At 44.4% G+C, this 72089-nt stretch overlaps 1 non-coding gene across 1 annotated transcript; it reads right to left on the reverse strand.

Moving 5' to 3' along the window:
* Positions 1–25597: 25597 nt before the first annotated feature.
* trnas-cga (transfer RNA serine (anticodon CGA)) lies at positions 25598–25679 on the reverse strand. Its single transcript has one exon. It is a non-coding gene; the product is annotated as a tRNA-Ser (tRNA).
* Positions 25680–72089: the final 46410 nt, after the last annotated feature.

The following is a 72089-nucleotide window of genomic DNA, read 5'->3' on the forward strand; positions in this document are numbered from 1 at the left end:
ACAGAGCTATTATTTCGGGGGAAAAAACTTATAGAAACTGACATAAACACTTTGACAACAACAACATGTTCTGGAGACATTTTTTGATTATAAACTCAACTCATTGTTCTGTGAATCCTACATCGTTTGCAAGGCACAAATGAGACGTTAATATAACTCTCTCCATTTGCCGAGATGGGTGTAACTTCAATAACACGTAAGGAACTGGACACCGTCCACCACAATGCAGTCACTTGAGTGTACCCTCTTCAACACCTGCAATATTCATTCCCTTCACCGCTAAGGCACAATTGCAGCAGAGTGCACCAACTATAAGATGCACTGGAGTTAGTCATTCGGGCATTTTTGACAACCTTCAAAGCTCAACAGCTGTACTGACTATAAGGACAAGGTTGGAAGATGCAACGAAACGCCACCATTTTCAACTTACCCTCCAAGGCCCATAGCACCCTGACTTGGAAAGGAATCAGTGAGAAAATCATTGGTGAAACGGTCTTGATGGGCAAAGTTGCATACTTCAGCCCTCCATCTTTTATCTTCCAATTTTAAGAAAAATGTTGATTTATGCCATGACCAGACTTGTGCTCAGTCCTTTAGCTGTTCCCTAAACTGGTGGTTGCTAAAGTTCTGCTATCATCCACAGCCTGTGCTCAACAGCTCAACGATAGAAAATATCTGAAAATCCTCTCAATCAACTGACTCCCGTCAAGATTAGAGTGGTGTTGGAGAAGCACAGCAGGTCTGGCAGCATCTGAGGAGGAGGAAAAATGGACGTTTCAGGCAAAAGCCATTCATCAGGAATGAGACTGGGAGCACATGGGATGGAGAGATAAATGGGAAGGATGTGGGGCTGGGGAGAAGGTAGCTGAGAGTGCTGTAAGTGGATGCAGGCGGGGGGTGAACATGATATGTCAGAGAGGTAGGTGGAGTGGATAGATGGGAATGAAGATGCACAGGTGGGACAAGTCAGGCGGACGGTGTTGAGCTGGAAGGTGGGAACTGGGGTAAGGTAGGAGGAGGGGAAATGAGGCAACGGGTGAAGTCCAAATTGATGCCATGAGGTTGAAGTGTCCCGAGGAAGATGATGAGGCTTTCTTCCTCCAGGCATCGGGCTGTGAGGCAGTGGAGATACAGGAGGCCCAGGACCTGCATGTCCTCGGGAGAGTGGGAGGGGGAGTTGAAATGCTTGGCCATGGGGTACTGGGGGTGATTCTTGCGGGTATCCTGGAGATATTCTCTGAAGTGTTGTGTGAGAACACATCTCCTCTCTCCAACTAAGAGGAGACCACATCGGGCGGAACGTATACAAGAAATGTCATGTGTGAAAGTGCAGGAGAAACTTTGATGGACGTGGAAGCCTACATTACAGCCTTGGACAGAGGTGAGGAGGTAGATGTGGGTGCAGGTTTTGTAATTCCTGCAGTGACAGGGAAATTTATATTTCCCTCCCCACCCCTATCCACTTTTCAAAAAGACTCTTTTCTCCACGACTACCTAGTCAAGTCGACGCCCTCCAAAAACCCACCCTCCCCTCATGGCACCTTACCCTGCCACCACAGGAATTGCAAAACCTGCACCCACATCTTCCCTCTCACATCCTTCCAAGGCTCCAATGAGCCTTCAACATCCATCAAATGTCCGCGTGCACTTCCACACATGTCATTTATTGCATCTGTTGCTCACGATATGGTCTCCTCTACATTGGGGCCACCAGACAAATTCTCGGAGAGCGCTTCAGAGAACATTTCCAGGGAACCCGCAACATTCAACTCGAACGCCCCATGACCAAAAACATCAATTACCACGTCCCCCGACTCTCCCAAGGATATGCAGTTCCTGGGTCTCCTCCACCGCCATTCTCTCACCACCAGACGCCAGATCTTCCACCTCGTGACCCTCAACCCCAGGGCATCAACGTGGTCTTCACCAGTTTCCTCATCTCTCCACGGTCACCTTATCCGAGTTCCAACTTTCTAACTTGCCACCATCCTACTGACCTGTCCCACTTGTCTATCTTCCTTTCCACCTATCCGCTCCACCCTCTTCTCCGACCTATCACCTTGAACCCCATCTCTATCCATCTCTTGCACTCTCAGCTAAATTCTTCCCAGACCCAGTCCTCCCGTTTATCGCTCCACCCACGAGGCTCCCACCTTTATTCCTGATGAAGGGCTTTTTCCCGAAACGTTTTTTTTTCTGCAACTCGGATGCTGCCTGACCTGCTGTGCTTCTTCAGCACCACTCTAATCTTGATTCTGATTTCCAGCACCTGCAGTACGCACTTCCGTCCATCTGATTCCCCTGTCTATTGATCTTGAATAGGCCGTTGCTAAAGTTCCAGCATCGTTTCCCTGATCTTATATTCCAAGCTGCGGTCAAGAACAGAAAGTATCTCCAACCCCTCTAGACCACTTGATCCCTTATCCAATCACCTTCAAATATTCGTGAATGTCAACTCCAATTTCTCTTTTATTACTTTAAACCACTCAGTATTCACACTTTTATCATTGATCCTCCCCAAATTCATTATCACCCACTTCACTGGATTGAATCCTTTCAGCACATTTTCTTGCCATTTGTTTCCAATCTCCCTGCAGTCTATGGCTTTCTTCCTCATGGTTAACGACATGGATAATTGTTACCTGATTTGCAAACAGCTAAATGATGGCCAGGACAAATAATTAAAAATCGTTGACCTGTCTGAGAAAACTATAGAACTCATAGAAGCCATGGTTCATATGCTTGCAAAGGGGAGCAGAATTGGAGACTCTAAAGAAGGTGATCTAAGGTTCCAGAAGGATCTTAATCCATTGCGTCGTTGGGCTGAAAAATGTCACATGAAGTTCAATCTGGATAAATGGAAGGTATTGCATTTTGCTACATCAAATATTAGGAGGGCTTATACAATTAATGATCGGGCATTGCATCGTGTTGTGGAACACAGAGGCCAGGAATGCAAGTACATAATTCATTTTAATTTGCTTCATATATAGACAGAATGGTTAAAAAAAATGTCATCTTGCCTTCGTTGCTCAGTCCGTTGAGCATAGGAGTTGGTACGTTGTGTTGAAGTTGAACAGGACATTAGGTGATGCGTCTTCTGGAATACTGAGTCCAGTTCATGTCGCCCAGTAATAGCAAGGAAATTATTCAGCTGGAGTAGGTTTAGAACAGGTATGCCAGCGCATGGCCAGTGGGGAAGGTTTGTGTTATAACGAAAGGCTGGATAGGCTGAGACAACTTTCAGTCGAGCACTGGAGTTTGAAAGGCGACCTGATAGAAATGTATAAATTATTGAGAGTTCAGCTAGAATTAACTGTAACTGTCTTTTCTCCAAGGAGGGGGCACTTCAAGACGAGAGGGCAAATGTTTGAAGTGAAAAGAGGGATTTAAAATAAAAAAGAGGCTTTTTAAAACAGTGGATGGTTTATGTTTGCAATTCACTTCCTGAGGCAGTGATGAATGAAAGTACATTTACAATATTTACAGGATATTTGGATCAAAAATGAGTTGGAAAGTATCAGTGGGATTAAGAAAAGCTATTCATTCATGCCTAGAACATAATTCATTGCCCACAGGGAAGATCAGAATCAACTCCGATATTATAGATCTGGAGTCACATACCAGCCAGACCATTTAGGTATGGCAGTTTCCTTCCATATCAGGCATCAGTGAATCAGATCTACAACAACTGATTCAACATCATCATTAGACTCTAGGGATTTAATTAAATAAAATTCCAGCATCTGCCATGCCAGGGTTTGAACCCATATTCACAGAATTATATCTGGACATTCATATTAACTATTCAGTAATAATATCACAAGGGCATTATTAACCATCAGCAGTTACAAGAGCCATCTGATGCGACTCGTCTAGTTTGTCATTATGTTCAGTATGACCTGGTAGGAGTGAAAGGCCTATTTTCATGCTGTGTGAGCCTATGACTTTGACGCTATGAAACTGGCAGCTGGTTTGGATTAACAGCAGCGTTGACAGTTTATTTGATCTCCTGCTGGGATATGTAACATTGCTGGTAAATCTCGAGGTTCTTCTGCTCATTGAGCCCGTCCCACACACGGGGTTGTTGAATAGTCTGTCCCCAGTTTGACTGAGTATATGAGTTTCCACTTCAGCAGGTAACTGAATCCCGCATTACGCTGGTTTCTCTGTGATATCAGTGTCATTGTATCTTCCCAGGATGAACGATTGGTTCAAATAAAATCCACGCAGACGCAAGTCCCGTTGTCCATGTTGTGAACGTGTTTTTATGGTTCCTGATATACCCATAGGGTGTGGATGTCGCTGGTCAGGACAACATATGTTGTTCTTTCTGATTCGCTGCTGACTCGCTGCACGAGAGACATGGATTCGATCCCAGTCTCGTGTGACTGTGTGCAGTTTGCACATTCTCTCTTTGATTGTGTGAGTTTCCTCCCACAGTCTGAAGTTGTGCGGGTTACTGGCATCAGCCATGGGAAATGAAGAGGAACGGAATAGATATGGAGTGTGGGTCTGCAAGTATGTGCGTCGGAGGGATGGTGTCGACTGGAAGGGCCAAATGGCCTGCTTTCCCACACGGTCGTCATTCTCGGATTAAGGGTCAGCTATGTTGTTCAGGTCCTGGAGTCACAAGTAGGCAGGATTGGGTAAAGATGGTAGCATCCCCTGCAGAAGGGACATGCATGAATGGGATTTCAGGAAATTAAAGGCATATTCTCTGTTCCTGGGGTCAGGCTTTCATTTCAGGTTTTATTCGTCGAACTTTAACATTACCAGTTCCGTGTGTGAGTCCCCAAGGATGACTCGTTTATTATATAACCACAACACCACCTTCTCCAGATTGCAGTATTTATTGGGAACAAAAAGCTGATTCTGAGTTGATGCGAACAAAAGCAGATGCCAATATCAAAAACACTGACCCAAACAGGAAAATTAAATTTCGAACCTTGCCACCTCAAAGTTAAAGTCTCCACACGCTTTAGACGCGCCAATCGGCTGTCTCAGCAACATGTACTATTTATGGTCATAATATTAGAAATGGGGGCAAGTATTCCCTTCCGCCCCGCTTTTGACCAGGAGCTGTCCCAACCTCGGAAATACATGCGCCTCTCTCCCGTCAATCCATCCCAGTTTACAATTGGATCTTCGTGAATGATTCAAAGTGAAAGTGTATGTTTGATTGTGCAATGCCTCAGTCAAATGGGACGAGGGACGGAAAAGAGAGTTAGGGAGAGTGCGAGGGAGAGACATCTTCGAGAACTTTTGGGTTTAAATCCTGATACATGAAACGCAGAAACATCACAGAACAAAATTCGATGGAAAACAGTTCATCACCTCAGAAAATATTATCATGTAAAAATTATTAATTTCTGACCGTGTTTCACCAAAAGTAAAACTTTGAATGAACTGACCGTCATGATGTCGATTCGAGCCGAGGTTGCTGCTATCAGAACGCAGAATATGAACTACAGTTTCTCTGATTTCGGGTCTGGAACTGGGATAATGTGTGATTGCCTGCAGCAGCAGTTGGTACTTCCTTGTGTGGGCACAGCGATGAAGTAGCCAATGTTCAACTATAATACTTTTGAAGCATACGTTTCAACAATGTTCTGCACTCTCCCAAGAGTTTGGAGAGTTTCATTAATCCCATTCTCCTTTACTCTCATTCATGGAACCTCCACAGTCTCTGGGGACGCTAAAGTTAAAGATTCGGTTCATTCTGCGTTCCCACATGCCTGTCGCCAAGTCCTAATATTGTACATTCTTCCGGACATTCCCTCTGCTACCATACTGGTTGTAGTTTACAAGTGTGGCCTGTGGAATGCTGTAACAGTTTAGTAGTTCATATTCTGCGTTGTGATTGCAGCGAACTCGGCTCAAATCGACATCATGGCGGTCAGAATAAAGAGTTCTTGGCTAATTGTTATATTCTTGGAAGTAAAGATGTGCAGAGCGATCTCGGTGCCCATGTATCTCAAATTTGGAAAGTTACCACACACGCTGACAGGTTTGTTTGCAAGGATACGGTGTGTTAGTTTTTCATGGGAGAGTGATTCAGTTTCAGAGCGAAATTATCACTTTGCAGGTCCAGATGTTAACTGGTGTGGCTGCAATCGTAGAGTTGCGTGCATTTCTGGTCGCCACATTATACGATGAATGTGAAAGCATTGGAAAGGGTGCAGAGGACATTTTCTAGGATGTTGCCTTCTATGGAGAGATGGTCTTACGAGGAAAGGTTGAGGGACTTGAGGCGGTTTTTGATAGCGACAAGAAGTTTGAGGGGTGAATTTAGAGAGACATAGAAGATGATCATAGGTTGCCATAAGGTGGACAGTGAAGGCATTTTTCTTCAAATGGTAATTTTGGCACAAGGGCACATCGATGTAAATTGAGGGTGATAGATACTGAGGTAGGTTCCTTTATCAGTGAGTAGTAAGGATGTTGAACGCTTTGCCTTCAACACTCGTCGACTCAACAACGTTCAGGGCAATGAAATGGTCATTGCATAAACGTGCGGATTATGATGGTAAAATACTAGTCAGATTGGTATCACAGGTCGATGCAACGTTAGGGCGAAAATGAACTTTATTGCGGTGTAATATTTGGTGTTTGAACTGTTCTTCACCTTGAAGTTGCAATCATCTCTGTTCACTATCAGTAAAACCAATACCTGGCGAGAACCGAATGTGCAACTTTGGCACCTTACGCACTTCCAGTCTGTCGTGCAATTATATCAAACTGACGAATTGCACCACTGGAGCTGCCGTGTACTGATGACCAATGGCTACTGATCTTACCACTGGGCCCCTCAAACCAATTACTCCTTTTTTGCTGAAGATCTGAATTGAAACACAGCGCAGAGGAGGTTATACTGATGATGGATCATCGATTATGGAGCATCAGGTTCAGGAAAATGAATAGTAAAATGTGGTGAAATTAGGCATAATTGAATTCTGTGTTCATTTACCGTGGCTTCCTGCGTTGATCACAGGCAATGTTATGTCGCTACTGTGCTGGGAGTTTCCTTCTATCGGTATCAATTTGTCAGAGAATTCGATTCACTGGTACTTCACCAGCATCCTTTGGAATGTTCATACGGCACAATAACCCACACTGTACACAACGTCAACAATCTTCTGCATTACTACATCCAAGGGCACGTGGCATGGTTTTTTATAAATAGTGAAAAATTAATCATGTTATGCAAGGGCAAATTGAATTTTAGTTTAATTAGTAAAGTCGCAAGAATCCAGAGTAAGTTTCAAAATATCAGAAATTCATTTTCATTACCTTGGCCAGAATTCTAGCCCAGCAAAGGGAAATCTGTCCTGCAATCCCCAGCATCCATGTAATCGCTTGCTCTATGTGTCCACTTGGAAACCTATATGAAGGGATGTACAGCCTGACAGAGAACTTGTGAGAATCCTCCACTGTCTGACCTAAAGCTGAAACAGGAGCTATCTATTCCAGCTTGGAGGGTAGCAAAGTGGAGGTGAGACAGAAAATATTAATTGGTGTAGATACACATTGTTCTCATTGTGATTGTTTAAAAACCTGGGCCAGAAAAGACTCAAGCAGAAAGGAGCAGAAGTAGGCCATTCTTAACACTGCTCCTGCCCCGCCAGGCATTCTGTACCATCATAGCTCACACAGCACTTTTATGTCTTTTTCCAGCGTATCCATATCATCGTGTTGCCAAGTAGCTAACACATATTTATCGATCGCTACCATAAATAGACATCGAAGTTATTCATCGCTGTGAGGAAAATGTTGCATTTCGAGACAGTTGGGTTTCTGCATGAATGTTATAGGTTTTGCAGATGAGCAGCCGAGACTGGTCTGAACACCTTTCAAACCATAAAGTAAAACTCGACTTTGATGAGATTTGCATCCACAACTTTTGAATGGTAGTCTGAAGAAAGGCGGAGAAATTCAACGCGCTTTCCATTGCACCACAGAGTCGCGGCCTCACCCAGTTTTCACCACAAAAGTTTGCCTTAGAACGATTTCGTTCGGGACACCCATCTCACGTCTGTCTGACCTCGTCACACTTTCCAGTATCTGGTCCTTATCCACGTGTGCTCTGGATCTTTAAGTGTTCGGCTCCATACTGCTGAAATGTCCTCATAACACTTAGCATTGCCACACGTTCAAATAAGAAATTCCAGATGAACAACACTCTATGGGTGAAAGCGTTCTTCCTAAATCTCCTCTAAATCGCTTTTCTCCTGCTTTTCATCTATGTCACTGGTTATTATTCCTTCCCGAAAAGCCTTATTCCTGTCATACATATCTATCCTCTTCATAATATGTGCATGTCAATCAGTTTCTCACTCAGCCTTCTCTGTGCTTAGTTACACAGACCCAGCTTAGCTCATCTACCTTCACAATGGGAATGGTCCAGCCCTTGGCATTATTTTCATCTCCTGTGAACTTCTCCTCCTGCAATCAGACGGTCCCTGCAGTCTTGCGATTACAACGGAAAATGAAATGCTCTTTGAAGAAATGCCAAAATGTCTGAACAAAATCAGCAGCTCTTGTCCATCTATGATGAGAAAGGACAGTGAATGCTTCGAGTCCAATGATTCGTGTTTGGAACTGATGGGATGTATGGGTGGGTGAAAAATGTGGAAGAGGGCAGACAGGATCCAAAATGATTGAACTCGATGTTGGGTCCTGAAATCTGCATGGTCTTTCAGTAGAAAATGAGTTGCCCGACCTTCCAGCTTGCGCTGTGCCTTGAAGAACTGCAGCAGACCAGAGACTGGTATGATGGCTTGAGTACACAATGCAATCTTAAAGTGGCAGGACACTGGAAGACTGGGGTAATTTTTGTTGATTCTGGACAGAACTTAAGTGATCTCAGCGTTGTCACCGACTCGGTTTTCCTCTCTCCATTGTAGAGAGATCACATTCTCAGCAGGAACTACAGTTTTCTGGATTGAATGAAGTGCAGACAAATAACTGGAAGATGTGTCTGGAAGTTTCCACAGTGAGGAGAGACATCGGAAACAAGCAGGAAATGTATCTTACAACATAGAACGTTCCAGTAGAGTACAGTCACTTCGGCCCTCGATGTTGCACCGACCTGTGAAAATAATGTGATGTTCATTGCAATGGAAAATTAACATTTCTTTTGAAACCAATAAAAGCACAGGGAAACAAAAAAAGTAAGTGCCTGACTTTGCAGAGGGCAAGTGTTGCAGACAGAAAGAAAATCTATGTACATTTAAACCGAACTAATAGCAGACTTACAAGGCCAGCAAACTACCATATCAACAGCCAAGGAATTAGAAAAAAAACAACTCCATATCTGGAAAGGAACTCGAATGTTTCAGGCCACTGACCTTGAAGTGTTGATAAGAAGAAGCGAATTGAACTTTAAAGGGAATATGTAAAAGCTATCAGGCGCCCATTACATGAGGCGTCTTGCCAATGTATTACCTGGGACACGGGAAACCTGAACTTGATGGAACTCCACGCGCTACATGCTGAAAACGTTCTGGCCCAAGAGAAGGAAAAACGGAAATTAAAGATGGAAAAGCAAACACTTAAAGCTCAGCTTACTATGATGCAAATGGTCGCCCATTCATTGGAAGGAGGTGCTGCGTGAAAAGAAGGGCTGGCAGAGGTAAATCTGGTGGGTGCTTTGTTTGCAGAGCAATGGAACACTGAGTGAGGCAGTGCACGTCCAGGCAGCCTCAATCGGCCCTGGAGGCTGGGCAGCAGGGTGACTAATGGAGGAAGGCTGAGGTGGAGGTGGGCAGCCCCAAAGTTACAGGTAAGCCTCTTTGCTTTATTCTTGGCAATGCATACTCGCTTATGCTCATCTCTACTACTAACCTTATGGTCACTGAAACATGTCCCACCTTTATACTGAGCACTGAGTTTGCGAAGCGTGAACTATATTTTCAGTACAACGATGATGCATATAAGTCAATGCTTATATCTATGTTATATGTGGAAGGTGCACCTCTTACTTTTTTGGAAGATACAAGGGCAACATATTCACTTCATAAATCAAGGCAGTTCAGAGAGTCGACGCAAATAAAGATGAACGGAAGCTTCCTGAACTTAATGGGCGCATCAGGAGCCGTGACACGAGAGAGATTTCCCACACCCCTATTGTGCGAAACCAGTATTGGGGAAATATTCCAATTCTCATTTCTGTTATCGGAATTCTGTACTTTAAATCTGATGTCTCGGGATCTCATAGTGAGACTGGGGTCCGATTTGCGCAGTACCCCGACGGGCTTGCAGGTAATACAAAAAGAAGATTTAACAGTGCATGCTGGAAAATATGAATCACGACCCCTGATGCATGTCAGAGAGCGATAGGTTCCGTGAGTGATTCACTCACCCAGGAAGCAAGTAGCCATGTTAATCCCATTAACACAGATTTCCTTGCTGGAGATATGCTGCACTGCACAGCACACATACACCGCGATGGTCCTGACAAATCATAAGAGAAGGATTGGTTCAGGAGATTGGTTAAACCAGATCAGTTGTTATTGTGCGAATTTTATTGGAATGATCACAGATGTGCTGTCACTTTAAACTTTTTTAAGTATCTGTGATGGTAAATAGACCCTTTTTTTTGATGTGGAAGACTCTTCTCCTCACGGATCATTGGCGAAGGCATCCAGCGACAGGTGTCAGAATTTGGGACCATGGATACGAAACATTGTATCTTCAGGGTCGGTGTGGGTATCTGCTTCAATGCAGTTATAAGGACGTATAGGAAGAAACTAAATTGGCTAACTCAGGCAGACAAGGCAGTCCAGGTAATCCCCGACAGGAGTGTCGAATGGCGTTTACCTATGGTAGATGTGTCGGGCCCAAGATTAAGAAGGGTCCCAACTGATTTCAGCGCAAAAGGCAAACACGATGTGGGCCTCATACGAATCCTTAAGAATAACCCCGAAGTCTGAGTATCGTCCTTGCAAAGCAAAAGAGCCGTTAAAACCCGAGGCTGTGCAAGGAATTACTCCCAGTCTTTGAATCTCTCTTCTAGGCTGGAGTGATAATCCCCCGTGAATAATCACTGGTGAGAACACCCATTCTTTTCGTTCAAAAAGGCAAACATTCCAGGTGAATCGGGGGAATGGAGGTTTGTTCATGACCTGCAGGTTATCAAGAACGCTGTTGTTCCGCACTCCCCAAATGTTCCCAACATTTTGCCAATTTATATTGGCTCAAATTCCACCGGATGTAAATGGCTCTCTATTGGGGATTTAGCAAATGCCTTGTTTTGTCTACTGTTACACGCCGACAGTCAATTCTGGTTCACTTTTCCATTCCAAGGCAAATGGTATACTTTCACGTGACATTGTCAACATTGCTGTGAGTCCCCACCATAATTAACGAGGCTTTGCACAGGAGTCTGGAGACTCTTATTTTAACCGGGGGTGGGGTGGGGTGGGGTGGGGTGGTCAGCGCTTCTGCAGTATGTAAACGAATGCTTAATCGCAGCATCAACAGAGAAACAATGTGAGAAAGGTAGGCTTGCGAAGCTCAGCCATCTAGTCTCGCACAACTACAACTTGTGGAACAACAGTTGAAGTTCTTAGGTCACTTAATATCTGAACAAGGAAAGGCCATTGGTCAAGACAGAGTTCAAGCAAACCAGCAAAATTCAAAGCATCACATGAAGAAACAATTGTTATCCTTTTTGGACATGTGATCCTACTTAGAATGTTTAACCCGCATTACGCAACCCTTTAGGCGCCCAAAAGTGACATAGTTCATGGTTCAGGTTTGCAGAGCTAGAGTCCTTTGCAATGACCCCTGAGGCCTAGAGTGCCTTTGTTGAATTGAAATGGCACTCCAAACTACACCGACACTGGGATTCCAAATCCAAACAAGCCTTTTGTACAAACAGTGGATGAGAAGCGTGCCTGCATGACATTTGTGCTGATGCAGAATTATGTGTGGAAAATTGAGGGCAGTAGCTTATTTTTCACCTCAACTTAGATCCTGTAACGGCAGGATTGCAAAATGCCTCCGTGTCGTGCTTGCATTTGAAAAGGCTGTTGTAGCTTCCAGGGACATAGTCGGCTTTGTTGAATTAAACCGACTGGTCCCACATGCAGTATCCTTACTGCTTTCTGAGCAAAGCACAGCACACATGTCGGCTGCACGTTGGCTCACATACAATGCTGTGCTATTGGAGAAGCCTAACGTGACAATAAAGTGATGTAACGTCCTTCATGCTGCTTGTCTTCTCCCCACAGAAGGAGACGGAGACCCACATGACTGTGTCGCTGTAATTGATGACATTTGAAGCCCGAGACCAGACGTGTAGGATTCACCAATTTAGAATCTGGATACGGGGTTTTATTGTGGATAGGTCAGCATTCAGAAGCAAAGAGATAGGCCAGTGTCTGGTATGTTGAAGCAACTACCCACGAGGTAGTCAAAGTGGGATAATTTCCTTCTCATCTGTCAGTGCAAGCAGCAGAGCTGATTGCCTTGATTGAGGCATGTAAATTGGCCAAAGGAAGAACAGTGAATATTTACATCAACAGCAGATATGCATTAGGGGTTGTACATAATTTTGGATCCCTGTGGAAAAACAAGGGCTTCTTGACCTCCACTGGAAAGCCAATCACATACCATAGCCTGATCTCTGACACCCTGAAAGCAGTCTGATTGCCTAAATCAATCACTGTATGTACATGTGAAGCCCACAGGAAAAAATTATGATTCAATTTCTCTAGGCAATGAAAATGTAGACTGAGCGGCAAGGACGGCAGCCAATCAGCCGCCAAGTGATGGGTTTGACATGTGTATGTCAAGTATTTGTAATCCAAAGCAAACTTATGGGAGTTACAGTCTCAGGCCACATCGAAGGAGAAGCGTGAATGGACAAGGGCAGGGTGCAGAATGAGGGAATGGGTGTGGTGTGGCCCCAGTAGGAAGCCCTGTCTACCACGACCTTTATTCCCTTTCTATACCAAAGTAACACACGGTAAGGACCATGTGTCAAAAAAGGGAGGTACTACAATATTTCAGCACGCTGGTACGGAAAGTGATTTACTTATTACTCATAAAAATAATGTGAATAATGCGTTATCTGTGCCACTAATAATGTGGGGATCTGATACAAATGAATCAGGCAGAACACCCCGAATCCCAAAGACACTTTGAACATTTACAGATGGATTTTATTGAACTAACACCCAGCGAAGAGAAAAGGCATTGTCTGGTGACAGTTGATGTTTTCCCAAGGGGTGGAAGTGCTCCCACGTCTAAACAGGATGCCAGTGCAGTAGCCAAGGCATTGCTAACTGAAATAATTCCGAGATGGGGCATCCCTGAAAGGCTAAGCAGCGACAATGGAAAGCCATTTATATATATTGTCCAACAGCAGATCAGTGATTACTTGGGAATAAAGGTGAGGCAACATTGTGCCTATCACCCAGCGAGCGGTGGGGCAGTGGAAAGAGAGAAAACTATCCTTAAAAATAAATTGGCAAAATGTTGTGAGGAACTCGAGGTGACATGGACAAAGGCATTTCCAATTGTGCTAATGTATATGAAGGAGAGGAAGAGTAAATATTAGGACGTTTGAGATTTTGTTTGCAAAGTGGCCTAATACAGGAATTGGCCAAGACCGATTTTAAAACAGATAACAGACCACTGTGAGGACGAGATATTATGTTACAATATAAAATTCTCCACAATTCTGTCTCAAATATAAAATCAAAAGAAGGGCAGCACTACCCCAACCAGCAGAAGGGAAGATGCACAATCTAGAACCTGAAGACAGGATAGTGGTGAAAGACTTCAAGAGCAAAAGCATGAAGGCGAAGAGCTGGCTGGGACCGTTCCAAGGGCTCCCTACAACACAGACAGCTGTTAAGATCGCCGAAAGAGCCACGTTGAAACACGCCAGCCGTTGCAAACGTGTAGCTGACCTTGAGGAGACATCGGCCAACACCGGATCCAAAAAAGTGTAAGTAATGATTAGAAGACTCATAGAAATATGGGGCTGCATGGCAGGACGAGTCGTGAAGGCAGGGGTGTCTGGGATACAACAGCAGACGGTAATCTTAACCAAGGATGTTAAGTTGACCTTTACATGCCACCCATGCCCGTTTGGTAACCAGGACGACTATAAATAAGGCAATAAATATTTACACAGAGATCCTTGTGTACCCAGTTACTGGCACTGAGTAGTATGCATCACGGCTACAGCTACACCTGACACGGAATATCGGTTTCCTGTTATCAAAGAAGGAGGTGCCATGGCAAGGGTAATAATAACCAAGATTCAGAAGAGCGATGAGGAAACCTGGTGGTGTGGAATAGATAGACCCTTCTCCGATATCTATAGACAGGTGAATATAGTGGTACAGCCTCGCACCCACCCCACCCGAGATGCAGTGCAGAATGTCCTCCAAGAAATAGTAGCTCCTGGACTCTAAAAGATGAATGTCCAATGACCTGCACTGCAGATGGGCGGAAAGGCCTTTTCCAAGCTGACAGAAATGGAAGAAAGAAATAAACTGAATGTGCAGCTAAAATGATCACAAATGAAAAAAGTAAAAGTGGATTTATTGAGAAAACATACAGCGCCATATTTCACTTTCCATGGAAGTCTACTGTTAAGGACTCAGTGGTCTCACTGCTGTAGCAAAGGGGGATTTCCTCTGACCGTTTATGTTGTTGACAACCTTCCCAAAGCAGGGAATTTGAATGGAACTGGCAATTAATCCAGTATTGTCACAAACAGGATTCTGACTAGCATAAAACAAAGAAATGTGAATCCTGGAAATCTGAATCAACAACAGGAATTGAAAGAGAAACTCTGCAGGCCTGACAGCATCTGTGGAGACAAAGAGATTTATTGTTTCATATCAGAGATTCAGGCTACTTATGCTTTGTATTGTTTTATTGCCTGGGTAATTGTGAATTTCACTTCGCGAAACTGCATACTTACCAGAATCTCTCATTAGCTGACCGACGTCATCTGGAAAAATGCAAAATTCCTTTATCGGCTGTAATGCTGTTGCTGTTGCCCTGAGTTGGTGAAAGGCTGGCCTTCATTACCTTTTTCTTCTCCTTTATGTCGAGGAGCAGCCATGTTGAATGGAGAATTTCTGTTTGTGTCCCTTTGTCTCTCTGTACCATCTCACTCTCTTCTACATTCTCCCACTCTCTGTCTGTCAATATCCCTCATTTTCCATTTCTACTCTTGGAAAAGTGTTAAAATCGGAGGCTGTTCCGTGGCTTTCTCCGCCCCCCCCCGGCCAGAGTGTGTAGAACTGGGCTCACAGTCTCCAAGTAATGTCTGTGTTACTTAGGTCTGAGATCAGGTGACATTTGTTCACTCAAAACGTTATGAGCTTTTACAATTCTAAATAGTATTCATAATAGACCAGAAAAAAAAAGCAGTTTCACTCCAATTATAGGATTTCTATGATGCCATTGCCGTTTGCCGAAAATCAATGAATGGTGACCCCAGACAATGAGAGCCATTATCGTATTGGATGCGTTATTATTACAACATTGTCCTGCAAGTCTGCAGTGTCTCCTGCGTCTCTTCATTATTCCCAAAAAACTTGAAAAGACGGACGGAGAATAATAGTAGAAGAGATAGACAAATACTTGTCGAACAGAGTGAAAAGAACTCTGTGTTGAATTAGCAGGATAGAACATAGACTAATGGGTCCACATCAGGTGGTAGGGCTTGGTAGCACGAAATAATAACGGTCTGAGCTCAAACACAAGAAGCATGCTGAGCCGTCACTTTCGCGATGTTGAATAAACAATACGGCTTTTACAAGAAGTTTAAACAATGAACTTTCAATGTACAGAACATTTGACAGCATGTGACACCATTAACGTCTGGTTCCTACCATATGCTTTAACTGACGAAACCACAGACACGGTTCTTCAAATCAATAAGGGCATTTAATGAAGTATTTGATCACAGTTAATCAGACTACCTTTCTGTAATAAAGCTGCTCGATGAGAATTTATATCAACTTCGTTTGTGCAGGAAAGAAGTTCACAACCGGTGACTGTCCACTGAAAATGTACAGGAAGAGGCAATCTCTTCTTGCTTTGATTTCAAACTGATGCCTTCACCTCTTTAACCTGACCGGATAAACAGTATGCGTTCATCCTCTGGGGGCCGAATTACCGCCTGAATATGCACAGAGGGAAACTCATACCAAGAGACCAGGGTAATTGTGGTGAATTTACCTGGAGTGGTGTGTGAGTTGGTGCTAACAGTGGGCAGTAAGGGCTAAAGCATTAGCACTGACATTGATCCTTGTACCAACAGATCCTCACTCACTTTCTGCCTCATTCATCTCAGTTATCATTGACTATCAGTTTATCCTACTTTCCCTTCGAAACTTTACTTTTGTTCCCGACAACTTTCGGATGTCCACTTGGAAACTGCAGTTTTTTCAAACGAAATTCTGGAGAATGCACGTCACTCTTTGGGATAGGCTTCACTGCCCAACCATAATTACTCAAGAGATTGAGATGGTAAGTTACTTTACTTCGTTCTCGAAGAACTCAACACAGTGATACAGCCATGATGTCGATAGGGAGGGAGTTCCAAGAATTCGATACAGCGACATTGAATGAACAGCGAGATAGTTTCAGCTCAGAAAGGCGAGATCCTTAGAGGGGATTTGCAGTGACAATTTATTCGGCGAATGTGCTGCCCTGGCTGCCAGAGGATGTGGTGGAGGCTCGTACAATTGCAACATTTAAGAGGCATTTGAAATTATATATGAGTAGGAAGGGTTTGCAGGGATATGGGCCGTGTGCTGGCGAGAGGGACCAAATTGGGTTGGGATTTCCGATCAGCATGGACAGGTTTGAACGAAGGGTCTGTTTCCCTGCAGTACATCTCTATGAATCTATGATTCCAGTTGGATGCAATCAATCACTGGATTCCTTCTGGCAGAACCGGGTCTGTGCTCTCTGTTGAAGCAGAAAATGGTTTTCATTCAGAGTAGCCACAAGAAGAGAAATAAATCTTCATTTCCTGACTTGGAATTTTATCCAGGCCTGGGCGATTCAAACCCAGATTCTGAAGCAGGGACTCCACTGAAGTTGACAATAACCCTTTCGACCTAACCTGTACAAACTCTTGTGCCTATCGTTCTTTGTCCCCACATTTTGAAGCATCGGTCCTTGCCGTGGGTGGTGAAGGAGCTAACTACTGCCTCGCAGAAAAACCGTGGGGTCAGAGACCCGATCGATCTGTCATGCTGCGGGGATTGCATTGCTCAGAACAGACGTGTTTGCTGTGTGGGACTGAAATTGAGCTCGATCACACACAGATACGGTGTAACAGCTGCCAGCAGATGTGGAGACGGTTGGGACAGTTTCATTCGCACTCTGGGAAAAAGACTGGATCCTAAATTCAGGGGAGATAAGTGTCACAGATAGAAGGCTGAAAATTGGTTTGGGAACGATATGAGTCATGACCGAATGGCGGGCAGACCAGACCAGATGGGCTGAAAGCTCTAACTGTCCTCCGATGCCTTCTGGTCTCTGACCGTCCAGTATCTAAGGAAATAGAAACAGAGTTAATCGTGCATTTCGAAGTCCTCCTCTCATAACTCGGCGAGGTGAGAGATGGAACAGTTCTGCTATTAAAATTTGAGACTGGGAGAATGTTTGGAGACGGAGTAATAAAAGAGAAACTGAGTATAAAGTTGAGAGTCAGGAGATATTCAATAAAATAGGTAGATGGAAATGGACATGGAGCAATAAGTGTCAACGGTCTTGAAAACTTAACTCGGTTTTCCGTTCCAAGATTCGACCAGATCTGCTGAGATTTTCCCGCAATTTCTTTTGTTGGTACTGAAACAGAAGGGAAAAGTCTGATCCTGGACCAATCAGCTATGTCTGCTCTGTGGACGTTTGAATTCTCTATTCGAAAAAAATCACTTCTGACCCACACGGAAACCTCACTATCCTGCATCACCCCCACCCCTGTTACTGACAATAAGCTGTTCATTACGTAAACACATATGGGTACACAACAGCATCATTTACCGTGTGAATTGGGAAAATTTCAGGGAGAGTTCCATTCGGTTATCCATCAGAGCATTCTCATTCAGTTAATTCTATTGCAGCACCATTTGACATGCAGCTGTCACTATCATGTGGCCATTCGCATTCGACGTCTCTGGACATTTTGGTTGGGGCACATTTGGAATGGAACCTCACGTTTTGGAAGGGACATCGTTTATAGCATATTCGGCTGAACTGATAACCTTGTCTCTTGCACCTGCAGTACAGTGGAGACAGTTTTCACTCAGAAACCAAGAGATGATCAAAAACGGAGGAAAAAATGTGTCAACAAAACCTGCCTCAGCGAGCGAATTCGCTCTTGCAACATTAAAGGAGAGCGGCAAACCTATTAACAAACAACAGCGCCCTGCGTGGGTCTCGACCCCACACCATTGAGATTAAAGGTCTCAAGCTCTACCGACTGAGCGTACCAGGACAGGATTGGTGTTGGTTAATTCATCATTTCATAATGAGTTTAATTCAGCTGACACAGCAATTTTCAAAAATCTCATTCATTCCTCCCCATTGCAAATAACATTATCCAAGTCTTTCAATTCTCTGATTTATTCCTTCAGACAATGACAATCCATTTTGGCCTTGCCCCGGGATTTTCGATTCTCTGTTAATATTTTCATATTTTGACCCTGATCCTTAGGTCGCCGAAGTGATTCCCAGATACTCTGTCAGACTGCAAATCAATCGGGAAAATACCTCAGGAAACCAAATCATTTCTGATTAGAGTGTAGGGAATCCCATCTGCTGAAGAGACAGAGTCCTCACAATCAACACTTTCTTTGTTCTACCTGCCTACAAAGTTTACCACTTCTAATATTCGAGAAAGGAATTCTGATTATAAAATGTTTTTAAAAAAGCAACAATCTTCTGAAGACATTTCCAATTTGAATTAGAACTTTTTACCCTTTCACACGGTAACGCCGTTCCTGAGGAAGGAGTTTCCATGAGCTGTGTCCCAGGGCTGGGCAGGAAGCGGCTGATTGAAACTGCAGTGGCCCCTTTCTGTTGGTAGCAGGGGCGTGTAGAGAGTGGGGTCACATTTTGCTGCACGTGACCGTCTCACTTATTGCGGACTCAGGGTCAATCATGGATGGGTTCTCGTGGTTCTATTGTCAGTACATGGTCGATCTCAATACTTGATGTGAAATATTTGAGGCTCTGTGCTCTTTTTGGGCTTGGACAACCAACATTTCAGCCAAATGCTCTGACCATTTGAGACACAGCAACTGGCAGCAAAATTGTGCGTGTACACATCCAAACGCACAGTGATCGTGAGGATGTGGAGAGCAGTAGTTCTCATTATTTTAAGAATCAGTTGCTCATGTTCCCGTGTTTATCGCAGAGAGGGTGAGAGACCCGAGGAGTAACAAACACACCCACAATGCAATATCAGGACCTCTGTAGTTCTGTCATAAAATGCTGCCTGCAGTGGTTCTATTGCAAAGTTGGGTTTCAAGCCCACGACGCAATAGAGACTGGATTCTAAACCCAGCACATTAAACCACTCTGGATTCGTGGTGCTGGAAGAGCACAGCAGTTCAGGCAGCATCCGAGGAGCAGTAAACTCGACGTTTCATGCAAAAGCCCTTCATCAGGAATACAGGGTTTGGCCCGAAACGTCGATTTTACTGCTCCTCGGATGCTGCCTGTCCTGCTGCGCTCTTCAGCACCACTAATCCTGAATCTGGTCTCCAGCATCTGCATTCATTGTTTTTACCGACATTAAACCACTCGGCGACGCTCCCTGACGATAACTAAGCGCCAAACCTGTCAAGACTAATGTTTCAGCAACGCTTCACTTCAGGCAATTTCCCCTGACATTTTCTATGAATACCTTAGCATAATTAAACAAAAATATTTACAACGATTTGAAAGGTTTGCACGGTGTGGACATTATTGAGAAGCTGAATATTCTTCCACAGTTTTCCCCGGGGCTACAGGCCTGAGGGATGTCCTTGGCAAAGTTTACAAAATCATGAGCCGAGAACATAGTCAATCTACACTTTTTCAGAAGTCACATGAGTTTACAGTGAGACAGCATAGGTTTAATGTGAGAGCAGTACAATTTGAAAGGGACGTGAGCGACACTTGTTTTTAATACAGACATTTTTGTGCGTGTGGAATAACTTGCCACATTTACTGGCAGATTTTGGTGCACTCACAACACTTCAAAGGCATCTAAATGGCTATGCAGACAGGAATTGTTCGGAGAGATAAGGGACAAATATTGGCAAATATGTTTAGATTAGTTACTGTCATCTGTTCAACAGGTGCAAGGTGGATAGGAAGGTTTGCTTCCGTGCACGGCAGTTCTGTGACACTCCAGTACCTGACAACAGTTTGAATAGACCACTTGCAAAAACGCATGCTGTTTGTTACTAAGTCAGCGTGTTTGCATTTTATTTTTTTCTTGAGGCGTAATGTTTTGAAATGACACAGACAGGAATGTTTTCCAGACATTTACAGACAATGACCATTCTCCTTGATACATTCCCAAGTTCTCCATCAAATAATTTCGATGACTAAAAAAAAACCTCACAAATCGTGTTATCCCCTTAACTCTCCAGTGAATCCAAAACCTGACAGCTCTTAACGTGGACCAGGTGCAAAACTCAAAAGGCAGAGTCATTATCAGACACGCAAACTCATTACTTTTGTCTGTGGGGCAGTGCGAGACGTGTATGTCAAGAACTACTCACACAAATAACACCGAAGCAATTCCAAACCGAGCTTCCCGATATTCTGGAGATTTAGTGCATTGCCAAGTAACAGAAAGTGCTCAAGTAACATTAAACAAAACAGAAAAATTTACCATGCAAAGTGAATATTACCAATTATATTCTCGATTAAATTAGGTCAACAATGCGCTGGTGCCTCCATCTGATCGAGCGAGCCAATCTCCAGGCTCCCTCACCAGGACAGTAATGAAGGAAATGAGAGAAACATAAGAAAGTCTCACGTTGCGAATGACCACCTTTTAGCCACAACAACAAAAAACGAGGGAGCAGATTCAGTGCAGGATCTGGCTTCACAACAGCGGTGAAATAACGACGTCCACTCACTTTCAGGGAAAACTGTGAACAACTCCCATTGTCCAGAATATGAATACACAGCGCAGGCTGTTTAGTTCCCATATTCTACTGCTGCCCCGACATTCATACGATAATGTACCTTTCAAAGAGAGCGTTTGTAGCTGTGGAATGAAAGTGGCAGCTGTTTCCCCTCGCTCTTACTGCCGCCCTTGGTCGTGTAGGGGCTGAAATTCTCATCTTACACGCGGTAGTTGAGTGTGCACTTCTCTGTTGTAGAAAAGCGGAGTGTTTTGGAGCAGAAAGATGTGAAGTTCGGATGCTTCTGGAGTTCTTGTTGAAAAGTTGGATGACGCTAGGAAGATGGTTTGCAGACTTTTCCTCCTTTTCTGGGTGACATTCTCAGCGCTGCAGGGGTTCCTGTGAAGCGCTGCTCTCATGTTTTGGTACGAATTAATTTGGTTTCATTCCCGCTGCTTCCGTTTGTTGGGATTGCAGATTGGGTCCAACGGATGCAATCCGTGGATGAGTGCCCTGCTTCCAGGAATTGTCTGGCTGTCTTCTGCTTGCCCTGTCCTGTTATTGTTGTGCTATTCTAGTCGAATATGTGGCCCTTGACGTTTGTACGTATTGCTACTAGGGACTGCTGGAGTGACGCCCACACAAATTCTTTGCCAAGAACCAATATCCACCCACCTTCATTCGCAAATGCATGGCACACAAAGTTCGAAACGAGAATTTGCTATGAGGTAATTTTTAAATCATGCTTCCCTGTCTTAACAGCAAATTCTGGAAAACGATATCCAGATTCCTCTGAACGCTCGGACTTATGACAGCACAGAAAGTGAGAGCCTCACTCAGACAACAACTCACGAGAAACCAAGGCCCAATACCCATCATGTACAGTTCAAACGTGGTTGACGAAATTCCACGCAGGGACTGCACGAAACACGACAGAGGAGAAAGAGGCTGATAACTAGAGAGCTGCATTCATAATTTCATCTGCAATGTAAACGCCTCGGAGAGCTGTTCCTTGCAGTTATGCACAGAATATTGAATGTCTCTGATCCCAGGGCTTGGAATTCGGATGATATGACCGTCTGCAGCACTGGTTACTTCCTTATGTGAGGTAATTGCTGGTGGAACACATGTCACACTCTATTGCTCTTTGAGAAATACATCCAAAATAGGAGCTTAGAGCAGCATTTCTGTTGTCCTTCTGGTGCTGTCCCTGACATGCCCTGTGGCACTGCACATATTCTGTGCTTCCTGAGGGTTCGGCACATGCTTCCACGATCGTATTATGGGCAATAATCTGCATTTTCGCTTCAATAACGGGTGTATGAAGCGGAGGTCCACCATTCTCTATTCTATTTTTCTCTTCTTATGCACAACTGCAATACAGGATCAAATAATATTGAAAGATGATATACAGAGGCGTGTGAAATACCGTAGTTTTAATGACATTTATGCAATGTTTAGAGATTACCTTGATTCAGGAAATAAGGATGTAAAGTCTGTTTGGCTGGAGTTGAGGAACAGTGAGGAATGAACTCACAAGCATGTGTAGTTTACAAGCCCACTCGCAGCAACCACAAAGCGAAATAAATCGGACAAGGGGGAAAAATGTGTGTGAGTGGCAAAAATGGCAATAGTCATGCGTGATCTTAACTTCCCATCTAAAACTCTCGGTTCCATTGTAAAAACGTTTGGAGAACCAAAATCAAAAAAAATCCCACATGTCCCATAAAAAATCACGAGGGATATCTTGGTAATTGATTACTCTACTGGTGACTTAATTTTTCTATTTTCTTGGAAACCATCTCTTTTATTGTGAGCATCAGAAAAGGCTTTTTTTTCCAGCAAGAAATAAATATGTGACTAAGCTTTGTTCGTTTCAAGTATAAGAACACTGAGACACCTCTACACCGCACTTCTTTTGCGTTTCTATCGATTTTAACACTAGTGTGTCTTTTGATTCTTCCAACAAAGTATATGACCTCGCATTCCCTACATGAAACTGCATCTGCCAAGAATACTCCAATTGTTGGAGGGAATCCTGAGGAACAGAATATACATGTATTTGGAAAGGCAAGGACTGATTCAGGTTAACATGGTTTTGTGCGTGGGAAATCATGTCTATCAAACTCGATTGAGTTTTTTGAAGAAGTAACAAAGAAGCTTGATAAGGGCAGAGCAGTAAATGTGATCTATATGGACTTCAGTAAGGCGTTAAATAATGTTCCCCATAGGAGACTGATTGGCAAGGTTAGATCTCATGTAACAGCAGTGGATGTAACACCAACCCTTGTGGTACGCCGCCAAGACCTGGACACCAAGAAGAACATGTTCCAACAACTACAACACCGTTTTCTATTGGCAAGCCAATTACTGATCAAAGCTGGAATCTCTCCCACAGTTCCATTCCTCCGCATTTTGTATAATAGCCTATTGTGGGGAAACTTATCGAACAACTTGCTGAAACCCATATACACCACGTCAACCGGGTTACTGTCATCTATCTGTTTGGTCACTTTGTCAAAAAAGTCAACAATATTCGTTAGGCAAGGCCTACCCTTCAAAAAACCATGCTGACTGTCCCTGATCAGATTATTCCTTTCGAGATGGTCATAAATTCTATCAATAATAACCTTTTCCAACACGTTACCAACAACTGCAGTGAGACTCACAAGTCTGCAATTACCAGCATTGTCTCTACGAAACTTTTTGAACAAGGGAACAACATATGCTATGCTGCATTCCACAGGCACTATTCCTGTAGACAACGATGATTTGAAAATCAATTCCAAAGGCACATCAATCTCTTCCCTTGCTTCCCAGAGGATCCTAGGACAGATGCCATCCGGCCCAGGGGACTTGTCTGTTTTCACACTCTGCAGTATTTCTATCACCTAATCCTTGTGAACCTCAATATCTACAACACTAGACGCAAGTATCTATGTATCTTCGTCGCCAACATTTACATTTTCTATCGCGAACACTGTCAAAAAATATTTATTTAGTACTTCCCTTATTTCCTCTGACTCCACAGAAAACTTCCCACTATTATCCTTGATTGTCCCAAATTTAACTCTCGTCATTCTTTTAGTGCTGACATACCTATGGAAAGCCTTCGGGTTAACCCTGATACTATCTGCCAACAACTTCTCATGTCTCCTCCTGGCTCTTCTAAGCTCTCTTTTTAGGTCTTTCCTGATATCGGTGGAACCCTTGAGCGCTCTAACTGAGTTTTCACGTTTTTTCCAGACATAAGACTTTGTTCCTTCTTCACCAGGCATTCCACTTCCTTAGTAAACCACGGCTCACGCGTTCTATATCTTCCACCCTGCCTGACAGGCACATACAAATCTAGGACACACAGAAGCTTTTCCTTGAATACGCTCCACATTTTTAATGTGCTCACCCCCTAAAGTTTCCTACCCCACTCTGCACTTCCGAAATCTTTCCTCATTGCATCGTGATTTCCCTTCCACCAGCTGAAACTCTTGCTCCGTGGAGTACACCTATCCCTTTCCGTCACGAAAGTAAACCTGAGAGAATTGTGATCGCTGTCTCCACAGTGCTCACCTACTTCCAAATCTAAAACCTGGCCAGGCTCGTTACCCAGTACTAAATCGAAAGTGGCTTCTTCCCTTGAAGGCATGTCTACATACTGTGTCAGGAAGCCCTCCCGCACACACTGGACAAAAACTGAGCCATCTATTGTACTCGTACTGTAGTGATCTCAGTCAATATTTGGATATTGTCTTGAGTGTTCCAGAGTTTTTCATTGTCCCACAGTCCAGATGAAGTTTGTATTCCTCACGTACGGGAGCGAGAATTCTTTCAGTGTCTCAGATCAGTTCCTCTGCTGATAACATCAGAGTCAATGTCCCTTCCTCTACTCGGAATGACAATTTACACTTCTTCAATCTCCTCTGATTCCATTTCCCAAAGAGTTTCTCAAGATTTCCAAAGCTGGAGCCTAAATTATATGGTTTGCTTCCTAAACATTTTTCCAACTGCCAACTGACAATATTTTCACAGTATCTCTTCACAATCCTCTGGCTTGCACCATGTGCAGGGATGAGAAGTCCCGTTTGGTGAAGAGAGTTCCTAGGCTGGTGAGTTTCACTTTGGAACAAAGATGGTTAAGTGGCAATTTCCTGCGGTTATTTGTAATGATGGGAGAGGGAGCGGTGGGGAATGAGCACTCTGACTAGCAGGAAGAAGTGTTGCCAATGACCAGAGTCAGAGAACAGAGGACAAGGGATGAGAGGAATCTAATGAAAAGCAGCACTTCTGCTCAGGGCGTTCAATAACAACTGCAGAAACCCGATGTGTCGGGCAGTGTATCTGGAAAGAGAAACAGAGATAATGTTTTAAATGTGGAGCATTTCTGATGAAGAACTCGAGTTTCTCAAGTCCAATCAAATTACAGGCCTGGTTTGCAAAACAGGCTTTCTGAACTTTGAATTGTTCCAGCAAGAAAGCATTCATAACGTATTCAGCAGGATTCGAACCTACGTGGGGAAACCCCAATGGATTTCGAATCCATCGCCTTACCCACTCGGCCATGACAACAGACAGCACCGCGCCCTCAGCTTTGACCAAATCAGCCGTGATCTCATTGAAAGCTGCCGCTGACTTGAGTTAAATGTTTCCATCTCCATTCATACCTTTGCTGTCATTTGTCAGGTGCGAGACACCAATGTAAAAGAAGAAAAGCACAAAGTTAGGAAAAGATATTTGCAGCCAAATTGAGTCAAAATTATTTCTTGAAAGGAAAATCACACTTGGCAATTTGCTAGATCTCTTTGCGAACATGACCAGCAGAGGTAATCAAGGGAGCTATTGATCTGAGTATTCTTGGATATGAAACAAACAAAGTTTAATCACATATTCATTTCTTTTTCTGGCGAAAGAACCGATCTTTCCAGATGCTCATAACGACAGAGATTTTTCCCAATTAACGACGGCAAATAAGTTCCATCTCACGCTGACACCATCGTGAGCGCTGCTGTTTCACAATGCCACAGAATCAGGGTCAATTCCCGCCTCAAGCAACTTACTGTGTGGAGTTTGCACATTCTCCCCGTGGCTGCGTGCGCTTGCTCTGGTTTTGTCCCACGGTCCAAAAATGTACCGGTTAGTTGAAATGGCCGTGTTAAATTGACGGGGTTAAAGGAGAGGAATGCATTTGGGCTCGGGCGGGTCGGTGTGGAGTTGCTGGGCCGAAGGACCTGTTTGCCCATTGTAAGTATTCTAATCTACAGTAATCAATGACCAAGGGACGGCGCACGTTGTTCGATGGGGCATATATGACTTTTCGATTGTGTTTCTTCAAAGTTTCTTTACAATTCAAATGAGAGAGGAAGAAGGGAAATGAATGTCTCCCATAATTCTTGCCTTCTTTTATCATTCACAGGCGGTATTTTTTCCTGTACTTTTTTTGTTGCACTGTGGTTACTGTTAGTGTTATTGTAAGCTACACCGGCTGGTTTCCTCTTTCCTCAATGTTCCTCACCTCTACCCAAACACACTTTCCATCCTTATCTCCTGAATCAAAGTAATCTCTAACCATTGCATAATTGCCACGGAAACTGAGCTTTTCACACGCCTGTGTATGTCATTTCCCAATATTAATTGATCGTTTACTGTGTTGCAGTTGAGCACGAGAAGAGGAAAACAAAATAGAGGCCAGTGGTCCTGGGTTTCAAACGCACGTAATTGCAGCTAAAACGCAGCTTACTGCATACAATGCGATCACGGAAGAATGCACCGAACCGTCAGGAAGCACACAATAAGTGCAATGCTGGATGTCATGTCAGGACCAGGACTAGAGACACAACAGAAATACATCTCTTGGATACTATTTTGGACGTATTTCTCAATGAGCTATCGTGTTTTACATATGGTCCATCAGGAGTTACCTCACACAAGGAAGTAACCAGTGCTGCAGACGGTCATATAATCCGAGATCCAAGTCCCGGAGTCAGAGACACCCAGTCCCCTGTGTACCTACAAGGAACAGCTGTGCATGGGGTTTACAGGGTAACTGAACTGCATGAATGCAGCTCGATGGTCGTTTGTCTGCTTGTCCTCTATAGTTTTCTATGCAGTCCCTGCGTGCAATCTTGTCAACTACGTATGTCCGGCACAAGATGGGCATTGGTCACTTGTATCTGAGAGAGGCTGTTGGTTTATGTGTTGTCATAATTCCTAGTTTAAGGAGGAATCTGGCTGTCAGTTCCCAGAAACTTACTTGAATAAATGGAAGCGTGCTTTTTAACTTGCCGCGTGGCATATACTCATTGCAAAGTTCGTGCACTGCGAATCACATTGCGGGACTATCCAATTTTGGCAAAGAATTTGTGTGGCAGTCACGAGTTGCCACGACCAGCTGTCCCTAGTAGCAATACGGACAAATGGAAAGAACTACAAATTCGATTAGAGCAGCACAAGTTTAATGTGACACGGCAAACAGAAGGCAGCAGAAGATTTCTGGGTGTAGGGCAATCACCCAAGGTACCTTTTCATATGAAAGTCTGTACATCAGTAGAGTCTGGGGCCCAAGTAGTCTCTGTTGGTTATTCATATTCCAGAAAACTTGCGTTGTTCCCCGTTTACTCTGAAAGTGAATAGACATAGTTATTTCACCTTTATTTCGAAAGAAGATCCTGCATTGAATCTGTTCCCCGTTTTTTGATGTTGAGGTGAAAAAGTGAGCAATCGCGATGTGAAATGTTGCTATACTTTCATTTCCTTCATTACTGTCCTGGTGAGGGAGAAGGGTGATTGGCTCTCTCGATCAGATGGTGGCACCGGCGCATTGATGGCCTAATTTAATCACGGATATACTTGGAAATGTTCACTTTTAATGGTTCATTGTTGTGTTTTGTTTTATGATTCTTGAGCACTTTATGGGACTTGGCAATACACTAAATCTTCAGTAGGTTTGGAATTGCCTCGCTGTTATTTGTGCGAGCAGTGCATGTCAGAGACGACTCACAGTGCCTCACAGACAGCACTTAAGCTTCGGTGTGTCTGATCATGGTACTGCCTTTTCAGTTTTGATTCTGTTCCACGATAAGAGCTGTCAGTTTGTGGATTCGCTGGAGAGCAAAGTGGGTAATGCGAAATGTGAGGTATTTTTCTTCAGCCAAAATCTTTGATGGCGAACTTGGGAAACTGTCAAAAAGAATGGTCATTGGCAGCAAATATCCGGAAAACCTTCATCTCTGGATCGGTTGGGCTCATCCACCCTCCAAACAAAATAGCCAAACTCGCTGGCTGAGTAACAAACATCATGCGTTTTTTTGTTGCAAATGGTATATTCAAACCATTTCCGGTGGCTGGAGCATCTCAGACTTGTCGAGCATGGAAACAAATCCCGTGATCGAACTTGCCCTTGCTGAATAGATAACCGAAATTAATCCATACATATCTGCCAATATTTGTGCCTTATCTCTCCGAGGTCTTCCTGTCTATACACCCATTCAGATGCTTTTTAAATGTTGTGAGTGCACCAGACTCTGACACTAAATGTGGCAATTCACTCCACACACGCAAATGTTCTGTGTGAAAAACATGTGTCCCTCACATCACTTTTAAATTTTTCCTCTCTCACATGAAACATTTACTGTGTAGATATGAACTCGCGTGTCTTGTGAAGCAGTGCTCCCTGACTATTTACTTTGGCTGTCTTCATCATGATTTTATAAGCTTCTGTGAGGCCATATCTAAGCACTGAAGGTCCTGGGAATCTGACGAAGCCTATTCAGTTTCGTTCTCATGTCCAAGCAGTGCAAACCTTGCAAATCCTTGTAAAGGTTTTCTAAACTTACACTTGCAAGAAGTGTGTCCAGCTGCAGCACTTGTTTGACCGCGTGGCCACTCTGGAGCTATGGGTGGACTCACTGTGGAGCATCAGCAATTCTGGAGAGTTATGTTGCCTCCCAGGTGCTCAGGCCAGGGATGTCGCCCATCGGCTGAAGAGCATTCGAAAAGGGGATCGTGAACAGCCAGTTGTCTTGGTGCATACAGGCACCAACGAAAAAAAAACGAGATGAGGACCTGCAGGGAGAATTCAGGGAGCTAGGAGAGAAATTAAAGAGGAGGACCTCAAAGCTAGCAATCTCAGGACTACTGCCGGTGCCATGTGACTGCCAGCGTAGAAATGAATTAAAAAAACGGCACGATGAACACGTGAGGTGAGGAATGGTGCTGCAGGGCGGGTTTCAGATTTGTTGGATTTTGTGACCAGTTCTGGGGAATGTGGGACTAGAAGATAATTGACGATCTACATCTGAACCAGACGGGAACGAATGTCCATTCGGGAGTTTTTGCTACTGCTGTTTGGGAGGTTTTATACCAATGTGGCAGGGGGCTGGGAACCACAAGATTAAACAAGTCGACAGTGAGGTGGAAACTGGAAACGCTAATAATCTGGAAGATAGCATTAATAATGGGAAGAGTAGACAGAGAGCAGATGAATGCAAAAGAACTGGTGGCCTGAAATGCATCTACTTTAATGCATGGAGTATAGACAGATGAACTTAGGGCTTAGGTTGTGCCTGGGAATATGACGATATTGCGATCACAGAGATTTAGTTGAAGGAAGGGCATGGTTGGCAACCAAATGTTCTAGGATATAGACGCTTCAGATGGGACAGGGAGGGAAGTAAAAGGGGAAGGAGTTGCATTGCTGGTCAGGGATGATATCATGGCTGTGCGAAAGGAGGACACCATGTAGGGCTTGTGTCGTGAGACACTATGGATGGAGCAGTGAAATAAAAAGGGTGAGGTTATTTTTTGGGGCTATATTACAGTGAGCGTGAGGTGTAAGAAATAATAGTTAAACAGATCATGGAAAAACGTAGAGGCAATAATTTAGTGTTGATTGGAGATTTCATTTTTCCCAACATTGACCGGGATACTCTTAGCATCAGAGGTATGGATGGGATGCCATTTGTAAGAAGCCTCCAGGTGAGTTTTCTGGAGCGGTATATCCATAGTCTGACGAGGGAATAGGCCATATTGGAACTGCTATTGGGGAATAAGCCAGGGCTGGTGATAGCAGTTGCCGTGGGTGATTTCTTTGGGAAGTGTCCAATATTCTGTAAATTTTAGAATACTGGAAGGTGCAATCTAGGAAGAGAGGTTGAGTAGGTTAGGTTTGTTTTCATTAGAAAAAAGGAGTTTGAGGGAGACCTTTTTTGAGGTTTACAAAATCATGAAGGGTACAGACAGGGTAGATAGAGAAAAGTTTTATTTCCCAGGTTGAAGGATTAAAAACGAGAGGTCACGCTTTCAAGGTGAAAGGTGAAAAGTTTAAGAGGGATACACGTGGCATCTACTTGACACAGCGGGTAGTGGGTGTCTGGAACGCGTTCCCCGCAGAGACGGGAGAGGTAATCATGGTAGATACATTAAAGAGGCGTCGAGACAGATGCATGGGTATGTGGGGAGCAGAGGAATACAGATGCTTAGGAATTGGGTGACAGGTTTAAACAGTAGATTTGGATCGGCTCAGGCTTGAATGGATGAAGGGCCTCTTCCTTGTCTGTACATTTTTTGGTCTTCTTAAATTACGCCAATTTCATTACAAAATTTGCGAGGTCTAAGTGTCTGAAGTGAATCCATCCTGAAACACTAGTCATAACAAATCTGAGCGTTGGCTTTTGTGTAGTAGCGTAGTCGAGCGGTCGAATGTGCTGGATTTTAAGCTTCAGTTTCTATCGAATCGTGGCTTCAAATACCACCATTGTCAGTGAGCAACTATGTGGACATGTATGTGAGAGAACTGCGCATGTGATGATGCCTTTTAATTTGAGTGTTTGCAGATCCTCAGTGTGCTTACCGTCTCGGTGATAAAATCAGCGACCGTCTCTGAAAACAACGCAAGTGCCTGCTGTCCAACATATCCTCATATCCCGTCGATAACTTTGCTTTTGGATATCTGCGTTGCCAGTTTCTGTATCTGAAATGGTCAGCGCAGTTGGCTGAAATGTTGGTGGTTCGAGCCCACCCAGGGAATAAGCCTCAAATATTTCAGCACAAGCATTTACCCCGACCATGTATTGACATTATTACCGGGAAAACTCATCCATGATTCACCCCAAGTCCGCAGGGAGTGAGACGTTTTCACGCAGCAGAATATGGCATCACTTTCTCCAAGCTCCCAATGACAACAGAAAGCGGCCACTGCAAATTCAATCAGCGACTTTCTGCCAAGCCATGGGAAACAACTCGTGGAAACTCCTTCCTTAGTAACAGCTCTTTAACAGCTCCTGTTAAAGGAGCAAAACTTTCACTTTAAATTGGAAAGGGCTTCAGGACATTGGAATGTTGCTCCTGTTCTTATAACGTGTTATAAATAAAACTCCTGACTTGAAAATAAGAAGTGGTAAAGGTTTTAGGTAGAAAGAAAAAAGAAAGTGTTGATTGAGACGACTCTGTCTCGTCAGCAGATGGGAAATGCCCAAAACTGTAAACGGAAATGATTGGGTTTCCTGAGGTAATTTCCCGACTGATTTACTGTCTGCCAGAGAGATTGGAAATTACATCAGTGACATAAAGGTGAGGGTAAAAATATGAAGATATCAAGGTTGAACCTTAAATCCCGGGAATAGATTGTAATTCTTTGAAGGAATAACTGAAGTGAAAGGTGTGAATGATATTTTTGTGATTAGGAGGAATGACTGGATCCTAACAAATTGCTGATGAATTATGCTTGCAATGTAATAGCAAACTAATCCACAGTGCACCGTGCTTGGTTATCTTTGTCGGTGCAGGGTGAGATGCTTCATCTGAGGGTGGTGGGTGCAAGCCTCACAATGGGCGCTTTCACTGCTTAATACAATTCCAGCTCTTCGTTCCACATGCAGTATTGCACCCCTTCGCAGGGGAATGTTCTTGCTGCTTTCATTGACACATCTGTCCGCCTGCTTTTGATCACACGTCGGTTTCTGAGTGAACACTGTTTCCATTTTACTGGCGGCGCCAGAGACAACTTTATCAGTGCAGCCAAAAATACAATGAATGATGTCCGTTTGAAAACGTGAGGTTCCAAACCAACCGTGCACTACCCAAAGTGTTCAAAGGCATGGAAAGCGAATTGCCACTTGCGATGGGTCTGACAGAGACGGATCAATGTTACATGGGTACTGAACCAATTTTCAGTGATTCAGATTGTTCTGATGGAAACCGAAGGGCACTCTCCCTCAACGTTTTGCAATTGCTCTTCTTGTGTTTAACGTAATGAACAGTATATTGTCAGTAACGAGATTGGAGGTGCGGCAGGATCGTGAGGTTTCAGTGTGGGACATAGGCACAGTAAGTCAAATATCCCCAGAGCACGGGAGAGATGCCAGGATCACTGCCATCTTCTGTTTCTAAACCAACAAATGAAATTACTTGGAAATCTCAGCAGGTCTGGTAGCATCTTGGATTCTCTTTTATTACTTCGTTTCCAACCATTTTCCCAGTCTCCAATTTTGTATCAGACCTGTTCCATCTTTCACATTGCCCAGGACTTAGAACTGAACAAATAACCCTGTGTCTATTTCCTTAGATAGCAGATGGCCAGAGACTGGAAGGCAGTGTGGTTCCAAAAACTCATCCATGATTCATCCCGAGTCCACAGGGAGCAAGACGGTTACACGAAGCAGAATACGACACCATGTTCTCCAATTCCCCCGATGCCAACTGAAAGCGGCCACTGCAGCTTCAATCAGGGCTTCCTGCCAAACCCTGGGCCACAGCTCGTGGAAACTCCTTTCTCATTAACTGCTCTTCCCGTGGGAAAGGAACAAAACTTCCATTTTAAATTGGAAACGGCTTCAGGAGATTGGAAAGTTGTTCCTGTTCTTGTAACGTGTTATAAACAAAACTCCTGTCTTGAAAATAAGAAGTGGTAAACGTTTTAGGCAGGAAGAACAAAGAAAATGTTGATTGTGAGGACTCTGTCTCGTCAGCAGATGGGAAATTCCCAATACTGTGGACAGAAATGATTGGTTTCCTAAGGTAATTTTCCGACTGATTTACTGTCTGCCAGAGTGACTGGAAATCACTTCATGTGAAAATATTCGAGTTGAATCTTAAATGCCGGGACAAGTGTTAAATAGATTGTAATGTTTTGAAGAAATAACAAAAGTGAAAGATGTGAATTATGTTCTTTGTGATTGGGAGGAATGAGCTGGATCTTTGCAAATTGCTGTGCCAGGTGAATTGTGCTCAGAATAAAATAGCAAACCAATTCGTCGTGTGCCAAGCCTGGATATCTCAGTTCGGTGAAATGTGAGGTGTTTAATCAGAGAGTCGTGCGTCCAAGCCCCATAATAGTCGTTTTCACTGTTTAATAGAGTTCCAACTCTTCGTTCCACATGCAGAATTGCAAACCAACGCTGGTGGAGCATTCTTGTTGCTTTCGTTGACACATATGTCCTCCTGCTTTGATCACATGTCGTTTTCTGAGTGAAAACTGTCTGCACTTTTCTGGAAGCGCCAGAGACAACTTTATCAGTGCAGCTGAAAATACGATGAATGATGTCCATTTCAAAACGTGAGATTCCACTACATCCGTGCACCAACCAAAGTGTTTAAAGACATAGAACGCGAATGGCCATTTGTTCGTGGTCTGACAGAGACGGCTTAATGTCTCATGGGTCCTGAACAACAATTAACAGATTTAGAATGTGCTGTTGGAACGGAACGGAGCTCTCCCTGAACGTCTTGTAATTGTTCATGTTCTGTGCTCATGTAAGTTTATGTAATGAACAGTTTATTGCCAGTAACGAGGGTGGGGGTGGGGAAGGACTCTGAGGTTTCAGTGTGGGACAAACGTGATCTGATCGAACGGGTAAGTCAAATATTCCTAGAACATGGGAGAGCTGATTGGTCCAGGATCACTCCCATCTTCTGTTTCAGAATCAACAAATGAAATTGCTGGAAAATCTCAGCAGGTCCGATCGCATCTTGAAAATGAAAACCGAATGAGAATTCGGTACTGGTGACACTTCTTTTTCCATCTCCATGTCCCTCTGCCTTTCTACAAACTTCCTTTTTATTGAATATGTCCTGACTTCAAACTTTATATCCAGCTTCACATTTATTGCTTCCTCTCCAACCATTTTCCCAGTCTCTAAAATTATATCATGCTTGTTCTATCTCTCACTTTGTCCAGGACTTCCAACTGAACAAATAACTCTGATTCTATTTCCTTAGATACCAGATGGCCAGAGATTGGAAGACATAGGAGGACGGTGAGCGCTTTCAGAATATCCAGTCTGCTCCGCCATTCAATCTTGGCTCATATCGTTCTTAACCCCATTCTCCAGTCCTCTCCCTGAACACTTACTCCCCAGTCTTAGGATCCAGTCTTTTTCACAGAGTGGGTCCTAATCCGTCCCAAAACCCTCCACATTTGTTGGCAGCTGTTACACCGTGTCTATGTGTCATCAATCTCAGTTTCAGTGATTCTAGGGAAACACGAACTATTCTGAGCAGCTCGATCGGGTCTCTGGCCCCACTGTGATCCTGCGGGGGAGCAGTAATCATCTTCATCTCGTACGGAAAGGATCGGCGCTTCAAAAAAATACTGACAGAAAGAAAGATAAGCTTGTGTGTCAAGATATGTGGAGGTAATTGCTTTCTGATCTGGTCAGTAAACCTTACTCTGTATATCCCCGCACATTCTAGCTGTTGTGGTGAAAGGGAATACAAGTCCAATTAATTGCCATCTACGCTTTTATTCGATATGTATTCTTCCTTGTTCTGAATGTGCAGGGATGTTTCCAGCACTGATGGTCACCATTTCTAAGAGTGCATGCCGCGAGCCCTGATATTTTCTGGAGAGTAGCAGTATCAGTTTGTGCGAAAGTGGCCCAGTACAAAGCTTAGAAGAAACATTGTTGTTCCCTCTTTACGGACGACAGTCTTTCATATCATGATCGATGGGGCTTTATTGCATACTCATCAGCAAGCCTGGTTTTGAATTTACTCGCCCAATACTACTATAGCGGTGGAAAGAATATAATTCCGAATACATGCTGCGTGAATTTCATTCTCAAATTTCTATTCGCAGTGGTCCTTCATATGTGGCGATGTTTATATCACTGCTGGCCATCCTGTTTAAGAGTGCAGTTACATATGTTCCTCTGTCTTGGCGCTGCAGGGAAAATTGTCTGCGCCTTTTCAGCCAATATTTCCTGGACATTTCAACATGGTATTCTTTATTTTTTCAATCATGTCCACTTTAAGGACACAGTTACCGGGCACTGATCCTTTCTGTAACAACAGTACCGCATTTGCTTTACATGCGAAGGTGTCCCGTATCAGAAATAAGGAGAGCATTCATTTCCTTCTATCACAGGATACACTGGATTCATGATGTTAGTCTCTGTCAAATGCATCCGAAAATGTGCTCTGAAAGCTTCATTTGAACGCTGTCTGGCCTTTCTCAACGTGTGTCAACCAAAATCAGAAATACTCAATCATAGTTTGGAGCAGTTTACATATTGGAGTTTCGAAGCAGCAGACACGGATACAGTTCATTCAGAATGAAAAGATTTACAGGCACAGATGAACTATCGTCTCTTGTTCTCATACTGTGTCTAATATTACCGTGTGGCCTGAAGTCTAAGCCATGTTGTAACTTAAAATGTGGAAATCACAGACAGGCTGCCGAATGACAGCATGTATTTTGTTTTCTTGTTCTCACAGAGTTCCAGGAAAATATGACAGCGAGGGAAAGGAATGCAAGTCAAGTGCAGCTCTGGTGAAACACCTTCTGACTGATTCAGTCATCAACAAGAAACGTGAATGTGACTAAAGCGGGAAACCTTTTCACAACTCGAACAAAGAGCAATCACGAACAGTGACCACCTCTTTGACATCTCAGATCGCCTTTGACCTTCCCTGAATATGTATAGGAACTAATTTTTACACCCCTCAAAGTGAGAACTGTTTGATTTACCGACAATAAGTGAGTCACATGTCCTTGATTCCTACATACGTTTCTAACTCAGCTTGTAGCCAAGTGGCAGTTGCTCATGGCTCTGCTGGATGATGCACTATTATGGAGAAATAACATGAAAGTGGGAACTCTTATTGGCTCTGGGTTTCGAATAATCTTGCTACGTGTTCTGCCATTCTCGGATTCCAGTGCTAAACCAGTTTTTCAGTTCATCTGAGCAGCAGGAGAGTCGGCGTTTCTGGCAGGAGCAGAATTCATCATCTTCAGTGATCACTTTATCTGAGGGGAGAGAATGAACAAAGTTTCACACAGCGACTAATCGGAATTACATTCCGTTTCAGCATAGCATCAGATATGGGCTAACAAATTCAAAGCCAGATTTGCTGATGAGAACAACAAGCACGACCTCTCAGATAGAGCAATTCCTCCCCACCGCTTATTCTGCAGAACTGGTACAGTTGCTGTGAGTATGCTGCAGGGTATCATCAGGGACATGCTCTTGGGTTTCCGGTTTTGGCCTGTGTGCTCGCGTGGCTGAGCAACCTGAGATTCTGATTTCAGATTCCACTTCTTAAGAAGGCTTGTGTTTGTATCCCTGCGCGGCCGCGTGTGCTAATGGATTAAGCTGGCAACGTTTTGCAGGGATGAGTTTTGTTAAAGTTGAACAGAAAAAAAAAGCAGTCATTTCTTCTAACCCGGCTGTGGTGTGGCACAGCAGAAAACAACCAACATGTCAGTGCCCACGCTGTTTTCCCCTTCTGCTGTAGTTGTCACGTGCCCCTCCAGCTGAAAGGCCACCAGCATAATATGCGACTCAAAAACAGACTGCGCCAAACTTTCATATTCCAGACAATTTGCATTTTTCACCGTTTCTCTGAAAGTGAATGGAGATATTTATTTCCCTGTTGATGTGAAATTAGGATCTACATTGAATCTGCTCGCAGTTTTCTGTTGTTGTTGCGAAAAGGAGGGAAATTGCGATAGGAAACTTGGTTACTTTTCCCTAATTTCCTTAATTTCTGTCCTGATGAGAGAGGCTGGTGATTGGCCCTCTCGATCCGGTGGAGACATCAGCCCAATTGTTAACCTCATCTAATCGAGACTGTAATTGATAATCTTCACTTTTTTATGGTTCATTGTTAGTCAGTTATGATTCATTTAACTTGAGCACTTTCCTGAAGTATTGGTACTCTCAGGCGCCAGTACGTTGAAAGCATCATTTGGAATTGCCTCGCTGCAATTTGTGTGAGCAGCTCATGACCCAAACGACTCGCTCTGCCTCACAGACAGTATTCATGTGTCCATGTGTCTGAAAATATGTTCTCTTTGTCAGTTCTGTTTCTGTTCATGAGTTGTCAGTTTTTGGTTTCGCTGGAGACACACAGACAGACAAAGACTCACATGCACACATATATTTTGTGTGGTGAATCTTTTTGGTACTTTCAGAGTTACATTGCACTTTGCTCAGAAACCATATACATTCTTGTAGAACTCTGAGCTCAAAAACTGCATGAGATTATGTAAAACTCTGTTATCTCACTTTTTGGATTGGAATCAATCTAAACATCAGGTCATAGACAGAGAACACAGGGGGCTTACACCTTCAACATATTGTCTAGCTATTACGATTGTTAACAGCTAACCAGAGAATGCAACTTTTTTAAAAAAAGGGTTTTGTGATTACAGTGAATACAGTGATAGTTTCACTTCTTTCAACAGATGAAAGACTTAACAGACAAACAATTCTTCAATGTATAATTTCAGTTACATCACACTGCAAATTTTTGCTATAGAATCTGTGTTACGATCGAGCCCTCCACAAACACCTGATGAAGGAGCATCGGTCCGAAAGCTAGTGTGCTTCCAATTAAACCTGTTGGACTATAACCTGGTGTTGTGTGATTTTTGACTTGGTATATCCCAGTCCAATACCGGCATCTCAGAGTCACAACCTATTCCCGACAGCTTGCAAGTGTTCCCTTAGAAACTGCAGCTTTTGGAAACGTATTACTGGAACAAAGTCATTGCTCAATGTTGTGGGATGCACCGTCAATCCCTAATTACTCGAGAGATAGAGATTTCGAGTTACTCCACAGAACCCTGGATGCCCTCAGTAGCGGGGTACAGGCATGATGCCATGAGGCAAGGATTTAGAAGTAGTGCCATTGAAGAAACAGCGAAACATTTTCAACTGGGAAACGCGAGAACCTTGGAGGGGTAATTGTGGTGAGAGCTTTCGCTTGTATTTGCTGCCATTGTCCTTCCAGATAGATGCTGATCGATCACTGAATTGTTCTGGCAGGATCCGTGTCTGTGTTCTGGGTGCAACCAGGATTTAGTTTTCCTTCGGATAATTCACAAGAAGAGAATTAAATCTTCATTTCCTGACTGGGAATGAAAGCCTGTTCTGGGCAATGCAAACTCAGACTCGTATGCAGGGATGTCCATTGATACTGCAGTAGCCTTTGGGACCTGTACAAACTCTAGTGCCTGCTCTGGACGTCATAATCGTCTTCGTCAGCAGTGTTTCTCTCTCCAAGTTTCCAAGTCGGTACATATTATCACCCTTGGTTTCAATGTGAAGAAGGTAATGCTGTGATAATCTGATGTTGTTCAGCAGCTATATTGCAGCAAGTTAAGTAAAGACTGATGCTAACACGAGCTCGTTTTGAGCTGCGCTGATCTGTTGGCAGCAAGAAAGGCAACGTTCAACTCGCCTCATTCCGGATGACGGGCTCGAAATGACCAGGGGGTTCTCGCTGAATTAGTTCAGGCTCTGGAATGTAAAACACTTCAACTATGAAAGTACAGTGAAAGGAAATGTTTCACAGAGTGGGGCATTCCAAGTGAAACAGTGACGGTAATTATGTTTGCTGATTTTTAACCTTGTGAATGCTGTTTCCCTGATGTATAACGTTTACATTATCTATAGACAAACTGTCACAGCCAGACCTGTTCTTTGGGTCAGTGACAGAATTGGTAACACGCCTGACGTCGAATTAGGGGATTGTCCGTTCCCATTTGAAATCACGAGAATGCACGTGCTAGTCCACTCCTGTTGTCTGTCAGGGACGGAAGGGTTTGGGTTTTCGAATTTACAGTTTCTTTCGTCCACTTCAAATTCTAGCTCAGATCAACGTCTCTCATTGTCTGTAGAACTGGCTTTGGTTTAACCAAAAGCTGCCCTTTGGCGGTTGAAATTGCATGTTGGAGCGGACATCTGAAGTGAAGCACAAGGAGCTGGTCAAATCCTGAGAACTCTGCCACTCTTGGGGAATGTGTCTGTGTGTCTCTTTCTGTGGGAGACACGACGTGGGTAATAACACAGTGTGACTAGGTCAAACTTCAATCCCATTGTTGTGTCATCTAAGATCAAAGCGAGAACCTCACTGCCATTTGCACTGGTAACATCAGAACACATAAGGTTATGGACCAAAGCTGGAAACTGGGAATAGAATAGATGAATGTCTTTAAACCAGACTGCACCATGGGCCAAATGGGATTTTCCATTCTGCAAAACTTGAAGACGAGTAGAAACCAATCGGCAGTGAAACTGATCAGAAATGAAATGGAAAATCCATTTTATTGAGAATAAGTGCAAGAGCGTCTGTCTTCATTCTGTGAAATCTCGTAGCTAGGATTTGGAACTCTAACCGCAATAGTGTTGGTTCTATTCTCGGACAGGGAATGCATGTTTTATTGTGCAAATATGTCGTGCTACCAGTATTTCTTACCACTGGTCCGAACCTGGTAATGCTTGGTTTTGTGCCAGGTTATCAAAAATCAAAAAGATACAGGTTTTGGAAATATGAACTAAAAACGAGAATTGATAGAGAAACCCGCTACAACTGGCATTATCTGTGGAGAGAAACAGGTTTTTTTATTCTTAAGATGGACAGGAAACAGGTTAGTTATAGATTTCTAGATTATACTGTTGGGAAAATGATAATCTTACCTGTCGAATCAGGATACTTATCAAAATCACTCGTGAACTTACAAACATCGAATTTACAATCTTAAAAGGACGTAATCGTCTGTCATCCTACTTTCATTTTCCTGAGCTGATGGAAGGCTATGTTTTAATGGCTACATTTCCATTTAGTTTCCGTTATTTAGCAGTCACGCCGAATAGAGAATTGTTTCTTTCAGTGTCTGCCTCAATATGTGTCTTTGTTTTTTCTATATTTGTCTCTGTATCCTCCCGGGCCTTTTTCACATTCTCTGACTCTCTGGCTGTCCATATCCCTCATTTCCCATTACTGCTCTTGAAAAGCCTGACAATCAGAGACAGTTTGAGATTCGAACTGCTGAGAGGCTTTCTGACGCCTGGCTGGAGTCGGTCGAAGTAGTCTCACATTCTCGGGATAATGCGTCTGTCACTTCGATCTGAGGCAAGCAGACATTTCTTCCTCAAAATCTAAAGACCCTTTCGAAGTTGAAGTTGTATTCCTTATCCAACAGAAAAAGAAAGTAATTACATGATAGCTGAAGAAGAACAACCATGCATTTACTTTTGGTGTACAATGAATGAATGGTGAGAGCAGAGAATGAGGGTGATCATGTCGTGGTGTCAGTGCCATGACCACAACATTTCCCGGGAATGCTGCAGTGTCTCCTGCCTCACCACTTAATTTCCACAAAACTGGGAATGAAGGAATGAGAATAAGAGGATGAGAAGCAGAAGTGCTTTTGAAACTGCGGGAAGAATCTGCAGGTTAAAATAATAGTTAAAAAGAGCAACCTACACTACTGGATTTAAACCAGGGAAATGAATCCGGAACGCGAAATCAGAATGTACAGCAATTCAAACAGGACACTGAGTTTCTCGATCAGCAACACAATACTTGCGAGAAATAACGAGCTTTCAATACAATGAGCAGGCACCAGTGTGATGGGAGATGCTTTCACCAGCTCAGCCATGGCGCCACGTTAAAAGCCAGATTTCTCGTCTATATGTGCAATGCCTGAACCACTTGATCACAGGAATTCGAAAACGCGTTTTCTGTATTAATGTTGCTCAGTATGAATGGCAATCAACCTATTCTTGTGCAAAAACAGACGTTTCAATGCTGAGCATGCCCCACTAAAAAGGCACAGAAAAAGACAGCATCCTCTTGCATTGGCATCCAACAGATATTTTCGTCTGTATAAACTGACAGAATAAAGAGGATGTGCTCATCTCCTCTCGCGTCCCATTAACCACGTTAATACACACGCAGGGATTTTCAAACCAAGATGAATAGGCTCATTGTTGTGAATTGACAGTAGTGGTGTGTGAGTCATTGTGAACAGCAAGTAATAAATGCTGAACCAATAGCACTGACACTGAGCCTTGCACCATCAGCTCCACACTCACATCTTGTGTTATGTCTCCTAGGCATCAGTGCATTTGACTTTAATTTTTCTACCCTGCCCCTCTCCTCAAGTTATTCCCGACCGCTTGCAATGTCGAATTAGAACATGCAATTATTAGAAATGCATTTCTTGGACACAGTTATCTTTTAATGAGATAGGATTCAGTGCCCATCCCTAATTATCACAAAGATGTGGGGGACGAGTTACTTTTGTTCAGTCCTCAAATCCTTAGCATGGAGGTACTGACAAGAAACCGCTAGAGATGGAGTTCCTGGATTGCGGAAAGCAGACCGACGCCAAACTGCTAACGTAACTCACCCAGGAAGAGCAGATGGACCCCACCCTGTCAATGTAACTCAACCAGGGGACAGAAGTCTGACATCATACGATCAATGTAACTCAACGAGGAAATTATGGCCTGACAGCACTCTGTTAATGTAACTCACCCAGGGAAGAGTAGACTGACGCCACTCTGTCAATGTTAGTCATCCAGGGAAGAGCAGACTGACCCAACACTTTATATGTAACTCACCCAGCAAATGGCAGACTGACACCACTCAGAGAAGAGCAGGCTGTACCCATTCTGTCTCTGTCTCTCATCCAGGAAAGAGTAGGCTGATCTGATTCTGTCAATGAAACACAAGCAGGGAGACGAGCCTGACCCCACTCTGTCGAAGTAACTTACTCAGAGAAGAGAAGTCTATATGAATCATCCAGCGAAGACAGTAATGAAACCATACTTGCTGTTAAACTCAGACAGAGAAGAGCAGACTGTCACGATTCTGAGAAAGTAACACGCCCGTGGTGGAGCAGACTGACACCACTCTCTTAACGTGGCTCACCCAGAGAAGAACAGACTGAGTGCACTCTGTGATATTACTCACTCAGAAAGGAGCAAACTGACCCCATTCTGTTAATATGACTCTCCCAGGGAAGAGCAGATGAAGCCCAATCTGTCAATGTAACTCAACCAGGGAAGAGCACTCTGACCTCACGCGATCACTTTAACAATACTTGGAAATTGCAGACTGACGCCACTCTGTCAATGCAACTCACCCATGGAAGAGCAGACTGATCCCACACTGTCCAAATAACTCACTCCGTGAAAAGCAGACTGACGCCACACTGACAATGTAACTCACTGAGGGAAGACCAAACTGACGCCACTCAGTCAGTGTTACTCACCGAGGGAAGGGCAGACTGACCCCACACTCTCAGTATAACTCAGCAGACTGATCCCACACGGTCAATATAATTCATTCACTGAAAAGCAGTCTGACCCCACTCTATAAATGTAATTCACTCAGGGAAGAGCAGACTGATCCCATTCTGTCTATGGCACTCACCCAATGAATGAACACTAACCCCACTCTACCAATGTAACTCGCCAGAGAAGAGCAGACGGAAGCCAGACTGTCAACATAAATTATCGAGTTAAGAGAATACTGACGCCACTCTTTTTGTTTCACTCAGGCAGGGAAGGGCAGACTGTCACCACTCTGTGAAAGAAATTCGCCCAGGGAAGGGCAGACTGACCCTACTGTATCTGCGTGACTGACACAGGTAAGAGCAACTAACCCAACTCTGTCAATGTCTCTCCCTCAGGGAAGAATACCCTGACCCCTCTCTGTCCATGTAGCTCACCCAGGAAACAGCAGACTAACCCTACTCTATCTATTTAAGTTCACAAAAATCCTCTGAAGTACGTCCTATCCAGACACTCTCCACATCCCTGTCTCTGTAACCGTGTGCGTTCAATGGCGAATCCAAATAACATGCAAATGTTTAGAATGTGGCATCAAACCAGAGCTACCCCACAGAAATTGGGCGAATGTGCAAACTTCCATCAGGCAGTCACCTAAGCCTGGAATGGAAACCAAACCCGACAGCAGTCGTGATTACAAAATGGCAGAACAGAAACCCAGCAAAAAGAATTGCGTCCCTGTGTGTTGCAACGATTCTGAGTATTAATTAAGCCCCCCTCACTGTAGTTAATTTCCATTTTCATCACTGCCAACCTTCTTCAAAGCAAAGCACGCACTTGCTTTTTTCAGAATTCTGATATCCCGCTTTCATCCCGCTTTTTACCTAATCATATTTCTGACTTTACAAACCACGTCATAACAGGTTGACAACTGCAGAATGAGCTTTGTTCCGTTCTCCACTGATGTTGAGAGTAGGGATACAGCATATTCGAGTAGGACTTGATGCGCTTGCGGGTGGTGTATTCGCGGCATTATGGCTTCTTTTTTTCGTTTTCGGTCTCCTATTTCGAGTTCATTGCGCAGACTTCTGAAGAAGTCTTTTTGGAGTCGAAATGGTAACTGTGTTTTCTCTCGGAAGACAGACGGAGCTTTATTTCTGTTCTCTTATAAATTAATCTTCTTCTGATCTTTGCAAGTGAAATAGGGTGCATTACTATTGCTCGATTTTAGTTTCAAACTCAAGAGAAACATGAAGGAGACAATATCAAAGAACACAAAGTTCTGATTTGTTAAGATAATTTTTGCAGCAATGGTGGACATGAAGGTCAAATTAAGATAACGGTTCAAGAACATTTAGTCTGGAAGTGGTATGTGACTTTAGTTCCAAATATATGTTTCCGTTCTTCCAGTACATCTTTTTGACTCCCAGAAAACATTGATTGTTTTCTGTATTCATTTTGTTTCGCGATATCAGTCTTCTGGTCGATCAGGGACAACTTGAATTTGCGTCTCCATTGAATAAGATTTCGCTCTTTCTTTAGAGAAGCAAACCTGTGCATTATGTACCACTTATCATGCTGATGGCTAAGAAGTTCAAAATGAATCACGGTTTATGGATCGTGAGCAAGAATGAAGTGATCCACATACGAACAGATGTCACCACGCCCTATTCCTACATCGGGTCTGAACGGTCCATTGACAGAGTCTGCAGAAAGGAAATGTCTAAGGGAACTAGTCCTTTGTTCAGTTTGATTTGATACCAACGGTAGTGCTGTTTTGGTGCAGAAATGTGTCAACATCTCTGACGTTAGAGTCAAAATTTAAGTCACATCTACTCCATGGAGTGTCTTATCATATCGGAACATGCTGACATGAAAGCATCCAGCTCTGATAGGAAAGGTTTTTTTTCATTAAACTGGGAGTATGTTTAACTAAGCAATTCAGACAGCCAAGATGAATAATTGGCACTTGGTTCTTCAAGCTGAGCTCTTCACACCAACTGCTCCAACGAAGGCCGTGGATAAGATCCCCATCGATTATATTGGTCAATTTTAGCCTCAACAACAACCTATTGTTCTGAACAATGCTACACCACAAGCAGAGGGCTAAGTCTGATTTTCGTCGTTAATTTTCAATTTCAGTTCTTAATGCACAGTTTCTTACGAATGTGGACAGCAGAAGGCCGTTAACATTCCATTTCTAATATTTCCAGAAAATTCTACTCCACTGATACCGCCTTGCCTTATCACACCTGAAGCCAGGAACCTGGATCAGTCGAGTTGCTTTCCACACATGGAGTTGCTTTTTCGAATTCATTGACTGCTGATATAATAGATTATTGGCCTTGAGAGTCAGCTGTAAATTAGGTTGAACTTTCTCAGCTTGACATTCAACTGATCCTAAAAAAAATTCATCAACTGCAGGTAAATGCATTGCTTCTTGTGTTGCTTAATTCCATCCCCCCTGCCGAACATCCAAATTTCACGATAGTTCGACAAATGTTTTGAAACTGATTCGTGTTGGAAGTTGGTGGCTTTTTGTGTCTCGACATATAATTTATTCAATTAGACCTCGTGAAATTACTTCGGCTTCTTCACAGTTGAAAATTTACTTTCGATTGAATGCAAAGCTCAAGCTCCACGAAATCCAAAAATCTGCAAAGGAATTAATGACTTTTAAAAAATTTAACGTTGCGAGCAGGATTTGAACCTACGCAGAGAAACGCCATTGGATTTCAAATCCAACATCTTAACGTCGCGGCCATCACAGCTGCAGCAAGGTTGCTAATTTTCATAATAAAAGAATTGAATTCATGAAATACGTAATTTGTTAGAAGAACAAATTGTCAAGACCCATAGATTTCGCCAAATCCTTTTCACAGACCCAGACGATCGGTACCTTAGCAGATTGACAGGCTTTCACCGCAAACTAGATCCTGACACAGCTGAAGTTGCAGGAATAATTCTTCGTTGAAATATAGAGTCACGGATGTATACCACATGAAGAGAGGATCATTGTCTCACTGCGTCCGATCGATTTTGACTCAATTACTCATCATCTGGTGCCAAAGTAGATATGCTGTTGTGTTTTAATATTCATCTAAATATGGTATTAGAAATATTGATGCTAAGTCTATGAAAACTAGCTACATTCGTAAAAAAAAATCGGAATTAGAAAGAATGCAGAACCAATTTACAAGAATGGATCCAGCAATTAATCCGTAATTTCTGACATCAGGTAATGAACTTGTGAGCACAAGAGAGGAATATTGAACGAAGATTTGAACTTGAAATCGTCTTGATGGAATTATTTGCAAAGTTTTTGCGGTTGTTCCAGTGTCATCAAGTCCTTGAACAATACAACATGGACAGTGGCCCTTCTTTCCAACTTGACCATGGTGGACAGTTATCCTAAATTTATAGGTCCCATTTGCCAACATTTGGCCCACATCCCTCTAAACCTTGTTACTCATATATCCATCCAGATGCCATTAAATGTTACAGTTGTACCAGTCTCCAACAATTTCTCTGGCCGCTCATTCTGGACACGACTGATAAAGTTGCCCCTGACGTCCCTTTTAAATCCTTACCCACTAATTATAAACCAATGTTTTTTAAATGTTGACTTCCTCACCAGCAGGAATACACCTTGACGAGTCAACCTATCCATGTCCCTCATGATTTAATAAATAGCCACGATTTGACTTTATCATACTTGTCAGGAGGGAAATGTGTGGAGATTATTTGTCAAAAGTTTGAAGTAGAAAGTCTGATGTACAGATTTTTAGAATTGCATCTTGGAGAAGTTTTTAATAAGTCATTGAAGTATAGTAGCAGTTGTAGAAGTCTGTTGTGAAAGCTGCAGAAGAATTTCAGGGCACGAGAACGAAGCATTATTTCCAATGTATTGTGGCTCAGTTCGACCGCACTTGGACTACAGTATGAGGAATTATAATCCTCAATTTAGGAAAGATACTAATACCATATGAGGAATACCACGAATGGTGATTAGCCTTGATATGATGGATGAAGGTTAGTCCTGTGAATTGAAATTGGGCAAATCCGGTCTTTTTTTAACAGTTTCAACACAAGGGAGGTAATCTCATTGAGAGTTGCAAAATATTTGAAGAGATAAACAGGGTGGTGCAATTAAATTTTGTTCCCTCATTGGTGAATCTAGAAGCAGGAGAGGACAATTTTAAAATGAAGCATTGTGATTTATGACCAGGATGAAAACTATTGATTTTTGTCTTAGCCTTGAGAAGTCTCGCTATTCAGCACTACAGTGAGCCTTGGATATTTGGTCTTTGAATGCATCACTATCAGCCTGACCCGCCGACACTTACTGCATCATTATAGACCTGACCCCTCACACTTACCCCCTTAATATCAGCGTGAACCCCTCAAACTTACTGCATCACGATCCATCTGCTGCCCTCACATTTACTGTGCCACTTTCACTTCGAGACCCTCACTTTGACTGCATCTCTATCAACCGGACTGCCAAATACTTACATTGTCACTATCAGTCACGCCCTTACACTTCCTATGTTACTATTATCCTGAATCCTTACACTTACTGTGTCACTATGAGCCTGACTCCATCACACTTATTATGTAAGTACCAGACTGACGCCTCACATTTACCGTGTCACTACTTCACTGCTTCCTCAAACTTACTATGTCACTATCACCTTGACCCTCTCACATTTACTGCGCCACAATCACACTGACCACCTCATACCTACTGCTTCACTATGAGCTTCAACACTCACACTTACAGCGTCACTACCATCCTGACTCACTCACACTTATCACCTGACAATCAGCATTACTCTTTCGAATTTATTTCGTCGTTACTAGGCTGAGGCACTCACACTGACAGCGTCACTAACAGCCTGACCCCCTCATGCTTACTGCGTTGGTATCTCTCTGATCCCCTCAGAATTACTACGTCACAATCACTATGACCCCCTCATATTAATGTGCCACTATCCCTCTGGCACCCTCATACTTCCTGCATCACTCACACCCTGACACATACGCACCTACTACATCCCTATCAGCAAAACCCCACTCACTAACGGCAACACTCTCTCTCTAACCTGCTCACACTTAATGCATCACCATCACCTTGACACTCTCTCACTTAGTGCATCAATATCAGCCTGACCCCCTCACGCTTACTGCATCAATACCAGCCTGATGCCTTCAAATGTACTGTGTCGCTATCAGACTGACCCACTCATATTTACAGCATCACTATCACCTTGACCGTCCAGATCACACTGAACCTTTTACTCTTCTTGCGTCATCTTCAGCCAGACCATGCATACAATCACTCTGACCTCCTCATACTTGCTGCATCACTATAACTCTATTCCACTCACTCTGTTGTGTCACTATCACCCTGACAATTCATACTCACTGCACCACTATTATCCTGACTCCATCACAATTAGTATATCATTATCAGCATGACCTCTTTCACTTACTGTGTCACTCTCAACCTGTCCCCTCACATTTCCTGTGTCACTCTCAATCTGACACCCTCAATATGTCTGTGTCACTGTCACCCTGAACACGTCACACTTACTGCATGGATGTCTACCTGAAACCTCACGCTGATTGCATCACTATCACCTGAGCGGCTCACACTTACTGCGTCACTAGCACACCATCACTCTCACCTTTACTGCGTCACTATCGGCCTGACACCTCACACGTACTGCATCACTATTAGCCTGGCCTGCTCACACGTTTTGCGTCACTACTACCCTGACCCCCTCACAATTGCTGTGTCGCTATTAGCCTGAGCCCCTCACTATCACGCTGATCACGCTCACAATTACAGCATCACTATTAACCTGACCCCCTCACACTTTCTCTGTCATTATCACCCTGACCCTCTCACACGTAATGCGTCACTGTCACACTGAGGCACTCACATTTTCTGCATTGTTATCAGGTGGACCCGCCAGCACACAGCGTCACTATCAACCTGGCCCCTCTCACTTGCATGCCTCAATATCAGCGTAAAACCCTCACACTTACTGCATCACTGTCCATCTGCCATCCTCACACTTACTGCACCAGTTTCACCTTGACATCCTCATTTTTACTGCGTCACTCTCAGCCTGACAGCCACACATATATTGCATCACTATCAGTGATGCCCTCACTTCTTATGTTAATATCACCCTCACTCCTAAAACCTACTGCGTCACTCTCAGCCTGACTCCATCACAATTTTTGTGTCAGTATCAGTCTGACGCCTCACGCTTACCATGTTACTAAACCTCTGCCCCATCACACTGACTGCGTCACTATCAGCCTGACCCCACAGACGTACTGCGTCAATATCACCCTGACCCACTCACACTTTTTGAATCAGTTTCAGTCTGACACCTCGCACTGTGTAACTAAAACTCTCCCCCTTCATACTTACTGCGTCAATATCAGTCTGACTCCTCAGACTTACTGCGTCACTCTCACTCTGATCCTCTCTCATTTACTGCGTCATTCTCACCCTGACCTCCTCACATTTACTGCGTCACTATCACCCTGACCCACTCACACAGTCTTTGCCATTTTCAACTTGCCGGCCTTATTTTTATTGCGTCCCCATCAGCCTAACCGCCACACACTTATCGAGTCATTTTCAGTCATGCCCTCACACTTCCTATGTTACTATCACCCTGAATCCTTACACTTAGTGTGTCATTATCAGGCTGACCCCTCATACTTACTGTGTCACTATCAGCCTGACTCCATCACATTTATTGTGTCAGTATCAGACTGACGCCTCACACTTAATGCTTCACTATCGCAATGCCCGTCTCTCACTTACGACGTCATTTACACCCTGACACACAACACTTGTTGTGGCACTATCACACTGAGGGCCGTACACTTTGTGTCACTGTCATCCTGACCCCTTACACTTACTGCCTCACTATCACACTGGTATCTCACACCCACTGTGTCACTATCATCCTGAGCCACTTACACCTATTGTGTCACTATAACTTTGACCCCAACACACTAACTGCATCAATATCAGCCTGACCATTTCACACATACTGCGCCACTAACAGGCTGACTCCGTCACATATACTGCATCACTATCAGGCTTACCCACTCATGCTTACTGCGTCACTATCACTCTGACTCCCCACTCTTACTGCGTCAAGATCATTGTGCCCCCATACACTTACAGCATAACTATCATCCTGACAACGTCACACTCACTGCGTCAAGATCAGCCTGATCCCCTCAAACTTAATGCGTCACTATCAGCTTCAACACTCACATTTACTGCGTCACTTCTAGCACTACCCCTGCACACTTACTACATCCCTAACCGCATTACCCCCTCGCATTTACTTCATCAATCTCAGCCTGAGACACTCACACTTACAGCTTTACTACAACCAGGCCCTGTGAGTGCATCTACATCACTGTCACCCTGACCCCTTGCCCATACTGCGTCACTATAAGCCTGGCCCCTCAAATGTTCTGCGTCACTATCACACTGACATTTCACACTCACTGCGTCACTGTCACCCTGGCCCCTCACAATTACTGCATCACTACAACCTGACCCCCTGAAATCATCTGCGTCACTGTCACCCTGACCCATTACACTTGCCATGTCACCATCACAATGACACATTCACACAGTCTGCTTCACTGTCATCCTGACACCTCACACTCACTGGATCACTACCATTCTTCCCCTCATACTGACCTGTCACTATCATCCCGAGCCGCTCACACTTATTGCGTTCCTATCACTCTGCTCCCAACACACTTACTTCGTCACTATCAGCCTTACATTCGCACACTGCCCGGATCAGCCTGACCCCGTGCAATTTCACCGTGTCTATCAGTCAGACTCCTCACATTTCCTGCATCACTATCACCTTGTCACTTAACACTTACTGGCCAGTATTAGCCAGACGCCCCCAACATACTGCATCAATATCAGCCTGAACACTCACACTTACTTTGTCACCATCACGCTGACCCCCTCACACTCACTGCGTCACTATCACCCTGTCCCGCATCACTTCCTGCATTAGGATCATTCTGACTAACGGACACTTGCTGCGTCTCTGTCAGCCTGACCTCCTCACACTTACTGCTTCACTATCAGACTGACCCCTCACACTTACCGCATCACTAACAGCCTGACACCTCACACTTACCGCGTCACTATTCCCCTAACACCTCACTTTTATTGGCCACTATCAGCCTGACGCTCTCAACTTACTGTGTCACTACCAGCCTGAACGCACACACTTACTCCCTCACTATCGCCCTGACTGTCTCACAATCACTGCATCAGTCTCTGCCTGAACCCATCACACTTACTACGTCACTATCATCCTGTCCCCTCCCACGTTATGCGTCAGGATAAGCCTGACACAGTAACACTTACTGCATCACTATCAGCCTGATCTCCTTCCAATTACTGCGTCACTATCAGCCTGACCACTCACTCTTACTGCGTCACTGTCACACTGACCCCTCACACGAAGTGCTTCACTATCACCCTGACCACCTCATACTTACTGCACCACTATTGGTCTGATCCCTCAGACTTACTGCATCACAATCACTCTGACCCCCCTCACGGCGTAACTATCGGCCTGATCCACTCACACAGTCTGTGTCACTACCACGCTGACACCTCACCCTCACTCCATCACACTTATTGAGTCACTGTCAGCCTGATCCCCTGTAATGGAAAATTATCATTTTTGTGAAATCTGTGAAGGCATGGTTGAAACAAAGAAGTATGGAGCTAACTTTGCAAAAAGACAGAAAAAATGTAAAGTTCAACCTAATTTTCAGCTGACTCTCAAGGCCAATAATCTAATATATCAGCAGTCAATGAATTAGAAAAAGCAACTCCATGTGTGGAAAGGAACTCGACTAATCCAGGTTCCTGGCTTGAGGTCTGATAAGGCAAGGCGATATATAGTATAAAGGGAATATGTGAAAACCGTCAGGCGCCCATTTTATGAGGCGTCTTGCAAATGTGTCGCGTCCATTCTGCAAATTTCAAAAATAAACTTTTTCTTTGCTCTTGGTAGCATTTGCGTCGAGTCGATTGAAATTCCACATCAGTAAACTCATGGGCTCGCCTGGGACCCTGCGACTGGGTAAGATTTTGAAGATTCCCAGGAGGTGTACGCGGCACTGCCTTGAAGGTTTTTCACTTCATCTCGAGCGCTGAATTGGCCCCTTTGAGTGAGAGGACTGGGGATAAGTGGATCGCCCCAGAGTCGCGTTCTGAATCGAATAGGGTCAGGGTAAGAGTTGTGGCTAAAGTAATCTGACATAGAGACTCGTTCGGAGAGAATAGACGAACCAGGAAGAGGGACCAGTGAACTCTCGTGCGGAATTCGAGTAAAACTCAAGGGAAAGGATTGCCGTTTCTAGAGAGTTTAAGAACCAGCAAGATTAACAGTGGTTTGTGACTTGGAGCCACCGTGGGCAGCGTTGGAGTCACCAAAGCTGTACCGGTTACGTAGGTTCTTGGTTTGTGAAAACCAAGGCAATGAGGTGGTCGCGCCCAATGAGAGGGGACCTCCGGAGGTAAAAGCAAATTATATTGGCAAAGAGAAGATTATGGTATCGTGAGAGACAGAGATAGACAGATAGACAGACAGAGAGACAGACAGAGAGAGATGAACACTTTTCTAATATCCATGAAAATCGGCTCCAGCAAGAGCGAACAAAAAGAGGGTCGACAGACAACTCGGAATGGTCAAGAAAAAATACAATATATGTTAAATAATTATGGCCCAGTTTCTGTAAAGCAGTTAAAAATGTAAATCAAGGAATGTGTTTTTCTGGAGGAAGGAAGTTTTCGTAATATTCAGTTGCAAATGCTGAGGTCACCGTTGGAGGAGAGAGAGAAGGAAAAACGGAAGGGTAAAATAGAACCTGTGAATTGGAGTGCTTATCACATGTTGAAGGCTGAGCCTGATTTCAGGGAAAGAAAATCTCGAAATAAAGATAGATCCAGTACACGTACAAACACCAGCGCACATGCACACACACACGGAAAACAACCTAATGAAGCTGGACAGTGTCTTAAGACTGGATCAGATCCTGACCTTAATGGGTGCCCTCGAATAGCTACAGCCCCCCTACGAGATCCACTTCACGAAGATTCCAAGTCAACGGTCGCCGCCTCAGGGTCTGCTGAATCACCAATAGCATATCGTACCCACAATCAATTGAAGCAAGTATCCCTAAAGAATTCGAGACAATGTCCCAGTACCTTAAGCGCCTCACGAAAGTCGATAACGTCTATTGTGGATTGATACCCCCCAAGGACATAACGACGGCAGAGATCACACCGTATGAGGCACACCTGAGGAGCAGCTTCAACAATGGAATGAAGTACGAAACAACAAAATAGTTAATAATATACGTGCATTACCTGGGACACGGGAAAGTTGAATTTGATAGAACAATACGTGATACATGCTGAAAAACTACTGGCTCAAGAGAACCATAACCGGAAATTAAAGATGGAACAGCAATCACATGAATCTCAGCTTATTATGATGCAAATGGTCGTTCAGCCATTGGAAGGACGAACTGCGGGAAAAGAGAGAGGCACAGGTGGAGTTCGCAAAAGAGGAAGGGATCATGGAAGTGCGCTTGCAGAGATATATCTGGCTGGTGCTTTGTTTGCGAAGCAATGGACCACTGGTCACGTCAGTGCCCACACAGACAGCCTCAATCGGTCCTGGAGGCTGGACAGCATGGTGACTGACAGGGGACGATTGAGGTTGAGGTGGGCAGGCCACAAGGTACAGGTAAACGTCTTTCCTTTATACTTGGCATTGAATAATCCCTAATACTAATCACTTCTACTAACCTAACGGGCACTGAGATGTATCCCAACTCTATATTGAACATTGAGATTGCGAAGTGTGGACAATATGTTCAATGATGCGTATATGTCGAAGCCTACCTCTATGTTATATGTGGAAGGTACATCAGTTACCTTTTTGGTAGATACATGGCCAGCATTGTGGGTGGCACGGTGGCACAGTGGTGAGCACTGCTGCCTCACAGCGCCAGAGACCCGGGTTCAATTCCCGCCTCAGGCGACTGACTGTGTGGAGTTTGCACGTTCTCCCCGTGTCTGCGTGGGTTTCCTCCGGGTGCTCCGGTTTCCTCCCACACTCCAAAGATGTGCAGCTCAGGTGAATTGGCCTTGCTAAATTGCCCGTAGTGTTAGGTAAGGGGTAGATGTAGGGGTATGGGTGGGTTACGCTTCGGCGGGGCGGTGTGGACTTGTTGGGCCGAAGGGCCTGTTTCCACACTGTAAGTAATCTAATCTAATCTAATATTCACTCCTCAAAACAAGACAGTTCAGAGAGTTGACGCCAATAAAGATGAGTGGAATGTTCCTGATCTCAAAGGCGGCATCAGGCATCGTGATATTGGAGAGTTTTACCTCACCCATATTGTGTGAAATCAGTAATGTGTATCCATTCTAATTCTCAATTTTGTTAGTGGAATTCTGTCCTTTACATTTGATGGCTTAGGATCTCATAGTGAGACTGGGGTTTTATTTGCTCAGGACTCCGACGGGCTTGCAGGAAATTCAAAGGGAAGATTCACAAGTGGAAACTGTAAAATACAACCCACCACCCCTGGTGTATGTCTATGAGTGGCTATTAAGCCAGAGAGCAATGAGTTCAGTGAGCAATTCACTCGCCCTGGAAGCAGGTAACAATGTTAATTCTATTAACACCGATTTTTTTGCGGGAATATGCTGCACTGCACAGCACACATACACCACGATAACCCTGAGGAACCAAAAGAGAAGTATTGGTTCAGGAGATTGGTTAAACCAGGTCAGTTGTTATTGTGCAAATTTTATTTGAAGAGATGTCAGATGTGCAGTCAGTGTGAACTTATGTAAAGTACCTGCGACGGCAAGTAAACTCTATATTTTTGATGTGGAAGGCTATGCTCCTCGCGTGTCACTGGCGAAGGTGTCCAGTGACTGGTGGCAGGATTTGGGGCCATGGGTCCAAAAGGCATAAAGAACGAAATGTTGGCTGTTCTGGGACGATGTGGGTATGTGGTTCAATGCAGATGTGCGGACAGATAAGAAGAAATTAATTTGTCGAACTTAGGCAATAGAACAGTCGAGGTTACCCCCTCTAGCCCTGAAGAGCCTAGAAGGCTGGCCTGGCGTTTCCCTAAGATAAACTTCTCAGACCCAAGATTAATAACGGTCCCTACTGAATTATGGGTAAAAGGCAAACATGATGTGGGGCATATACGAGGTTGTGAACCAATACAAGTAACCACGAAGTCGGAGTATCGGCCTTGCAGGGCACAATACCCGTTAAAACCCGAGGCCATGGACATAGTTACTCCAGTCTTTCAATCCTTCCCAAAGGCTAGAGAGATAATCTCCTGTGTAAACTCACCGGTGAGAACTCCCATTTTTCTGATCAAAAAGGCAAAAATTCCAATTGAACCGGAGGAATGCAGGTTTGTTCAAGACCGGCAGGCAGTCAATAGCAGTGTTGTCCCACGTGCAACAAATGTTCCCAAACCCTATACTGTATTAGTTCAATTTCCACTGGACAGTAAATGGTTCCCTGCTGTGGATTTCGCAAATACATTCTTTAGTGGAATGGCGCATCCAGATAGTCATTTTTGCTTCACTTTTTCATTCAAAATGAAATCTTATGAGTTCACACGACTTTTTAAATGTTACTGTGAGTCACCCACCATATATAATGAGGCTCTACGCAGGAGTCTGGAGCCTCTTGTTTTAACCCCTTGGTCTGCGCTTCTGCAATCTGTAGACGATTGCTTAATAGTAGCACCGACAGAGGAACAATGTGAGAAGGATTCCCTTGCATTGCACAAGGGAAGGGCACAAAGCCAGTCTCGCAAAGCTTCAATTTATGCAACAACAGGTGAAGTTCTTCAGTCACTTAATATCTGAACAAGGGAAGACCATTGGTCAAGACAGAGTGCAAGTAATTCAGCAAATTCCAAGGCCTCACATGAGGAAACAATTGCTATCCTTTTTGGGCATACGCTCCTACTGAAGAACGTTTATCCCACATTACACAAATCTTGAGGCGCCCTGAAGTGACATGGCCCATGGAAAAGGGTAGCAGAACCAAGGTCCGTTGCAATGGATCCCAGCGGCCGAGTTGAATTGAACAAGACGTTTCAAAGTACACCTACACTGGGGATTCCGAATCCAAACAAGCCTTCTGTCAAATGGTAGATGAAAGCATGGCTGCATGACATCTGTGTTGTTGCAGGATCATGGGGGAAAATTTAGGCTGGCAGTTTATTTTTCGGCTAAGCTAGACCTCGTAGCGGTAGAATTGCGAAATGCATGCGAGCTGTGATTGCTATATAATCGGCTATGGCGACATAACCAAACTGATTGCATATGCAGTATCCTGACTGCTTTCCGAGCAAAAGACAGCATATACGTCGGCAGTACGTTGACTCAGATACAATACTGTGTTCTTGGAGAAGCCTAACATTGCAATAAAACTATGTAACGTCCTTAATGCTGCGAATCCTCTCACTAGAGAAGGAGACGGAGACCCACATGATTGTATCACTGTAATTAATGAAATGTGCTGCCGAGACAAGACTTGCAGAATTCGCCACTTCAGAATCCAAATATGGCGGGGGTTTTTTGTGAATGGTTCAGCATTGAGGAGCAAGGAGATAGGCCAGAATTGTATTGGGGATCCTGTAGTAACTATCCATGAGGTATTCAAAGCGGGATCACTCCCTTCTCAACTGTCAGCGCAAGCAGCGGAGCTGATGGCATTGACTGAGGCATGTAAATTGGCTAAGGGAAAGACAGTGAATGTTTACCCGATAGCAGATATGCATTCGGAATTGCACATGATGTTAGAACCCTATGGAAATACAGGGACTTCTTGACCTTCACCGAAAAGCCCATAACACACCGTGATCAGATTTCTGACCTCTTGGAAGCGGTCCTATTGCCTAAATCAATTGATGTGTATAAATATGAAGCGCACACGAAAAATAACGATTCCGTTTCTCAAGGAAATGCAAGGGCAGACTCAGCGGCAAGGACGGCAGCCCAGCAGCCGGTAAATGATCAGTTTGACATGGGAATGACAAAAATCCTTACCCTTACAGCAGACGTACGGGAAGTCCAGGCTTGAAGACACGTTTGAGTGGGAAAAAGCAGAGTGAAGTTTGAGGTAAGGGGTATGGTGTGGCCCCAATGTTAAACCTTTTCTTCCACAATCATTATTTCCATTCTATGCCAAACTGACACACGGTAATGAACATGTGTCAAAAGAGGGGAGATATGACAGCATTTCAGCACAGTGGTACATTGAGGGATTTACTCATTACTTCCTGAAATATTGTGAACGATGTGTTATCTGTAACAATAATGTAGGGAGGGGAATACACATGAGTCATGTATCACTTCCGAAACCCCAAAAACAATTTGAACATTTACAAATGGATTTTACCAAACTAACATCCTGTGAAGGAAAAAGGTATTGTCTGGTAATAGTTGATATGTTTTCCAAATGGGTGCAAGCGTTCCCCACGGCAAAACAAAATGACAGTGCCATAACTAAAGCTTTCCTAACTGAAATAATTCCGAGATGGAGCATCCCAGAGAGGCTTAGTAGTCCCAAGGTTTGTGAAGGTTTATAGCTCAGGTTGAAGTTTATGGTGTAGGTTTGCTCGCTGAGCTGTACGTTTGTTATCCAGACGTTTCATTACCTGGCTAGGTAACATCATCAGTGGTGCTCTCCAAGTGAAGTGAAGATGTTGTCTCCTGCTTTCTATTTATATGTTTGTTATGGATGGGGTTCCTGGGGTTTGGGGTGATATCATTTCCTATTCGTTTTCTGAGGGGTTAACAGATGGTAAATCGATCAATGTGTTTGTTTATGGCGTTGTGATTGGACTAAGAGGCCTCTCGGAATTCTCTGGTGTGTCTGCATATACAGCAAACCGACAAACACTGACCAAATACTTAACTACACCAGCAACCATCCCAACACGCAAAAAGGAAGCTGTATCAGAACACTATTCCAATGTACCACCATACATTTCAGCACAGACGAACTTCGGAAAACAGAGGAGAACAACCTATAAAACGTATTCAAAAAGAATGGATACTCAAAAAATACAGTCCACAGATTCCTCAGGAACAAACCACACCAAGTAGACCTAACACAGCCAGAAAACCTATCGACCTTTTCATACATCAATGAAGTCTCAGAAGTGGCAGCCAGACTATTAAGACCTCTCGGAATCCCACGAACAGTCTCAAACAAAACAAACAAATTTAAAAGACCCAGTACAACCCATGGACAAAACCAACGTCATATACAACATTACATGCGAGGACTGCCACAAACAATACGTAGGACAAACAGGAAGAAAGTTAGCCACCAGGAAGCAGAACACCAACTAGCCACAAAAAGACATGACCCTCTCTCCCTCATAGCCTTTCACACGGATGAAATTTAAACACCATTTCGACTGGGACAACACATCTATCCTGGGACAGGCTAAGCAAAGGCATGCCAGAGAATTCCTTGAGGCCTAGCACTCCGACCACAACGCCATAAAAAAAGACATATATCGAGATAGCATCTATCAACCCCTCAGAAAACGAACAGGAAATGGCATCACCACAAACCCCAGCAACCCCATCCTGGACAAACATTTATCTAGAAAGCAGGAAACAACAGCTTCTCTTCACTTGGCGTTCGTCACTGATGATGTGACCTAGAACATAGAACATAGAAAAATACAGCGCAGTGCAGGCCCTTTGGCCCTCGATGTTGCGCCGATCCAAGCCCACTTAAACTACACTAGCCCACTAACCTCCATATGCCAGGTAATGAAACGTCTAGATATCAAACCTACAGCTCAGCGAGCAAACCTACACTCTAGGCTTAGTAGTGACAGTGGGACACCATTTGTACATAATGCCCTACAGCAGATTAGTGAGTATTTGGGAATAAACATGGGATAACACCGTGCCTACCACCAAACGAGCGGTAGGGCAGGGGAAAGAGAAAATTCTACCTTAAAAATATATTGAGAAAATGCTGTGAGGAACTAGGGATGACATGGACAAAGGCACTTCCAAATGTGCTAATGTGTATGAGATCTAGGAGGAGAGGGAGAGCTAACCTTAGCCCGTTTGAAATTTTGTTTGGGAGGCCGCCAAACACAGGAATTGTCCCGAGACGTAAGGGAAGCCAGATAACAGGCCACTGTGAGGATGAGATGTTGTGTTACTGCATGAAACTCTCTACACTTCTGTCCCAAATACAGAATCAACTGAAGACAGCACTACCCCAATCAGCAGAAGGCAAGATGTACGATCTATAATCTGGATTCTGAATGGTGGCGAAAGACTTCAGGAGAGAAAACGAGAAGCCGAAGAGGTGGCTGGGACCGTTTCAAGTACGTCTTACAGCACAGATAGCTGTTAAGGTCGCCGAAACAGCCACGTGCCAGCCATTACAAACGTGCAGCTGGGACTGAGGAGACATCGCACAACACCAAAACCAACTTAGAGCAAGTATTTAGTAGAAGACTTAAGCAAATGTGGGGCTTCCCCAGTTCACACTGTTGGCAAGCGCCCTGGTATGACAATTCATAAGGGCAGGGGCCTCTGAGATGCAACAGCTGACGGTAATCTTAACTGATCGGACGAAGTGGATCTTTACATGCAACCCATAGCCGTTCAGTAACAAGGACGACTATCAATTGGATAAATAAGATTTATGCATTTAGTAGTAGCCACCACGGCAAAAGGGGTACCTGACATGGGAAATAGATCTTCTATGATCAAAGTAAGACTCAGAAGAGCAATGAGGGAGTCTCGTGGTTTGGAATAGATAGATCCTTCTCCGACATCTGTAGACAGTTGAATATAGTGGTGCAATCGCCCCGCCCGCGCCCTCCGAGATGCAGTGCAGAATGTACTACAGACGATAGGAGCAGTGGGGCATGGCAACCAATCAAACCAGATCATGGACCTAACCCCAAGCTGGGCAAAGGTCATTAATGACACACCCGAACCCGAAGGGAGACGGCCGTGGCGAGAGAGCGAATTTAAAGCAGGAGGGGAATTTGCCTGCTGGATATAAATGGCGCCAGTAGGTTTGGGAACTGCGAAGGGCCATTGCTAGATGTGAAGGGAACAGAGCATGTGCTTTGGTCCTAAGACAAAACGAGAGATTAGACGTTGGCTACACTTGTTGGATATGTTTGCACACAGCCCAAAGATAGACTGCCCAGCAAATTACTGAGAGCCTGGCGAGAAATGCCAGCTGTCTGCTTCCACGGGAGACGACTAGCCTGACAATGATAGTAGGGGGGCAATTTGGGCAAATCTCGTGTCACCACCCGAACTCCAGGCTAACTACAACCCCAAGCCTGACACGCTCCCGACCACAGCCTTCCACATAGTGGATTGCAGGGGAGAAACGTGTATTTGCACCAATCGGGGGAGACTCCTTTTGGGTATCTCCCAGTGTTCCTTGAACTGTACTTGAACAATGACTCTTGTACACCAACTTACACAAATGATACGACCATAAACATTGCTTGTTCCTTTATCAATAGTCAGACCATGGGCGGCATGGTGGCACAGTGGTTAGCATTGCTGCGTCACAGCGCCAGAGACTCCGGTTTAATTCCTGCCTCAGGTGACTGACAGTAAGCAATTTGCACATTCTCCCTGTGTCTGCGTGAGCTTCCTCCCACAGTCACCAGGATGTGCAGGTAGGGTGAATGGGCCATGCTAAATTGCCCGTAGTGTTAGGTGTTAAGTAAATGTATGGGTGGCTTGCGCTTCGGCTGGTGTGTGTGGACTTGTTGGGTGGAAAATCCTGTTTCCACACTGTAAGTAATCTAATCTAATCAGGATGGCAGGAATAATATGGGCAAGTGGCGAGAAAGGGTACCACCACTCCCCTGGGGAGAAAGGGGTGCTGCTACACTGCGATACTGTCCACCAACACAACAGTGTTCGCCCTAAAAGGCAGTAATTGCCGAACTCGAAGGGGCATCCCTCTGCATTGGAATGGGTACACACTCGCAGAACATCCTCGCATATGGTGTATTCGCAAATGAGACGGAGGAAGGCCTGGCACTCATTAACACTGAGTTAATGGCGGTTAGGAAGCAGTGACACAAAATCGATTAGTACCAGACATCCTGACGGCCAAGAGAGGGGACGTCTGCAAAACGTTTGGTACCTCGTGCTGTATTAATGTTCCTGATGAGTCCCAAAATATTACTGGTTTAATAAATGGTATGAAGGCAGCTAAATGACAGCCTCCACGAGCAGATGACTTCTACTCCCGATGGCTCACGTACCTTATGGAGGATGGGGGTAATGGACCCTTATCGTTCTACTAGTTGTAGGACTGGTCTTACTCATACTACTTTGAATAAGATCCTAGTTGTGTATCTGCCTACACCACTTGCTTATGAATGCAGTAGGATACGAAATGTTTAACTATCAGTGGTCCCAAAGAAGGAAGATCCGATTGCTTGTCCGCACCCTACAGCGACGTTGACGAATGTGACGTGTGAAGATGGGCTGTGTATCGGGCAAACCAGGGAAATGGAAAAACCACCACAAAGCTTTGTTAGAGTTAGGTGGTGTCTGAGGAAATGCCTGGTGTTCATAAATTATTTTTGATATATAGCAACCTGGCTTTTTATTTGGTTGTTGTCCTTGTTGTAAAATGACAAAAATTTGAAAAATGCAATGGAAAATTAACAAAATTAACATTTACTGTGAAATCTGTCAGAGAATGTTTTGCAAAATTTAATACTTCGCTGAAATATGCAAATACTTTGCTGAATTCTGCGTCGAGGAGTCAGCTTGTCTTTGTGGAACTTTGCAAACCTTTCACCTGGCCTTGCGAGCAGCTGAGTTCAGAAAAAAAGCTTCGGAAAACATAAAGACAATTATGTCCAAGGCATGGGAATGAGAAAATATGAGCTCGAATGTTTCCCAACACTTGTCCTTGAGCATGTGATAAGAATAGTATAACACGAATATGTGAATTTTGTTCACAGCCCTTACATAAGGCACTTTTGCCGGGTGTATTGGCCGCCCTGCATGCAGAGGTTGAAAAATAAAGCCTTTCCTTTGCTCTTGCTAGCAGTTGATTCGAGTCGATTAAATTTCCACGACAGGTGTCAGGGTGTCAGGCAGTGGGAGAATTGTTGGGTATCAGTAAATGGGAGAATAGTTGCACAGTGCCATTACATTGGAGAATTAGTACAAATTCCCTTTTCATTAAAGATTTTTAGCAGAACACCTCTAAATGGAAGAATAGGGGCCGGGAATGATTGAGATGGAACAATTTTGCAAGCAGCAGGAAAGTCGAGATTCTAGTCCGCCCACCAAGAAATGAAAAAAAAACTTTGGAGCAGGGAAGCCAATACGTGTTGGAAGTGAATCAGGAAACAACGCAATGGGACAATTGACGCAGGGTATCAATAATGGGAGAGTTGGTGCCGATGTCACGAAAGTAGAGAATTGGTGGAAGACGTGGAAGAACTGGTGCTGAATAATATTAAATGTGGTGGAGGTGCAGTTGCTGATGAAAAGAAAATTCTTGCAGGACTCGAAAATGGGAGAATGGTGCACGGATGTGAAGCTGTATTTGGGACAATTGTTGCACGAACCACAAAATGGAATAATTGCACAGTGGAACTTTAACAGCAAATTGGGGTATGGCACCACTATCTCATAGAGTCAGAGTGGCGTTCCCCACACTGGGAGAAGTTGATTTGGTTATCAATGAACATGAGAATTGTTTCAGGGCAATATTGAATTGGAGAATTGGTGTGGGGTGCTTAAAGCATGCAGAGTTGGAACAGAGCATAGTTAAATGGGAGAACACAGGCAGGAATCAGTAAGTCGGAGAAATGTTGTAAAGTGCAGGAAAATGGACATTCGATGCAGGGCGCCATTAATGAAAAAAACTTTGAGCAGTGCACCATTATGTGGAAGATGTATGTCAGGAAACAGCAAAACTGGAGAGTTGGGGCAAGGCAATACTCAGTGGGAGAGTTTCTTCAGTTCATGACGAAAGGGTGGATTAGTGCAGAATTTGTCAATTTGAGAATTTGATACAGTAAACGCCAAAATTGGAGAATTACAGCAGTGGACCACGACATGGGAGAATCATTGCAGTTACATACTTAATGGAAGTAGTAGTGCGGAGTGGACCGAAATTAGATATTTGGTTCAAGTCACCATTAAAATGTAGAATTAGAGTAGGGCACTCCTAAATGCGAGATTTGAACTCGGGCATCAGAAAATGAGAGAATCATACTGGGATATGAGGAAATGGCAGAATTAGTATCGTTATATGAAAAATCAGAATTCAGTGTCGGAGTATGAGGAAATGGGAGAATAAGTATACGGGTATGAGTAAATGTCACTGCAACAAGATCTCACGGCTCTTAAACTCAATCCCCCTGTTAATGAAAGCCAAAAAACACCATATGCTTTCTTCACAACCCTGACCACCTGGGTGGAAATTTTAAGGGATCTATGTACCTGCACACCAAGATCCCGCTGTTCCTCCACACTGCCAAGAATGCTGCCTTTAATCCTGTACTCAACTTTCAAGTTCGATCTTCCAAAATGCATCACCTCGCATTTATCCAGTTTGAATTCCATCTACCACCTCTCAGCCCATCTCTGCATATTGGCAATGTTGTGTTGCAGCCTGCAACAGTCCTGTATACTGTCAATGATACCTCCAACCTTTGTGTCCTCTGCAAACTTGCTAACCCATACTTCACTCTCCTCATCCAAGTCATTAATAAAAATTACAACGAGTAGAGGCCCAAGAACAGAGCCCGTGGAACACCATTCACCACTGACGTCCTGGCCGAATATTTTCGTTCCACAACCACTCGCTGTCTTCTGTCGACCAGCCAATTCTATATCCAGACAGGTAAATTTCCCTGTATCCCATTCCTCCTGACATTCTGAACGAGCCTACCATGGGAAATCTTATCAAATGCCTTGCTGAAGTCCAGATACACAACATGCACCGCTCGACCCTCATCAACGTTTCTAGTAACATCCTCAAAGAACTCAATAAGATTCGTGAGGCATGACCTGCCCCTCACAAAGCCGCGCTGATTGCATTTAATCAAGCCATGCTCTTCCAGATGGTCATAAATCCTATCCCGCAGAATCCTTTCTAACACCTTACAGATGACAGACGTGAGACTGACTGGTCTGTAATTTCCGGGGATTTCCCTATTTCCTTTCTTGAAGAGAGAAATTACATTTGCCTCCCTCCAGTCCTCAGGTACGAATCCGGTGGAGAGCGAGGATGCAAAGGGCTTCGCAAGCGGCGAAGCAATCACATTTCTCTCTTCCCATACCAGCCGAGGCCAAATCTGGTCTGGCCCTAGCGACTTGTTCATATTAATGTTTGTCAAAATATTCAACACATGACCTTCCTCAATCTATCTGTTGCAGCAGGATTACCTGCTCCTCAATGGTTTCATTCACTGCAAAGTCCTTTTCTTTCGTAAAGACAGAAGCAAAAAACTTATTTATGGCTTTCGCTACTTCCTAAGACTCGAACCACAAGTTCCCTAAGCTATCCCTGATCGGCCATACTCTTTCTTTGATCATTCTCTTATTCCTCACATATGTGCAAATGATTTTAGATTCTCCCTAATCCTTCCTGCCAAGCCTTTTTCCTGCCCACTCCTGGCTCTCCTCTGGCCATTTCTGAGCTCCTTCCTCGCCTGCCTGTAATCCTCTAGAGATGAGCAAGACCCTTGCTTCCTCCACCTTACGTAAGTTGCCTTCTTTCTTTTGACGAGAAGCTCCTCCGCTCTCGTCATCCAAGGTTCCTTTATCTTACTCCTTCTGCCTGACTCAAAGGAACACATTTGTGCATCACTCGCAACAACTGTTCCTTAAACCGTCTCCGCATGTCTATAGTGCCCTTTCCATGGAACAATTGCTCCCAGTCCATGCTTCGCAACACAGTATGATAGTATCATAGTTTCCTTTTACCCAACTAAATATCCTTCCATTGTGCCTGCTTCTCTCCTTTTCCATGGCTATGTAGAAGATGAGGCAGTTGTGGTCACTATCACCAAAATGCTCTCCCACCTTAAGATATGACACCTGCCCCAGATCATTGCCGAGCACCAAATCCAAAATGGTCTCTCCCCTCGTCGGCCTGTCAACGTACTGAGTTAGGAAACCCTCTTGAACACACCTTACAAAAACAGCTCATTCCAAATCATCTGTTGGAAGGAGGTTCCAATCAATATTGGGAAAGTTAGTCACCCATTACAACTACCCTATTCCATTCACACTACTTCCAAAATCTGCCGACCTATGCTTTCTTCAATCTCTCTGCTCCTATTGGGGGGGCCTGTATTTAACCCCTAGTGAGGTGATTGCTGCCTTACTGTTCCTAATCTCCACCCATACTGACTCAGTAGGCAGACCTTCCTCGATAATGTTAACTTCTGTGATGCCCTCTCTGATTAGCAGTGCTACACCCCCTCCTTTTTTTACCTCCTCCCTATTCTTTTTAAATGTTCTAAACCCTGGAACATCCAGCAACCATTCCTGCCCCGAGAAATCCATGTCTCTGTTACGGCCACAACATCATAGCTCTAAGCTCATCACTTTTATTTACATTTCCCCAGTATTACCGAGCACAGTGACTCCGTTTTGGGGGAAGGGGCGGGGATGGGGAATTGTGTCTCAGTGGTTAGCTTGGTTGTTTCACAGTACCAGGGACCCGGATTGGGGGACAGGAGGAGGGGGAGGGTGCATGGTGTCTCAGTGGTTAGCACGGCTGTCTCTCAGTACCAGGGACCCGGTTTGTGGGGAGGGAGAGGGGGGCATGGTGTCTCAGTGGTTAGCACGGCTGTCTCACAGTACCGGGGACCTGGTATGGGAGGAGGGGTAGGGGGCATAGTGTCTCAGTGGTTAGCACGGCTGTCTCACAGTTCCAGGATCCGGATGGAGGGATGGGGGTGGGGATTGGAACATGGTGTCTCAGTGGTTAACACGGCTGTCCCAAAGTACCAGGGAATCGGTTTGGGGGGAGGGGAGGGGACATGGTGTCTCAGGGGTGAGTACGGCTGTCTCACAGTACCAGGAACCCGGTTTGAGGAGAGGGGAGGGGTGCATGGTGTCTCAGGGGTGAGCACGGTTGTATAACAGTACTAGGAACCCGGTTTCAGGGGAGGGGAGGGGGGCATGGTGTCTCAGTGTTGAGCACAGCTTTCTCACAGTACAGGGACCTGGTTTTGGAGGGGGGGCTGGTGTCTCAGTGGTTAGCACGGCTGTCCTACAGTACCAGGGACCCGGTTTGGGGGGAGGGGGAAGGGGGCTTGGTGTCTCAGTGCTTAGCACGGCTGTCTCACAGTACTAGGGACCTGGTTTGGGGGGAGGCAGAGGCGATGCATAGTGTCTCAGTGGTTAGTACGGCTGTCTCACAGTCCCAGAGACCCGGTTTGGGGGGAGGGGGAGAGGGGCATGGTGTCTCATTGGTTAGTACGGCTGTCTCACAGAACCAGGGACCCGATTTCGGGGAATGGGGAGGGGGGGGCATGTCGTCTCAGTGGTTATCATGGTAGTCTCACAGCACCAGGGACACGGTTTGGGAGGGATGGGGAGGGGGGCATGGTGCCTCAGTGGCTAGCACGGCTGTCTCACAGTACCAGGGACATGGTTTGGGGAGGGGGAGTGGGGCATGATGTCTCAGTGATTAGCACTGCTGTCTCACAGTACCAGTGACCCCGTTTGGGGGTAGGGGGAGAGGGACATGATATCTCAGTGGTTAGCACAGCTGTCTCAATGTACCTAGGACCCGGTTTGTGGGGAGAGAGAGGGGGGCTGGTGGCTCACTGCCTTTGACATCTTCCAAAACCTTTCTCCAAACATCTTAAAATTATGCTCACCTCGTGACAACCATTTCCACTCTGGAAAGAAGAATCTGGCTATTTACTCTATCTGTAACTCTCACTATCTTGTTCAGCTCTATCAAGTTACCTCTCATCCTTCTTTACTCCAATGAGAAAAGCCATAGCTCCCTCAACCTTTCTTCATAAGACAAGCCCTCTAGTCCAGGCAGCATTCTGGTAAATCTCCTCTGCACCCGCTCTAAAGCTTCCATATCCTTTCTTTACCGAGGCGAACAGAACATTTCAAATGTGGTCTCACCAGAGCTTTACTGACCTGCAGCATTATCTTGTGGCTCTTCAACTCAGTCCACCTGCTAATGAAAACCAACACACCATACGCCTTCTTAACAACCCTATCAACTTAGGTGGCAACTGAGACACCTACAGACATGGACCCCAAGATCGGTTTGTTCCTCCACACTGCTACGAATCCTACATTTGACCCAGTAATCTGCATTCAAATTCGAAATCCAAAATGAATCCCTTCACAAAATAGGAAATTGGAACGGAATTAGGCCATTTAGCCCCTTGGATCTGCTGTGCCGTTTGATCACAGTTAAAATGTTTCTCAGCCACATTCTCCTGCCTTCACCAACTGATCATTGATTCCCTTAGTCATGAAAAAACATACTTATCTCTATCTTAAAGAAAACTCGATGTCTGTGTGCGGTCGTGTGCATGTGTTTGTGTGTAAGTGTCCATATCGGTATGTATGCGTGTTGTGTGTTTAATGTGTCTATGTATGTTTGTGTGCATCTCTGTGAAAGGATGGCTCTGTGATTTTGGGGGTAAATCCATTCAAATTGCCATAAACCCTTACTCCCCTCTTCCACCTCTACGTCTGCCCCTGTTAAGTTTATAGTCATACAATGCCACCCTCTGCTGGTCTCCCCATGCCACTGCACAAGTGTCAGTTTTTTTTTCTATCAGAGTCCATCAAATATTGTGAATCTCTCACATTGCACGGCTGTTTGGTTTTGCAAATATCTTTGGATACACAGAACAGTTTTGTCTGATACCTAGATATATTACCATCACCACTGGGTCTGTTGCAGGACTTTTCAAACATTTCTCACTTACACCTTGTAGGGGTGAATTATAAAATATCTCAATTTAAAGAACATGTAATAAATTCATCGCATCACCTTACAGATGACTTGGTAAGAGTTGCTTGGATGCAGTTGCAGTGGAAATATTCTTTAAGGTGTACACTCTGTGTAACGAATAATCTTCAAAGACAAATCACTTTCACATTGCAGAGAGAGTACAGATATTACTCAGGAGCATTCGCCACTCTGAGTGTCCGCAGTACAATTATGATCCTCTCTGTAACCAACTCTGTGCGTGTGTGTGCATGTCAGTTTGGATGGTGCTATGATCTACCGCCGTCTCCCCACTTCCTAGACTGAATCCCTTATGGGTTTTCTTCCTCCACTGCCATCAATGCAGGAGAGTGTGAAGGCCAGCAGAGGCGGACATTGCATCACTTTAAACACCTCAGAGGCTGGCAGATCCGCTGTGCACACGGATGCGCACAGAGACATGCAGATACACAAAGATATGCATATAGTTACATAGGCACACATAGAGATTGGTGCAGTCACACAAATACTAAAGCACACAGAGAGAAATGCCAATACACTGATGCACGTGCACACACAGATATACAGACATCAGTACAGACACACCACAAACACTGACACATTGACTTTTATACAGACATGCAGAATCTACCAGTATTTATTTTTCGCGTGGTGTCTTCCTCAATATTTCACTCGATCGTGTGGTGTGTGCCAACATTTCTGTTGATCCCTTGGGATTCCTCTGCATCCTCACTATAGCTTCTACATCTTTCCTATAACAAGGAAACCAGAACTGAACACAATGTTCTAAGTATGCTGTTACGACACAGCAATGAACCTGTTTGTGAATTAAACCAAACACCCAGAAAAGCTCACTTTGCCTTATAATATGTTAAAGCACCCACCCTCCTCCTCTAACCAAAATCAAAGTACTTGTGCCACAGCTTGGAAAGTTAACGAGTTTTTTATTCGTTATTTTTTTTTCAACAGTCTCTTTGGGAATTTAGACGAGTGGGAATGGAGGTGAGGGCAATTGAATGTTCCTCCTGCAGAATGTGGGAGGTAAGGGTCACCACTAGTGTCCCTGCTGCCGACATCTGCTGGAAGTGCACCTGACTCCAGCTCCTTGAAAACCGCGTTAGGGAATTGGAGCTGGAGCTGCCAGAACTTCGGATCATTCGGGAGGCAGTGGGTGGTATTAAGAGGAGTTACAGGGAGGTACTCACTCCTCAGGTACTAGAAAAAGGTAAATGGGTTACAATCAGGGGACAGAAAGGGAACCGGCAAGCAGTGCAGGGATCCTCTGTGGCCATTCACCTCAACAATAAATATAGCATTTTGGATACTATAGCGGGGACTTACCAGGGGAAAGCAGTGGGGTAGAGGGATCTGGCACAGCGTCTGTCCCTGCTGCTCAGAAGGAAATGGGAAGAGGAGCTGAGCAGTAGTCACTGGGGACCCCATAGTTTGGGGGACAGATAGGAGGGTCAGTGGGGACGAGAGACACTCACGGTTGGTGTGTTGCCTCCCAGGTGCCAGAGTTCGTGATGTCACTGATCGTGTTTTGGAGATCCTTAAGGGGGAGAGGGAGCAGTCCCAAGTCGTGGTCCACATAGGCACCAACGACATAGGTAGGAAGAGAGATGGGGATTAAAGGCAGAAATTCAGGGAGCTAGGATGGAAGCTTAGAGCTAGGACGAACAGAGTTATTGGCTCTGGTTTCTTGCCTGTGCCACCTGCTAGTGAGGCAAGGAATAGGGAGACAGAGAAGGTGAACACGTGGCTGCAGGGATGATGCAGGAGGGAGGGTTTTGGATTCTTGGATAATTGGGGCTCTTTCTGGAGTAGATGGGACCTCTACAAGCAGGATTGGCTTCATCTGAACTGGAGGGGTACCAATATCCTGGGGGGGGAGTGGAATTCGCTAAGGCTATTGGGGTGGGTTTAAACTAATCCAGCAGGGGGATGGGAACCAAAATTGTAGTTCAAGTATAGAAAGGGTTGAGAGTAGGGAGGTCTGAAATCAAGTTTCAGGGACGCAGGATGGCACCGGCAAGCAAGAAGTTGGTTTGAAGTGTGTCTACTTCAACGCCAGGAGCATCCAGAATAAGGTGGGTGAACTTGCAGCATGGGTTGGTACCTGGGACTTCAATGTTGTGGCCATTTTGGAGACATGGTTAGAGCAGTGACAGGAAAAGTTGTTGCAGGTTCCAGGATTTAGATGTTTCAGTAAGAACAGAGAAGATGGTAAAAGAGGGGGAGATGTTACATTGTTGGTCAAGGACAGTATTGCAGTTGCAGAAAGGATGATTGAGGACTCGTCAACTGAGGTGGTATGGGCTGAAGTTAGAAACAGGAAAGGAGAGGTCACCCAGTTGGGAGTTTTCTATAGGCCTCCGAATAGTTCCAGATATGTAGAGGAAATGATTGCAAAGATGATTCTCGATAGGAGTGACAGAGAAAGGGTAGATGTAATGGGGAACTTCAAATTTTGAAATATTGAACGGGAACACTATAGTGTTTTGTCAGATTTTGTCCAGTGTGTGCAGGAGGTCTTCCTGACATAGTATATAGACAGGCCAACAAGGGGCGAAGCCACATTAGATTTGATACTGGGTAATGAGCCTGGTCAGGTGTTAGACTTGGAAGTAGGTGAGAACTTTGGTGATAGCAATCACAATTCTGTTACGTTTACTTTAGTGATAGAAAGAGATAGGTGTATACCACTGGGTAAGAGTTACAGCTGGGGGAAAGGCAATTACGATGCCATTAGGCAAGATTTAGGAAGCACATGATGAGGAAGGAAACTGCTGGGGATGGGCACATTAGAAATGTGGAGCTTATTCAAGGAAAAGCGACTGTGTGTCCTTGATATGTATGTACCTGTCAGGCAGGGAGGAAGCTGAAGAGTGCGTTATCGGTGGTTTACGAATGAAGTGGAATCTCTGGTCAAGAGGAAGACGGTGACTTATGTTAGGATGGGATGTGAAGGCTCAGTTCGGGCACTTGAGGGTTACAAGGTAGCCAGGAAAGACCTAAAGAGAGAGCTGTGGAATGCTTTGCCTGCAACAGTCGTAGATTCGCCAACTTTAAGCACATTTAAGTCGTCAGTGCACAAGCATATGGACGTACATGGAATAGTGTAAGTTAGATAGGCTTCAGATTGGTATGACAGGTTGGCACAACATCGAGGGCTGAAGGGCCTGTACTGCGCTGTAGTGTTCTTTTTTTTTAGATTACTTACAGTGTGGAAACAGGCCCTTCGGCCTAACAAGTCCACACCGCCCCGCCAAAGCGTAACCCACCCATACCCCCACATCTACATCTACCCCTTACCTAACACTATGGGCGATTTAGCATAGCCAATTCACCTGGCCTGCACATCTTTGGACTGTGGGAGGAAACCGGAGCACCCGGAGGAAACCCACGCAGACACGGGGAGAACGTGCAAACTCCACACAGTCAGTCGCCTGAGGCGGGAAATGAACCCGGGTCTCTGGCGCTGTGAGGCAGCAGTGCTCACCACTGTGCCACCGTGCCGCCCACAATGTTCTATGTTCTATGTTATATGATCCCCTATCTCCTCCGACTCCTGGCGCAAGTTCCCTCCACTATCCTGATGAGCCCTACCCTCACTAAAACAATCATCTTGTTCCTCACAACAGTATAGAACATCTTAAGTTTTACCTTAATCCTACTCACCAAGTCTTTTTCATTCCCGCTTCTCGCTCCATTGAGATTATTCTTCCCTTCCTTGCTGACTACCTTGGAACCCTCTAGAGCCTTGTCTGATCCTTGCCTACTTAACCCTAAGTCATTTTCCTCCTTCCTCTTGAGATATTCTACATCCATTGATACAATGGAGATATGGAGCTGCAAATGGATTGGAGCTGCACATCCCGTCACTTCCAGCATGGGCTGCAGGTTACCCAATGCTGGGCAGTGATCTAGCAGTGTTACTGAACAATGCACTGGAGTGGTGTGCACAGCTCTACATGCTGGTAGGGTATCTACTCCTGGTTTACAGATCCATGCCCTGGGGTTGCATACACTGCTCTACATGCTGGTAGGTTAAATGCTCCTGGTTTACAGATCCATGCCCTGGAATGGCGTACACTGCTCTACATGCTGGGAGGGTAAATGCTCCTGGTTTGCATAACAATTCACTGCTGTTCAATGCATAGCTCCCAGTGCTGGAGAGGCAGTTCATGGACTGGTGTGGTCTGCACAGATTGCTGGGTTGTATTGAGCAGTACACGAGCCTGGTCTGAACACTGCTACATGCTGCACAGATATATCATCTGGATTATGGTGTCTGATTCTGTGACGTGCATTTCAGC

Source organism: Chiloscyllium punctatum, chromosome 16, assembly GCF_047496795.1.
Source record: "Chiloscyllium punctatum isolate Juve2018m chromosome 16, sChiPun1.3, whole genome shotgun sequence".
Lineage (NCBI taxonomy): Eukaryota > Metazoa > Chordata > Chondrichthyes > Orectolobiformes > Hemiscylliidae > Chiloscyllium > Chiloscyllium punctatum.